Below are 72,089 nucleotides of genomic sequence, written 5' to 3' on the forward strand. Positions count from 1 at the left end.
ACCATTAAAATCTGATATTGAAGAGTGTAACATAGGCACTGCAAACAATCCCAAGCTAATCAAATTGTCAAAGTCACTCCCTTTAACATAAAAGGTGAAATATATTAAGTCATTGAAGGAATTTCAATATGTCTTTGCTTGGAGCTATAAGGACCTTAAATCCTATGACACCAGCATCATCCAACACACAATTCCTCTAAAAGAGAATCAAAAACCTTTCAAACAAAAGCTTAGGAGAATTAATCCTATTTTATTACCTTCAATAGAAAAATAAATTAGGAGAATGTATGATGCCAAGATAATTGCACCAATAAGGTTTTTTGATGGGTCTCAAACTTAGTCCCAACTAGGAATAAAACTAGTGAGATCAGACTCTGTGTAGATATCACGAACCTGAATAAAGCATCACTTAAAGACAACTACCTTCTTCCCAAAATGGACCACATCTTACAAAGGGTAGTTGGGTCAACCAGAATCTGATTACTAGATGGGTTTTCTGGTTACAATCAAATATTGGTTCACCCTGATGACCAACCCAAGACTACTTTTACCACTCCTTAGGGCACCTTTATGTATGTCAAAATTCCTTTCGGGCTAATGAATGCAGGAGCCACTTTCCAAAGGGCTATGAATATAGCCTTTTCCAAAGAAATCCATGATTTCCTTGTAATATATCTTGATGATATTACTATTTTCTCAAAATCAGACAATCAACATCTAGATCATCTAAGGTGGGTCTTTATAAAATGTAGAAAGTATGGCATCTCCTTGAACCCTAAGAAATCTTTATTTGGATTGGAAGAAGGGAAATTGTTAAGACATATCATTTCTAAATATGGCATAAGAATAGATCCTACAAGAATTGAAGCCATCTTGTTGATACAGCACCCTAGGAATATCAATGAACTACAAGCCTTTTTAGGAAAGATTAACTTCCTTAGAAGATCTATTTCTAGCCTAGCAAAGTTAATTAGAGCACTAAATAACATGTTGAAAAAAGATTCTACCCTAAGTTGGACTGTCGAAGCTAAGAAATCATTTGAAGGCATCAAGCTAGCCTTGACAAAAACCCCGTATTAGTCAGTCCCAAATTTGATAGGGATTTCATTTTGTTTTCCTTTGCTTCTAAGCATACAATAGCTGCAGTTTTAATGCAAAAAAATGATCAAGGATATGAAAAACCCATTGCTTTCTTTAGCAAATCCTTAAGAGATGCTCCCTTAAAATACAACATAATGGAGAAACAAGCATTGGCTTTAGTCAAAGCTATCAAATATTTTAGGCTATATATTTTTTATTCTCATATAGTAGCCTATGTTCCAAATTCTATAGTCAAAGACATCCTGACTCAGGAAGGCCGTGATGGGAAAAGGGGAAATGGATTGCTAGTATCTTAGAGTATGATATAGAGATCAAACCTACAAAGTTAATCAAGGGCCAAGGCTCAGGTAAACTTATGGCTGAGTTGAACTATCAGGCCTTGGACATAAATTTTATTGCTGCACTAGATGAAGGAAAGGAGATGGCGACTCCACCGACCAGTCAAGCCTTTGTTGAATCACCATGGTATGCTGATATCATCTACATTTTACAAATCTTACAAGCTCCTCCTGGATTATCTAGAACCAAAGGTAGGTTCTTAAAAATGAAATATTTGAAATTTTGTATACTTCATAATGCTTTGTTTTAGAAAGATCATGAAGGAATTCTCCTTAACTGTTTGATAAAAGATGAGTCTGACAAAGTTCTACAAGACTTTCATGCAGGTGACTGTGGTGGACACCTCTATTGGAGAACCACTGCAAATAAAATCTTAAGGGTGGGTTTCTACTGGCCAAATTTGTTCTCTGATGTCAATAGATTTGTGACCTCTTGTCACAAGTGTCAAACTTTTGAAGGAAAAATAAAATTTCTGCCACTACCCCTTAAACCAATCACTGCGGAAGTACATTTTCAATAATGGGGTTTAGACTTCATTGGTGAGATTCACCCGCCCTCCTCTACCCAACATAAGTGGATCCTCATAGCCACAGACTATTTCACAAAATGGATAGAGGCCATACCTTCAAGGTAAGCCACAGATACTGTTATTATTGACTTCCTTGAAGCCAACATTCTGTCTAGATTTGGATGCCCAACCGAGCTCATTACTGATAATGCAACAGATTTTAAATCCAAACAAATTATAGAATTCTACAATAAGTATCACATTACCCTTGGTCATTCTACAGCCTACTACCCTTAAGGAAATGGCCTGGCAGAATCTTTAAACAAAATCCTAGTGAACATTATTAAGAAGTTACTAGAAGATAATAAGAAAACATGGAAGAAGAAGTTAGTCAAAGCCTTATGGGCTGACAGATTGACTACTAAGAAGTCAATTGCTACATCTCTCTATCAGCTAGTGTATGGCATGGAAGTTGTTTTTCCATCCTCTTTGGGAGTACCAGTGATGAAGATGCTCCAAGAACTACAATCTGAACCAAATGATATCCAGAGGAGAATAAACCAGACTATTCATCTCCAGCAAACCAGAGAAGAGGTCTACATCAGATCTCAAGTTGTGCAGGAAAAGATCAAAAATATTTTTGATAGAAGGACCAAGGCTGATGATTTCTACTTAGGTGATGAAGTACTCAAGTGGGACTCGAGAAGGGAAGATAAGGGTGAGCATGGGAAACTTGATTTCCTATTGAATGGCCCCTATATAATCTATGCTTATAGAGGGAACAATGCTTTCTTCCTTAAAGGACTAGATGGTACTGAAGAAGGAGGAGGACCAGTGAATGGTCGAATGCTCAAACATTACATAGAACCTAGTTACTGATTGTTATTTCCCATGAGTGTATATTTCATTTTGAAAAAGTATAGTTTGGATTAGATGGTAAACCTTTAAAGTTGAAGCCCGGAGAGAAGGCCCTAAGATTTTAAGGATTTATTATCGTAAGTATGAATAAAGCGAGTGGAAAGGTGACAAATCACAAGGTAACAAAAGTCAAAGTCCAAGGCTACTAGTCTCAAAGTTCTTGACATTTCACAAGGAAATTCCATCCCCAAGTGGAGTCACTTTTAGGTTCCTATACCAATAGGAGTCATAATTTGAAATGGCTAAGTTTAAGCCTTGTAATATGTACATACCTTTTCTTTCTACAAATGTTTTCCATATTCAAAAAATTAAAAAGTGAAAAGTGGGTATGTCCTAAAAGAATAATCAAAGGACAAAAAGAATAAAGAAAAAGGTCCAAAAAAGTGATGAATATGAACCCCAAAAAACAAAATAGACCATGAAATTGTGCAAGTCTAAATGCCACTCCTATTTATCTTTATGCATAATAAAAGATTGTGTGTAGATTGTGATTCATGCCATAATCTAGGGTAGTCAAACTATTTAATCTTGACTATACCATACCTTAAATTTCATGTTGATAGTTAGAGAATAAACTCTAACCAAATAGTGTAACCTTGGTAGATAATTAGATAGGTAGAGTAAATAAAAGGAGCTCAACTATTTAATATAAGCCCTTGGATGTAATAAGGTTAAATTTGGTTAGCTTACTATTGTAAAGAAAAAGAAAAATATTTGATAAGGGTTTGCTAGCTCAAATGCACCCTAATAAAGTGAAGTAAAAATGGTAGGAAAAGTAGATTGGTAAGTAGGAGAATGGTTGCATAATTATGATGATTGATTAGAAGAAAGCATATTTATCATTCTCATCATAAAATTTCCAGATATGGATGAACAATCAAGCATGCAAAGGGATTTCAAAGTCAATTACTTAACTTCCTTCATTCATTTCACCTTTTGCTTCACTAATTTCCCATAAATAAAGTTTAAAGTACTTAAACCTTTAAGTCAAAGAGGCTCAGAGCATTTCTCTGACTTTTGGAGGGATCGGACCCTCGGCTCAATGATTTATGGATATCAAGTACTAAATTCCCCTCATAAAAATTCATCCCCCCTCCCTTTAGTTCATTCATTTTCCTAAATAATGTTCCTTTCCTAAGGATAAAACACTTTTGCCTAGGAAAAGCAATTTTCCCCCCCACATAAACCATTTTCATACCAAAAGCCCACCGAAACACATTACCCTAAGTATTAATGTCAATATGTGAAAAGCATTCAAATCATGAAAAAACATTTGATTAGTGTGTTGTGTCCCTTTTCTACCCATTCTTTATTAACTACTAGTTTATTATATTAAAATCACGATAATAAAACCCACTTCCCTGTATATATGTAACTCCTACATATTAATTAACCCTACACCTTAGTTTAAATATAAACTATAATATATAGTCAACTCGACAAAAAACCCACTAACTAATCGATCTACGATTATGTTAGGCAAAACCCCATTTAAATCCTCCATTAATCACCCCGATGGCCTAATCACTCTTTAAGCCATCATTAACCTTGATACCACCACACTTAAGTGCCTACCGGGCCCCCCCACTAGCCTTCGTGCAACTTCCCTGCTCGATCACCATGCGATTGTCTCCCTCCTCATCCGACGACCCTCATCCATATCGGGCCAACCTGATGTCCATCCCTTACCCGCCCGAAAAAGTGGTTTTTCCACCAGCCCCCGATGCTACATGTCAGCTGATGAATGGAATCGGGTGGCCCCTCCCAAATACCACCGAGCACCCAAAAGCGGTGCGATAGAAACTGTTTACTGCCCACCTGCTACACGACAAATGACCATTGTTCACCCTGTACCCGCCAAAACTGACTTTTCGCGCATAAAGCCAAAAAGCCCCAAATCATTTGTTTTCACTGGAATTTTAACTGTAAACCTATGTATGCATGTACGCCACCTGCAAATGTCGAAGCCATCAACCCACATCCGATTGCACTCCAATGATGCTATAGACCACCCAGGCAACCTTGTAGTCTATACAAAACCCCTTCAAACATTTTCAGTCACCAACCACCATGCTTAGAACCATTTCAACCCAGTTCCACATATTTAAACCACAATTCATCAAACACCCTATCAATTTCAAAGAAACTAGTGATTTAGAATTCTTAGTTAAGTCTAAAATTAATTCAAGAAACTCGAGAATGCAAGCCTACTCTATGCTGAACCACCGTTTCCCTAAAATACTATAAATCACCTCCCCCATACTCAAATCCACAAGAACTGAGAATGGCTTCCCCAATTCCCATGGATGTGACACCCATCTCTATAGCCCACTTACACCTGGACCACCTTCCCTTTGCTGATAAAGATTTCCAAATAAAAGATACCTCTGTCATAGAGCTCCTGCTCAAAATTCACTGCCAAAGTAGGGACAAGTTCCTAAACCATGCTGATGAAATTGGCCTTTGGGAGTCAAATTTGCCCCAATACCAGTTCCCCCAATTCCATATTTTCCCTGAAATTATACATATGTGCCATGCCAATTATGTCCCCAGTCAAAGAGCAGTCATGTCCCCTAACCAGGCGATACTTTTCACTATCACTACTAAATATATAAATGAGATGCTACAACTCCAGCCTAGACAAAACTTGACATCCCTCTAAATTGGAGGCCTATTGGACTTATATCCCAAAGTCAAGCCTGCAAGATTGGCCCAATTAATCAAAACCTTCATCATAGAAGAGAAGTATACCCCCAAAGACCCTCCTCCATATGTAGCAACTATATTTTCTCCTTGGGGTAGAAATATTGTATCCATGATATCTTGTGTTTTGGGTTACTCCACAAGTGAATACATTGATGAAATCATCCTAGCCTTCATGTCCATCTATACCCCAGGACAACCTCCTGCAACCATTTATGACTTTGCCACATTCATAGCTAACAGGATGCATGAATAGTTCCTCATAATGAGTAATGAGAGAGTCTTCAAATACTCCTCCGTCTTGCATCACCTTTTCCTATACTTCCAAGTAGATAAATTCCCACTTACCTTGCAAAAGTTGGACACCAAGGGCCAACCAAGATTAGTCATCTTCTAGACCCCATTGATTCATCAATATTCCTCCCCCTATTCATACAATGAATTCATAGATTCCTTGGTCCACCCTGTGATGACCATGCTCAATGGAACCCCTCCACCAAGAATCAATCCTAAGATTAGGAGATTCCTTCATCCAAACATCAATCATTAGGTGGGATATTGGTACTTGTACCAAAACCACACTGAAACCAGGATTTATGGGTGCCAGCTGGCCCCATACAATACCTTCCAATGAGGTTATTTTCCCTGGAGTACTACAGGCAGATAATAAATTCAGATGTGGTAAACTTTGTTAAAGCCAAAAAGAAAGCCCAGCTCAAGATCAAAGACCAATTGGGTCCTTTTATTTGTAATAGCAGAGAAGTTGGAAAGGAGGCATACCTGATCCTTCCAAGATTAAAATTAAAATAGAGCTTCATATGGAGATATGATCCCTTGGATTTCATCTACAAAAGAAGGAAGAAAAACAAGATGGCTCCCTATATCCATCACCGCATCCCTGAGATAGAAAAGTACACCAACCAATTGCAATGGGTGGAAAAAACGTTAGAAGACAAGGATAATACTGAAGTTGCTCTGGAAAACACATTAATAGATCTGGAAAAACAACTTGATGAGGGTTATTTCCTACAGGTGCCAGAACAGTCAGATAGGGTAGAATAGTCAAATAGGCTAGAACATTCAACTAGGATATTACAGTCAACTAGGACAGAACCATCAGAAGAACCAGCAACTACTTCAAGTGCCCATTTAGTCATGCAAGCTCCTCAGAATGAGGAGAAGGTCCCAAAAAGGAACAGAAAAGGGGCTTCCACTTTAGGAATGCCTACTTTTGATGTACAACAAGAATCAAACAAAAGGAAAAAGCCCAATCCATCCTTTGAGTAAGAACTCACTGACGACTCAGCTGGGGTCACCAACACAGAGGTTGAAAGAAGTAGGCCCACCACTCCATCTAGGAGTGTGCAGGAGCCTTCCACATCACAGACTCAGATTTTGATGAGGCAAAAAAGTGTTGAGGTATCTTCCTTCAGAATGCCTATAGATAAGGACCAAGATATTAAGGAAAGATATAAAGAGATCAAAGCCAGAAATGAGAGGCTTAAGGCCAAAACATATGCCCAATATTTGAAGATGACCCCCACTAATCAAACAAGGCTAACGTCAGCCTTTGATATCAAAGAGGGGAAAATGCAGATGAATTTTATCAAGCCAACCGCTCAGCAGCCAAGGGTAGCATTAGATTTCAAAAAGGTGGATTTTGAGGTAATCACAAGGGATATTCATCCCATTGACTAGATTGAACTACACAAGAAAATAGGGGAGATGACATACTCCACATTAATAGGGAAGGCCATTGCTTCCTACCAATTACAGAACTCCCTAAACAATATATCAGCACAATTTTAGTTGGAGAAGGCATCCTGATAGGGTAAGGATACTAGAATCAAGTTCTTAAAGGACTTAGTGATTGAATTGGGACATGATCCAAAAGATGTAAATGCTACAGAGCAACTGATTATAAAGAAAAATGATGACATTGCTACACTCAAGAAGCAGCTAAAGATACCCCATTTGCATCACCCACAGATAAAGGAAGCCCTAGAAGCACAACAAGGACATGAAGAGCTCATGGACTTGGTCCTAAAGCTAGATGATTAACTAAAGGAGACAGAGAGGGATTTGGACACTTTAATTCAGTCAAAGCAAAGTGACATGGACACAACTTCTAGAACTGTCATCCCCACAATATCTATAGCAATTCCTTCCATACTGGCAGCATCGTTGGCACCGACATCTCCACCTACCAGAACATTGCCAGTAACGGTAGAATCTACAACAACAATAGGTACATAGAGGTAGATTAAATCTATAGAAGGATGATGAATGTAAAACTACCTCATGCGGAATGGTGGGGAAAAATGACAGATTTACTGTAATAAATTTACATCAGAAGGTTACTGCACGGGAAATGAAGGCAACCAGTTAAAGTAGGTAAAAGTAGAGCAGCAGGGTCAAAGAGAATCAGTTGAAAGATGAAAGTAAAGAAAATTCTACCATAGAAATATTACAAATATCTTCCAGCTTAAAGGGCTCCAACTTAACTAAAACAGCGAGCAAAACCACAATAAAAGGGACAACAGTAAAACAGTTCAATAATTTTCGCTATCTTCCTACGTGAATATATTTTTAATTTCCTAGATTAATTCCCAAGTTAGTTTGGGATATTTTGCACAAACATTTTGTATAAATACTTCACAAATTGAAGTATGAGGGTGGATTCTTATACTTTGAATAAAATTTTGTTCAAAGATTATAAAAGCTTTTGTATCACTGACTGGGCCAACATGCTGGATTGATGAATAAAGATCAGATATTTCAAGGGATTCATGTGTAAAGTGGATTACAAATGAGTAATTTTCTTATGTTGTTTTATCTCCCTTAAAGTTGTTTCATAATATTAAATGTTTTAGAAGTCTGAATGTTTAAATTTAATATTATTTCAGAATTTTCTTCACTGCACTCTGTCTTACTGTTATACATTCTTAATATTTTCTCTTAAACTATCTTAGCTAGGGAATTCTTAATTTCTCCTTAGCTTCTGTAGTTTCTCCTCTGGTATATAGTAAAGGATTCTTAAGTGTCCTTTACTCATGATTCACTGATTTTCTCCCATCTTAGCCTCGGTCTGAGGATTCTTGATTGCCATCTCACCCCCGTTAAGACTTGTCACATGGAATAAGTCGATCTTGCGGACAAGATAGACCTTCCTAGAATCTAAAGAAGACCTAATGACAAGCAAACCAACCAGACACTATCTTTCTATAAATATGCTTTGATAAACAATAGCAAACAAGTGTTTTTAGGGCCTACCTTAGGTCCAACGCAAGCTTGTGGATGCTTTCGCTCCTTCGATCCAAATGATCTCCTTTTCGCGAATCTGCAAACACAAACAAGGCAAACAAATTAAATAGCACTTGAAAAGCCAATTGCATAAAACATATTTAACATGAAAGTCAAGGAGTCCATGGAAGAAATAACATAAGATACTTGTTGAGAAAAATGAGTTTGATTGTATTAATTCAAAAGAAGAAGAACTTTACAACTTTTGCCTTGACAGTGTGCAAGCTTCTCCCAAGGTCCAGCAAGAAGTCTCCTCTACTTTGACAAGTTTCACTCACTCCCTAATGAAGCCAAAAATATGTGTGATCTCTCCTCTTAAGCTCAACTAGGAAGTCTTGATTTCACCAGCATTTACCCTAAAAAATGTTCAGCTTCTAACCTCCTCAGCAACCAGCCCAATGCTTGTATTTATAGTGCAATGGAGGGAGGTTACGAGGTCCTCCTTCAAAGGGATAAAGCCCTCCTTCAAAGGGATAGCTCCTCTCATCAAGGGATTAGCTCCTTCTCTTTTGGGATGCATGAACCACCTCAAAGCGAACAATCTACGTCAAAATTCCTTCTAGAAACCTCTAGAATTAACCCAAAGTGAGTTTTTTAAGATAAAACTTGTGCCTTTTGACTTTCACAGGGGTCCGCACCTACACCGTTAGGGACAGAGTGGGGAGGTCCGCAGTTTTTGTACACAGAAGGTGTGAGACCGCAGGTGACCATGAGAGAAAGTGTGGAACCAGAGTTACATTGATTTTTAATGTCTTTCTCTCATTTCCAAAGCTTGATTTGAAGAGTTGAGGTCTGAGACTTGCTTAGGAGGACAGTACAAGTGATGATAGACCCATACTGACTGCAAATAATCATGGTGACGATATTTTTGTGTAACAAGACTCATTTCACCATTTAGTCCAAGGATTTGTACTTCACTCTGCTATCTTTCCCCTTGAACATTCACTTTAGTGATTTAACTCCATCTTTGCTACCCCTTCTTTGACTCCATTGCCCAGTGGCCTAAAGGCATCAACCTATCAGCCTGTTTTAAGGATTCCACCACCAAATATTCATACAAATGAAAACCCTCCTGTCATAGACATTTTTGGGCCCTACAACCCCAAGCATGAAATGTCCATAATCCAAGGGCTCCTAAGTCCCTAAAAGTGTTGTTCTAACCCCTAAAGGAACAAGGTCAACAGATTACAGCTTCTCCCAGAAGTTATCCATGAAAAACTGCTCAAAATTGGTCAAAACAAGATCATTTCAGCTACTCCACTGGCTAAGTGCATTGCATCTCACCTAAATACACTGTGTGGGTGTTCTGCATTTCAAAAATCCCTTTTGTGGGGTGCGATGGGCGAGAAATGACAAATGGCAGTGTCATTCCGCGAGGTGGAGAGGCAATAGAAGCTTCCAGAATCTTCTCCTGTGACACTTGCCTCATTGAATTCGACCAAGGATGAGTAAGAGACCATCAATCTCCAAGTGGAAGCAAGAACTATCAGAGGGAGGACACTAATCAAATCACAAGCTAACTCATCCCCCTTACAGATATCTATATATGGATCCCTCACCCCAAAGATCCAGGGGCTGGAATTTTGCATATTGTAAGGAATTGTTGTTGGTTTCTTGAGACAAACATCAGATTGTTGGGTGATCTAAGCTTTGTTTGAGGTGAAGAGGGGCTTCTTTGCTGGGAGGTTGATGTTGGGTCATAACAATTGGTTGTAACTCCTCTTGGCTCTTTTCTTGTTTATCAATAAAAGCTATTCAAGTTTTCCTCCATGCTTTTGTGTCACCACATTTGTATGGTCAATTTACATCTGATCCTAGATTGTTTATGATTATAGATCCATGTCTTTGTATAGTGCTATGCTTTTGTGATCTTACAGGTACTTTGTGAAGTTGGGCGTGCAAGGGAGCAGGTAGCTGAAGACTATCAAAGAAGAGAGGGATCAAATCAGGAGATTAGCGCAAGATAGAGGTTGGTCTTTCTGTTCCTCTCTATCTATAATTCATAAAGGGAAAACGAAAGTATTTTTTCTGTGTTTGTTTCTAAGGCAGCTGTCACACCTTAGTGGGATAGAGTAGTTCTATATAGACACTTTTCCCTGTAACAAAATGGCGATTCCACTAGGGAGATAATTAGTTTGTTTGTTTATCATTCTTTGTTGTCTATTTCATAAACTTACAGGTAGCATTCGAACTAAATTTTCCATAGCAAATGTAAAGTAGATAACTGCTACTTCAATCCATCTACTGGATCTATTTATGATTTAAAAAACTGATTCACAAACTATCTGATTGCCCTTGTGATAGCTCTTAGATCCTGCTTAGATCTACCCCTGATTGTTGCATTACTGATTGCTTTTTGCTCGGCCAAAACCCAAGAACTGAACTGCAAACTGTGACCCGGAACCTGAACAGAGTCTCGTTTTTGGCCCAGCGCAGGTACTGTTCAGAGATTCTGAATTTCAACGCACTTCCCGAGTGGACAAGCTGCGCTGCATTTCAGATTCTCTGTGTTACAGGTGCGCTGATCAGACTAGCTCTGTGCAGTTGTGGCTTCTGTGATTCATTCTTTCCAGTTCTATTCCTGAATTTTGCTGCCTGTTATCAATATATGTCTGTTTGAAACCCCTTTTCCTTGCTGTTATTCTGCCTCCTTTGTACAAAATAACTACAGATGTTTTTGTGTGTTTTTTGAGTCATTTACAGTTCCCCTTTGCAAAAGTAGCATAATCGTACTGTCGCCCTTTGATTTGAAACTGTCACAAGTGTCGATTTCAATCGTAGGAAAGAGTTTCATTGCTGTTGATGGTCGATTATCCTGTTACTATTGCTTTTGGTCTGAATTTGTAATTTTCTAGTGTCAAGAACAAGTGTTCGTTTCAAAATCGTAAGGTGTTGTGATCGTCTCCATTTTTTATTTCGAAAAGAAACTTGTTGGTATTTGTCGCCTGAAAAGAAATTCAGATTTGTACATCAACTTTCTTTTTAGCATTCATATACTAAGAAAGTCAAAAACAAATACATGCATGTGCATTTGCATATAGACAGTCTGATTGGCTTGATTTAGGAAAGTGCATTTAGAGTGTGCTCTTTGCTCTTTGTGAAAAGATTATGTCTTTCTTTTCCCTAGTAGCTAGGATTTTCATTGCACAAAGAAGATAAAAAGTTTGTTTATCATCTTAGATTGCATTTTAGGAATTACATCTACATCTCGTGGTGAACCTGAAAGGTAAACTTCATAAACAAGATCAACTTAAAATAAATTCAATGAATCTAACAATGCTTTGGAACTTAACGCACAACATTTAGAAGTCTAGGCTAGAGATGTATTCTGACGTCGTAAAGCCTGGTAACTGTTGTCCTCACTGATGGTTGGGTGATTCCTCCACTTTGAGATGATAAGTGCCAGTACAGACTTGTGCTCCCACGTACCGTCGAGTATATTTTGGGAGACCCCAATAGGCTTAATCCTTTATCCATAGGAAGATGTGTTTGCTGCCCTATCGATCGCAATGCACTGAACACAACATTCGGGAAGATTGACTGCCGTACCGTAAAAAGTATTTTGCAGTTTTGCGATTGGTTTGGTAATCCCTCTACCTAGATTTCCAGAGCAGTCCCTTTCATTCCTTTTCAGACTCCTTAACGGAAAAGGTCCATCTGAGCACTTATCACTTCAGGCTCATTAAAAATCGAAGGAGACTAGAGTCATCTTTTGTTTTTTCTCGACTCTTAAAAATTGAAAATACAAGTTGTGTCAAAGCGTCTAAAATTCATTTAATTCGGAAACATACATCCCCTTTATTTTAGTTGATCGAGTAATATACAATCGTGGAAGAAAGTCAATTGAAACCCCATCGTTCGCGGAGGCTTACGAGTCAGCCGTCTTTGTCTCCGGAATCGAAGCTAGTACGGACAAAGCGAACTCATTTAACCGGTTCCAAATCTCCGGTTAAAGTTAGAACAAGTGTTCCAACAACATCAGAGACTTCGGTTACTCCAAACATTTCTGGAACCCCTGCCTCTACAGAAGAAGTTCAGCAGCCACAGAAGGACAGTGATACTGATCCTAGTCTGAGAGTAAACACTTGTGTTACCGAACCAGTTCCATTTTCAACCGGTTCAGAGAGTCTTGCTCTTCAAACATCTTTCGCTGCCGATTCCATACCTTCTTCGGCACCGGAAATATTCTACGGACCTGATGGTCTTCCCCTTCCACCTGGTCTGATTGTGATAGAAGAGATTGTGGAAGATCCTCCAACGAGTACTCCATCACAATTTGGAGTCGGGATCACTCTATATCCTTCTTCATCAGAAGTTAGTCTACCACCAGCGGAAGCTCCTGTAGAATCGCTAGGTAATCTTTTGGATAGACTAGAAATGTCTGAACAACCATCAACATCTAGGACTGTGTCGTCTGACACAGCGATGGCAGAACTCCCTGCTATCACTCCAACAATGTTCGCCGGTCTACCATCTTTCCCGACTAGCTCTCAACCGCTAGAAGGAGCCCACTCAGGGGCCATTTCGACAGTATGGCCTGTTCCTGTTTGTTCATCCAGAATAATATCCGGAAACTCTTATGTTGAGTCTCAACAAATTGATCCATTTGGAGGTCAATTTGGGCAGTCCGGCCCCTAAGGGCAAACCATTCCCTTGAGTTCTGGATTACCACCGTATGGGGGGCAGTATACCCTTTCATTATCCCCTCCAGGAGGATATCCATACGAGAGTTCACAACAACATTCGGGTTATACTAGAATTACCTCAAGCGGTTGGGTACCAATACTACCTCAACAGCCAAGAGTTGTATATTCAATGCAACAATGCTTACCTATGTCAAATATACCAACTACGCCAGCTATTGTGACAGTGTCGCAAGTTCAAGCGCTACCTGTTGTATGCCAACCTCAGGTTTCTCAGTTTGTAATGCAACAGCCCCTTGACCCTGTGACTCAACCACAATCGCTGACTGGTGGAATGACACGGGTTCAGATGGGTACAATTACCCCTCATCTTGGTCAAACTATTAGTATCGAGCAACAACACATGGCTTCACAACCATGGCTAGTGCAATACCAACAACCGCAATTCCAACAAGTATACCAATGTTCTGAGCAACAAATATTTGCAAATAGTGGACAGCCGTATATTCAAAACGGTCAAAATCAACCATTTTACAATGGTCATGCCCACCAACCTTACCAAAGTTACCAGCATCAAATGCATTATGCTGGTATGCAAAGACCAACTGCTCAGGAAATCCCATCTTATCCTGGGTATGCTTCGCCTAACCTGAATCAGTAGTTACCCTTTGTGGCAACTTTAGAGTTACCTGATTTAAATCGGTTAACAAACGATCCAATCTCTTATGCCCCTTGGTGGCCAGCGATTCCGCATAAACTTCCATCAGATATTCCTAAATTTAATGGAAATCCGGGTGAAGATCCATCGAATCATGTGATGACCTTTCATCTATGGTGTTCATCAAACACCCTAAACGATGATTCGATAAGACTTCGCCTCTTTCAGAGGACATTAACGGGTCCAGTGGCAAAATGGTACATCGAATTGCCTAGAGCTTCGTTCGACAACTTCAGTACCTTAGCCACAACCTTTTTAACCCATTTTCAGTTACCAATAAGGTACGAAATGAGAACATAACTTCTTACCAACTTCAAACAGACAACGGCCACTCACATATCTGATCATATACATGAGTGGCGACGTTGTCGTAGAATGGTAAAAACGTATGTTCCCGATCAGCTCTTAGCTGAATGGTTTATCAAGTCATTACTACCTTCCATCATGGAAGATGTGGCAAAGGGGGGGGGGGGGGGGTCGTAATAGAAGAGCAAGTTATCGCTTGTGCGTAATATTTGGACTTGATTTACACTCAGTCTGGCACGCTCTACGATAAGATACCTGACGCCCCTAGACTGGAATTCTCAATTCCTCCTCCTCCTAAATCAAACAATGACTCTCATGCCGGCGATGGCATGATTGGCACAACAAACACGAAATTGACAAAGGCTACATCCAAAAAGGCCCGTAAGATTTCAGATCAAAATGCAAAAGATGAACTTCTTGCCTCGGAAGTAAATGTCGTATCGACAGATAACGGCAAAGAAACCAAGCAACCAGGAAGCAAGAAGAAAGGCAAAGGGAAGAAGAAGAAACAAGAGGAATCATCACCTAAAAAATCTTCTTCAAACCCTCCTGGAGATAGGAAACCAAAAAATCCATGCTTTATATGCGATGAAGATCATTGGACCGCAAATTATCCACACAGAGCTAAGCTTAAGAAATTCTTCAAGAATTCAAAAACCTCCGTAGTGTTAACTGATCCGTTTCCAAATCTAGGAACAAATCTGGTTGAAAGTGGAAATGCTTCCCCGTCTCAAGTGCTAATGTTGTCGGTTTCAAAACAGCAAAATGATGCTTTGATATCGACAAGGAACAAAGATTATGGGAATCCACAGCTGTTGAACAACAAGGATAAAGATCAACCTAGTAGTTCGACAACAACTTTGACAGAAGTTGCATCGCCCATCATTCCTGAATTGACAATAAAACCACCAAAGGGAGTAGTACACAAGTCGACGTTTAATCCCGGCACTAGAATGGCACAACATTATAATATAGTGGAAGATTTGGCCCAATCGCCATCCGCTATGTCGACTCTTGAAGTACTACAGAATTGCCCATCCCAAAGGCAGGCTTTATTATTAGCCATTGGTGGGATAGACCCAAAGGATTCCAATCTTGTATCCTTCGACCATAAAAGATACGATCCTCAATTACCAGCTCAACTAGCTTTCCTTGTTCAAGTGAAAGCCCTCAACAAAACTGTTCATCGAAAAATTATTGATGAGGGAGCATCTACATGCATTATGTCGATGAGTTGCTGGAAAACTTTAGGATCTCCAACCTTGTCGCGATCTTCGACGACATTAAAAGCATTCGACGGAAGGACATATACCCCATATGGTATTCTAAGTAACTTGAAAGTTCAACTAGGAGGGAAAACGATAGAAATAGATGTTGAAGTAATCGATGGAAATCTTGATTACAACATCCTACTAGGAAGACCATGGATATATGCTATGGCGGCTGTTGTGTCGACCTATTTTAGGAAGATTGCATTTCCCTTTCGAGGAGGGATTACAATCATCGATCAACAAAACTTCCTCCCCAATGGTTCTCAAGTTATAGGAAGCATTCCCATGATCCATGGAAGCCCCCATTCACTTCAAAATATCGGAGTAGGCCTACTAAAAGATCCTATACTAATGGGAACTTTCGCCCTTCCACCTCCAATCAACCTGGCGGAAGTAGCGTCGGTAGGAACCTGCAATATGATATCTTCTAAAAATATCTTAGAAAACGATATCGACATGGATCATGCAATGGTTTTTCCCCCAAGCCCAACGGAAATATTGTAGCAACCAATGTTCCTAGCCTGGATGGCAAACCCAGATCAACGCTCATCAAGTGTTTGGATAGATAGGTCTAAAGAATATGGTACCCCTTCAGATCCTTGGTCGCGAGTGCATGTCACCGACGAAGGAATTGTCCAATCAATGGTAATTGAAGGGGCACCATGGAATGATTCCCACCATCATTCCCTTCTTCCGGATTGTGGAGAAGATACTCAAGATGACCTTTATCATCCTTCAGTTTTTGATTTTCTATCAAATATTGTAAACACGGTGGATTCCGAGCGAAACTTGTCCAACATTGAAGAGACTATCGCCATAAATATCTCGACCAAAATAGATGTTGTAGAGAATATTTATGTTGGCAAATGTTGTTCTCCTTCAGAACTGGAAATATATAACGCTCTTTTTCGCGAATTCAGAGATGTCTTTGCTTGGTCATACAGTGAAATGCCAGGCATTGACTCGAGTATCGTTGAACACGAAATTAAGATGTATCCAGATGTCAAACCAGTACGACAACGGCTACGGTAGGTGCACCCCAAGAAAGCCGCTGCCATTAAGGAAAAAGTTGAAAAACTTCTCCATGCTGGTTTCATTTACCCGGTTCCTCTAACCAATTGGGTATCAAATATTTTCCCTGTTATGAAAAAACAAGGAACAATTAGAGTGTGCGTCGATTATAGGGATGTAAATCAAGCTTGTCCAAAAGACAACTAACCTACACCCTTCATCGACGAGATAATTGATGAATGCACCGGATGCGAAATCTTTTCATTCATGGATGGATTCTCTGGGTATAATCAAATAAATATCCGCCCACAGGACCAGTGAAAGACTGCATTTATTTGTCCGTGGGGCGAATTCACATATCGAAAATTACCCTTTGGTTTAAAGAACACAGGGGCGATGTTTCAGAGGGCAATGAATTATGCCTTCCATGACATCAAAAACATCGTTCAACCATACCTGACGACCTTCCGACTCATTTGCGAAAGCGGACTGATCACCCGCAACATTTAAGAGCGATATTTCTACGTTGCCAACACTACAAGGTACGACTCAATCCACACAAATGTGTATTTTGTGTCAGTTCTAGTCGTTTACTTGGCTTTGTAGTCTCAAAGGACGGGATTCGTCTCGACCCATGTAAGGTACAGGCAATCATAAATTTTCCTCCACCTTCGAATTTGCTTCAGATTCAGAAACTCCAAGGGAAAGCGAACTTTCTGAGGAGGTTCATTCCAAATTACGCCGAACTTGCTAAAGGTTATACACGTCTTATGAAAAAGGAAGTACCCTTTGTCTGGGATCAGGTTGCGCAAGCTTCCTTTGATGCTTTAAAAGAATCCCTGATGAAAGCATCATTAATATACACTCCTGATTATCAAAAAGATTTTAACCTGTATCTGGCTGCAGCAGATACGACCATCACAATGGTTTTAGTTCAAGAAGTCAATGGAATCGAACATCCTATATATTATTTAAGTAAGAACTTAAATGATACAGAAAGAAAATATTCTTACGTTGAAAAGCTAGCACTCGCAGTTGTTCAAGCGATACAGAGATTTCGACACTATGTCCTCTTTCGGAAAACTACCATCCTGTCAGATTGCAACCCCATGACTTATATATTGTCGCGACAGTTGTTGGGGGGAAAATATTCAAAATGGATAGCAATCCTGCAAGAGTTTGATCTGGAATTTGTAAAATCCAAATCAAAGAAAGCTCTAGTTTTCGCAGAATTATTTTGCGATCTCCCATCGTCGTCCAACGATGAAACATCCGAAGAAACAATCATGGACGAAAGTTTGTTTCTGATATCTTCAAGAAATGAGTGGTATGGGGATATAATCATTTATCTCAAACACCTCCCACTCCAAACAAAAACGTATTCGATACCAAGCAAAAGACTACATGATCGTCAGTGATACACTTTACCGTCGTGGTATCGATACAGTTCTGAGAAGGTGCCTCACCCATGAGGAGGCCGAAAAAGTCTTGAATGATTGTCATTCAGGCGCGTGTGGGAGGCATCAATCCAGATATGCTACAGAGCAAAAAATCTTACGAGCAGGATACTTCTGGCCAACAATGTTCAAAGATTGCATAACCGCAGTCAGAAGTTGCCATGCTTGTCAAATTTTTGATAGCAAAACCAGAAGACCACCTGCACCTCTGCAGCCAATAGTTGCAGTTGGGCCATTCGCCAAATGGGGCATTGATTTCATGACATGTAACCCCACCTCGACCGGGGGGCATGGGTATATCATAGTCGCAGTTGACTATTTTACCAAATGGGCCGAGGTGATGCCTACATTAGATAATAATGGTGAAACAACTGCCATCTTCTTTTTCAATCATGTAGTTGCCAGATTTAGCGTACCACAGGCTATAGTCATAGATCATGGATCGCATTTTCGCAATCACATGATGGTCGAATTAGCTGCTAAACTAGGGTTGTCTCACGACAGCTCTACTCGATATTATCCGCAAGCCAACGGACAAGTTGAAGCAATCAACAAGGTCCTAAAACGCATGCTACAAAGGATGATTGGAGTTCATAAGAGAAGATGACACCTAATCTTGTACTCAGCTTTGTGGGCTTACCGAACATCAGTAAGGAATGCAACCGGGTTTACACCTTTCCAACTGGTATATGGCCTGGAAGCAGTCTTACCAATCCAGTGCGAAATCTCATCTCTCAAACTCGCAATTAATCTCCTCCCCGGAACTTCAGAAGAAGAAGCTCGTTTCTTGGAATTAATCCAATTGGATGAAACCCATCGTAATGCCTCTTTGGCTAATGAAGCCCATAAGAAATGAGTCAAGGCACAGTTCGACAAAAATGTCATACCCCGTGTCTTCTCAGAAGGTGACTTAGTCTTGCTTTACGACCAAGAATCCGATAAATTGGGAGCAGGTAAATTTAAGTCTTTATGGATGGGACCCTATATTGTTAAACGGGTGTTAGCAAAAGGAGCCTACGAGTTAATGGATTATGATGGAATTCCACTGGCGCAACCTTGTAACGGGTTGTACCTCAAGCGTTACTATGCGTAATAGTAACCTGTATGCTTTTGTTATGTTTTTGTTTTCGCTAAAGTGTTTATTTTGGTCAAGTAATCCACTTTTTATAATTTGTTGCAGATGTCAAACCTATTGGAGTTATGTGTTGGATATGCCGACGGAGCGAGTCGTAGTTCACGGAACCTATCTTTCGCAGCCTGGGCTATTTTTTATCCAAGCGGCGAGTTAGTAAGTTTCAGAGGTCGATCAAAAAATAACATCGCTGAATATAGCGCATTGATAGAACTTCTCTCTGATGCCACCACACATGGTATACGCCGACTAATTGTCAAGCTAGACTCACAATTCGTAATACTACAACTCACTGGTATCTATTCCGTCCGAAACCCAGCTATTTATCGCATGTTCCTAAGGGTTAAGATTTTGGAAAGACAATTTGATTTTATTCAATATCAACACATTTCTAGAAACTTAAACACATTAACTGACTCATTAGCAAATTATGTGTTAGATAGACATTTACAACATTTATAAAAAGAAACATACCATCAATGTTTGCATTTGGATCATGTAACTTAACCAAAATAAAACTCCGAAAATAAAAAATATATATAATTGTTTATGGTTTACACATAATGTTCTATAACCAAGACAAAATCGGTCAAGTGACCAAAAACTCAAAATTCTAGGGGGCACCCTAGTCTAATGATGCTCATGATAGCAAGTCACAGCCTGTGCGATCATGCGTAAGAGACGAGTCCATCGTCTTGGCACACCAGTAGTATGTCGTTGTAACCTCAAAGGTAGCTCGTCAGTCCTCACATCTAGAGTACCAAGAGTGAGGCCCTCAACCTGCTCCTGTAATGCTGTGAGAGTCTCGGCCACATCGAGGTCGCGAAGGATAGCCCTTCTAACAGCCTCTCCTGCTAGGGCGGTAGCTCGTACTCTCAGGCGAGCTACTAGATGAACATGACCAACATCTGCATGTACACATGAGTTTGATTAAAGTCTTGATAGAATAAAGCACAAGGACATTATAAATGAAAAACAATAAACAGGAATATGGTCAAAGATTTTACCAATGGCGACCCACTGTTCGCCATCTGGCAGTACTAGATCTGGATCACCCCGGAAGTCCGTGCCAGCATATGGATACTCGGAATAAACCATATCTTGACGATAAAACCACCTGAAGAAGGTATTAGAAAATGAAATCTGAGACTGACCAACATGCCTAGACATATGGTCAACCCATCTCTGCATACGTGGTTCAGTAGGTGAAGGTAAACCGAGTGCAATATACTGCGGCTGCATCAGTGGTATCTTCTCCAACGCAAAGGCGGTTAAAATAGAACCATACCCAAAGTTCTTCAACCTCGTGCTCTTTATCTTGGTCAACTGTTCTTTCATCACAAGAAGTACTACGTCGCACCAGTTGAACACCTTCGGTTGGAGGCATTCCAAGGCATACTGCATATAAGACCGGTTGGCTACATGAAGAGCCACAACACCGGCCATCCTACCAAAAGTAAACAAAATAGTCATGAGGGACCTGTCAGTGACATCACAGATGATGATATTGCCGTCTTTACTTGGCTGAGATCCTTCTCTGTAGTACCGGCGAACATAATCTCTCACAGAGTCGCCTCCTCGGGCCGAACCTGATAAAGAGATGGGGGCACCCTGCCTCGACAAGCCAATCAAGAAATAGATGTCTACTACATTCAAGGGGATAGATTTTCCCCTACTCTGGAAAACCTGGTTGGTAGGATCCCAAGCATCGAGCAGATACTACAGTAAGTTGATCTGTTGTCTCATGCTAGAAATGCAGAAAAACTTCAGCAAGCCACAGTTCCGCAGTGCGTTTACTGTAACCGGATCATGTAGGGTAAGCATGTCCTCTTCTTCATGCTCACATTATCGCCATGTAATGGTCATATTACTCCAAAGATCTCTGAAAAATAAACAAGAGAAGAGTTAGACCCTGATTTTGGTAAGAAACAGGCAAAATTTCCATCAAAAATTGTGCACAGAATTCCTTCTCTGCGCCCATCGCACATACAGTAGTGCTCTGGGTGCGTTGCATGTTAGATAGCCTTTAGACAGGCCAACATTCAATGCACCTTTCGATACACAGAGGGTGCGCTGAAAGAAGAACGAGTTTTTCAAACCTCAAAGGCTCAGAAAAACTAGGAATCAAGCTCAGAATGAAAAATGGAAACCATGAAATGAAGGAGCTCAGGTTTAGCTCCTACCTGATCCAGATAGCGCCGAGAATTGTCCACAGAATCTCTTGAAATCAGCTGATGAAAATCAAAGGGGGAAAGCAGCTCCAAAGCTCCAACAAACCAAAGTTCAAATGAAATGGTAAAATGAGAGGTAAAAACACTTTTTCATTACTTTTTACGTAGTTCAAAGTAAAATATTAGTGTTCTAACTCGTTTTCAAACATATATTGTTCATTTCTGACTAGTTTGATGAAGCATTTGAAAATACAGTACAATCTTTGAAAGAACAAGGCTATTTATGGTAAAATAAAAAAGGGACCATTCAATCGAAAAGTTTTAGCACATAGTTCAAGCTCGTTAAAATATAAACATAAGCCATGAGCAAATGTTTCCCCCTGCGTTTAAGCTCGTTAAAAAATGAACTATTCCCCCGGTAAATAACCATCGTGAATGTAGTACTTCAGCCATTAAAACCTTGGTCATGTTTGCACCGTCACCTCCACTTTTTCATTGGCCGATCATTCACCCCCATTTGATTGTTTACCCATTTTGAGGAACAGCTGCGAAGAGTGATCTCACTAGCCATCCTTGTGACGCTGCCGTGATTGGAAAATTCCAAACCTTACCTGGAATCAGCTGCTACCCATTTTATCACTCGTTCCTCAAAAGACGAGTCTCCTTTAAGCTCCTTTCAACTGGCTCGTAAAATATGAAAAGATTGCCGAGCCATTGGCCTCTCCAGCTCGTTAAAGGGACAGGAAGTGCTATCCCTCCTCTAGATTTTAATCTTTTTGGACCTGAGGGATTATTACACAAAAATATCGAGTGCTTGTTTTGTTCGGCTCGTTAAAAGTATCGAAAATCCATCCCTTCTGTATTGTTTTATACTTTTTCGGACTTAAGGGATTAGATGACGAAAAAGGAAATTTGGAATTACCTTTACATTCCTTTTCAGACTCTCTAAAATTGAAAAGGACCAAGTTATCTTTGTCGTTAAACTCGTTAAAAGTGTAATAGCGAAAAACTTGTCTATGGACGAGAACGAGTTTCACTATCGCTAGGCTCGTTAAAACATAGCGATGGGTTTGCCCAAAGGGAAAATTATAGAACAAGCATATGTTATCCTCCTCAAGCTTGACAAAAATAAAGAGGTATTGGTCAGTAATGACTGGGGAAAATTGGGAAGGAAACTTGAAGAAACTTTGTTGGTAGCAAGTCGCTCTTGAACATGACACTTCCACTCCGTGTCCGAGTCGGGTTGGGTTGTTTCATTCACCGGTCACATCACCATGGTCCCATCATACCATCCACATTTGGAGTTAATGCTACCAATCCATCACATCAGTGTCGCCGATATGTTCAAGAGAAGTCATTCAGAGAATTCACCTGTGTCTCACCCACTACCATACATTTATACTCCATTCTTTCATGACCGCCACCCTGAACCTTATATCACCAGATCGTTTTCACCTCCATTAAAATCATTTTCTCCGTTCCGAGTCATTGATGTGGGATTCATTAAGGCCCTCCTGTGATGGATCACTTCTTGTCGAAATCAGCTCATTATCCAAGAAGTTGATCTAGGAACACCCCATTCAGTACTTTGAAGCTTGCATGCCTCAATGGCAAGTATCTCACTTCTGGAGACAGGTTTACATCAATGGCCTTGGACCGAAAGATTTTGCGTGGTGTTCAACGCTAAGTCCTTTATTCACACCACATGAATTGTACTGCAGTACCTTTAGGGTCATTATCATTATCGGTGATTCCTCTCGTGCTTGTTAACAGTTTACATCATTGACTGGTAACCAAGCGATGTCTTTCCATGTTCGACTTTAGAACATTTCTCACATGGATCGACTTGTACTCCGAGTGAAGATCGAATGAGATTGAAGACACCAGATCTAGTTTCATCCATCCGGGCTGCGATATATATTCATGGAAAATAAAGACATCAAATGTACATCATTGCTGCACAGATAATCATCCAATCAAAAGGATGATGGCTCTATCAGAATCATCAGTCTACACTCAGACGATTGTCTGTCCTATGTACATGAGAATGAATTTATAAAGCTGAGCATGGGAATGCCCGCCTCAGCTAGATAATGAAAATATTATGAAGATAATGTATTGTATTTTATCTTATTACAGGTCTCCTCCCAGCATTGAAAGAAATTCGGATCCTCATAATAAAGCATTTCACCCGACATCAAAAGATTAACGACCTCATGCTTTAGGGGGCAACTGTTATAGACATTTTTGGGCCCTACAACCCCAAGCATGAAATGTCCATAAACCAAGGGCTCCTAAGTCCCTAAAAGTGTTGTTCTAACCCCTAAAGGAACAAGGTCAACAGATTACAGCTTCTCCCAGAAGTTCTCCATGAAAAACTGCTTAGAATTGGTCAAAACAGGATCATTTCAGCTGCTCCATTGGCTAAGTACATTGCATCTCACCTAAATACACTGTGTGGGTGCGTTGCATTTCAAAAATCCCTTCTGTGGGGTGTGATGTGCGAGAAATGACAAATGGCAGTGTCATTCCGCGAGGTTGAGAGGCAATAGAAGCTTCCAAAATCTTCTTCTGTGACACTTGCCTCACTGAATTCGACCAAGGATGAATAAGAGACCATCAATCTCCAAGCGGAAGCAAGAACTATCAGAGGGAGGACACTAATCAAATCACAAGCTGACTCATCCCCCTTACAGATATCTATATATGGATCCCTCATCCCAGAGATCCAGGGGCTGGAATTTTGCATATTGTAAGGAATTGCTGTTGGTTTCTTGACACAAACATTAGATTGTTGGGTGATCTAAGATTTGTTTGAGGTGAATAGGGGCTTCTTTGCTGGGAGGTTGATGCTGGGTCAGAACAACTGGTTGTAACTCCTCTTCGCTCTTTTCTTGTTTATCAATAAAAGCTATTCAAGTTTTCCTCCATGATTTTGTGTCACCACATTTGTATGGTCAATTTACATCTAATCCTAGATTGTTTATGATTATAGATCCATGTCTTTGTATAGTGCTATGCTTTTGTGGTCTTACAGGTACTTTGTGAAGTTGGGCGTGCAAGGGAGCAGGTAGCTGAAGACTGTCAAAGAAGAGAGGGATCAAATCAGGAGATTAGTGCAAGACAGAGGTTGGTCTTTTTGTTCCTCTCTATCTATAATTCATAAAGGAAAAACAAAAGCATTTTTTCTCTATTTGTTTCTAAGGCAGCTGTCACACCTTAGTGGGATAGAGCAGTTCTATATAGACACTTTTCCCTGTAACACCTCCTGAACTCTAGAATTAGCCTAATATCTAAGTAAACATAGCTAAATTATATAGAGAGAGCCCTCTCTGAGCCATAGGTTGGATAGAGCCTATGCTTACAAATTGGTTTGTGGTTACCTCGAAGCCTTCCCTTCTTCCAAAACTTCTAAGGATATGTTTTGAGTAATAACACATTCCAAGCTTGACCCAATGTGTGGATGAGGGAGAGGAAGGCTAACCCTATGTGGAACCAGTGGACACATGTGCACCTAGATAATAAAAGAGATGAATGGGGTCTAAATGAGTGCAAGGGAATAATGTATATGCTTTTGGGAAGTGGGACCAGACAATCAAAATTGGGATTTCCTGTGTAGTGCAAACCCTAAATCTAATGGCCATTAAAGGAGATCCCACGAGACTAGGATACAAGTCTAACCAAGAAATCAGGCAGTGGACACAAGAGTACAAACCTAGCCCACTCTTTCTGTTCAATCTGCCCACCAATCCATGCCTAAAAGTTCCCATGACAAGTAATGAAAATTACTCAACTAGACCAATGAAAAGCCATACCTTCAGGGTCAGGAGTACCACCTTCAAACATACAATCATAACAAGTGAATGAGGGACCACATGGATGGTGCAAGTAGCAAATATAATGGAACATCAAACTATCTGGTTGTTGCAAGGGGCTACTGGTAGCCGACTGAGGACCATCTAGGATAAAATTTTTCTCATATATATAATACACAGGTGGTGGGTAACATGGACTTCATAGTGGACTTTCTTTCTAGATTTGGGGCTTTGAGCATTGAATAATTTTAACTTCGTAGGTGGGAGTGGTTAATAAACAACATTATTAGGTTTTCTCAGCCCCTAAAGGGAAAGACATGTCCAAGGTACATTCTTCAAGTGGTAGGTGTCATGTGAATGATAATGAGGTGGATCGGGACACAGGGCTCTCAAGGCCGAATGACATGGGCTTAAGGGTAGTAATGATTAGGGATTTACACATATTTGGGTGTATGAATGTAGGAAAGAGAAATCGTGGTACATGATTTACCCCCACCTTTGATTTTCCACCCTTCTTCATTTTTGTTTTATTTTTTATTATTTTTTCTTCATTTTACTGCTCGGGGCGCTAGGGGATGAAAGCATGATGTGTATGATATAACAGTGACTACCCCCTTAAGGTGGGGCATTTAATCACCCACCAGAGGTTGGGACATACATGGGTTTTTATTAATGTATAGGGCATGCATAAGGGCACTAGGAACTAGGGTGATGGCCATAATGCTAGGGGGTAGAGTTCATGTTTCCTTTTTCCCATGTGCTAAATTTTATTTTCCTTGCCATCTTTCTTGTTGTGGTATGTTTCCTATTGTATGTGGCCATATTATGCTTTTATCTTTCTTTTTTTAGCTGCAACAACCTCCAGGGCATATCTATAGGCCTGACCCAAACATGTGAACAAGGGGAGGGGCATACTAGATCATTACAGACCCTATGGTCATGTGGACCCAGAGAGGGAAGATGATGAAATTGGGCATCTAATGTGTGAATGGGAGTGAAAAATGTGGAACACAAAAATAGGACTCTGTTACCAAAATTGGGGTTTCTCAATTACTTCCCATCCTAAAGTTGTAAGCCAATAGGGGAGATGCCATGGGACTAGGGTTGAAGATTAACCCTGTAGTTAAGGTAAGGGAACAAAACTACAGTAAAAAACCTTTCTCCTTTCAAGTCACCCAATAATCCATACACAAGTGTGCCTAAGAGAAACACGAATAAGAACCTGATTACATAACTAAAAATCATACCATTAAGATTGGATAACCCACCTTCAAACATACGATCATGGTAGATGAGCGAGGGTACACAAAAATTGGCTCAGGTGGAAGAGGAAAGTAGCACATCAAAACTATTACATGGTCATCAAGGGGTTGTTGGCTATCAGCTAAAGACAAATCTAGGAGAAAATTTATCCTATGGGGTCATCCACAGGTGGTGGGTAACAAGTCCAACATAAGATCCACAATTAGCCACTTATGTCATATGATGTACATATCAATCTTCAGGATTTAATATTTTTTATTAAGGTTAAGAATTATGTATCAACCTTCAAAATTTAGCCTTCAAAGTTCAAACACTTGTTATTAACTTGATATTATCACAATGTCATGGCATGAATTTATGGACGAACTAGAACTTAATAGATCTTACATATTTAAAACATCATTAATATTTTTTCTACACAAAAAATTATTGTATTTTGAGTTTTTGTCTACTTGTCAAGTTTTATTGAGTCATCAAGTACGCTCGAGTAAAATGCTAGCATAGTTTTTGAGATCAATTGAAATATATATATATATAGATAGATAGATAGATAGATATATCTCCAACATTTCCTCCACCAAGGCAATGGAGCACCTATCTTCTCCTGAGACAACAAGTGGAGGCTTTATCACTCCATATTGTATCTCATCTCCCTCTTTGTTAATCAATGCAATAAGAGTTCTATAATTATTCCATCATTTACAAAAAACATTTTTCTTCCCTTCATTTATATTTAAGTAGTTTTCACTATTGGAAATATTGAGAGGGGGGGTGAATCAGCGTTTATTTTCAATTATTACTTTTATTATTTAGATCACTTATATTTAGAATACAGAATGAACAATAAGAATAAATTATTTTATTAATTTATTCTTTACATTAAATCAAGTATAATATATGTAGGGCTCCAACCCTAGATGAAGAAATCGATCTTCAATTCCCCATGCTCCAACTTGTAATGTGATAAGCACCGAATTCAACTTTTCAAGGCACCAACCTTGTATTTTCGAGGCTCCAACCTCTTGGGCTCTAACCCTTTATTTACTTCATCAAGATGTTTTTAGTTGTACTTCATGTCTCCCATTGTATTCTTCACCAAGCCCTATCAATCTTCAACAATGCCTTCACTTAGTCTCCACATCACGTCATCAATGGCAACCTTGTTCTTCAGATGAAGGTGTCACCATTGCTCTTCATGTTACCGAAACAAAACTTCTACAAGTCTTCCAAATGTCTTCAAGAATCCCTCAAGGTGTCTTCAATGCGATGCTAGATGACTCTCTAGGGTATGCTCAAGAATCTCCCCAAGGAATCTAAAAATCCACTTCAAGATATACTACATCAAAATATCTTCAAAAAAATGTCTGATGGATTGATCTCAAACAATATTCAAATCAGGTATACCAAGATTAGTCTTCAAAGCAAATATTCACAAGTTCCAAAGGTAATTCTTCAATTTTTCATCATGAAAATGTTCCAAAGTAACTACCAACCCAAGTCTGCTTCTAGTTGCTTCTAGTATTGTTTCAAGATGTCTACACAATGTTACTCTAAGGTTCTGTCCAAACGATGCCTTCAAGAATGCTTTATGAGCCTGCTGCAATAAGTGTTCAAAATATGCTTCAAGACAGCTCAACAATTCAATGTTTCTACGCAAATAGGTCTTTAAACACAGTTGATATTTTTCATCCAAGTCTTCAAGTGAGCCAAAAACAGTGTCTTTAAATCTTTTAGAGTGCTCTCGAGAATGTTCTTAAGCAAGTTGTGTCAAGACTTAAACAAGGCTTCAATGGTTTTACAAAAACAAAGAAAATATTGTGCTTCCAAGAAAAATTCAATATTGTACGTCTAACTAATGTCTTCAAGAGATTTTTCACTGTAAAAAACAATCTGAATTATGTCCCTCCAAAGAAGGTCTACTAAAAGACTTTACGGTAAGACAATCTAGCACTGTGTCTGAAGATCTATAGTCCAAGTTCAATACAGTTTTCCTTCAAGGTTCAAAACAATGTTTTTAAGGTCCACAATATGCTGTTAAGGTCTTCAAGGTTCTTTAATTTCCAGTCGAAAGGGAAACCTTCACAAATCCACAAAAGGAATAGATATAAAAAATGTGTCTCTACAGAACTTCCAAGGGATCCAAAAATAGATCCCCTCCACAGATCTGAATTATTAATTCTTCTTCATTGGATATTTTTATCCTCAGTGCTATATAGATCCTCATACGAATGCCCAAGCTTTAAATATATGTGTTGAGAAATGTAAACATCACACTTGTGGAGGAGCTGACTTATAAGAGCTAAAGCTGAAATATCCTTAGGATATTATAGCAATTTTTTTTATTTCTTTGCCATGTGATGTATGCATTACATCTATTTTCCATGTGATGGATAATATAGGACCTTGTCTGTCATGTGAAACATAGATATATAAGACCTTTTCTGCCATGTGAAAGATGAATCATATAAGACCTATGGAAAAAAAAGGCCTGTTCTGCCATGTGAGTGATGTCTAACACCATGTTGTTGCATTATACATTATGTCTACCATGTATGGTCATAGGGAACCATGTTGCCTACATTATGCATTATGTTTGCCATGTATGGTCATATGTATGCCAGGTTTTCCTTCCATTAAATAAAGTCATTTGTTAATAAGGAATTTTTTATATTTTTCATAGTGCGTATTATGTTTTACAGGGAGAGGCTATATGATATGAAAGAATAATATGACATGATAAGGATTATGTTTGTTTTAATAATGTTTGGTAGTGTGTATTATATTTTACATGGAGAGGCTACATGATATGAATGAATACTATTACATGATAAGAGGTAGGTGGGGTGTTTTAAGTAATTTTGAGGCAATTTAAATTTTGTATTAGGATTTTAAGGAATTTATGAACTGTGATATGATTATGATAGGGCGTAGGGTAGGACTATGGGATTAATTTATTTAGAAATTCATTTATTTATGCTAGCTTGTGAGTGTGTGTGTGTGTGTGTGTGTGTGTGTGTGTGTGTGTTTGTGTGTGTGTGTGTATCTGTGTATGTATGTATGTATGTATGTATATGTATATATATGTATGTATGTATGTATGTATATATATATATATACATGTATGTATATATATAGATACATGTATATATATATATATATATCGTTTTATTGGTATGTTTAGCAAGGTTGAGGTATCATGAAACTAGGGCTTGTCATCTAGGATTTCTTCATTTTTATTTATTTTCCTAGGGTTGACTTGAACAATAGATTGGATATGATTAGTATTTGTGTTTGCTTCAACTAGGGTTATAACATTATGTAGAGCTAGGATTTCCCTAGGTTTAGGGCAACATCATGCATCACAAGAATATTTTCCATCCCAATAATGTCATATTGACATTAATGACAACCTTGATTAATAATATCCCCCTTTTTCATTGATGGAAATATTCTTGGTTGTGATCAAGTGGAATAAATATTCAACAATATTCCATTGGATAAGGAATCATGTTCTTCAATGGAGTTGCTCCCAAGAGATGATCTATCAAAAGATGATTGTCCATGTGTGACTAATCAAGAATTTCATAGGGCCCGTTCACAGATAGCTTTTGCAAGAATAATTAAGAATCATAAGATCCCCCTAACAGTATAAATGGTCTTCCTCCTGGAAAAGTCTCTCCATCAAATACTTAAAATATCAAGGATAACTTCATCAGGTCAACAACATGTGTTGTTGGTTGGAGTGTTTAAGAGACTTATGGATTCAATTTGCTTCCTCCTCCATATTTGTTTAACTTTCTTCTCTAGCATGATTCTATCTTGTGTAGGGGCCTAGGTCATGCTACAATGATGTGCCATATTTCCAATGTTATGACACTTGAAGCACTCTATGTTTTTCATGAATAAGAATTCATGACTTCTTGCAAAATTGCTTCTCAAATATTGACGGGGACCATTAAATATGTCTTTGTGATATGCCCTACAATCTTTTTCCATGTGCCCAAAGTTTGTACAAGAATAGTAATAACCAAGAAATATACTTTGGTACCTTAGAGAAGAAGGTTTCCTTGATGTAATTCTGAAGTGTTGGAAATAATACTGAGAGGGGGGTGAATCAGTGTTATCAAATCAATTATTTTATTTCCCAAACAGATTTATATATGCTACTTTAGTGAAGTGAACTAGTGTGTACACACGACTGTGCTTAAAGAAAGTAGCGTATATGAAGAGAACTTGTGATTTAGAAAGTTTATCATGTGTTGAGCTTAAATCAGCATATCAAAGATTTATTAGACAGTGCAGTAAAAGTAGAATAAAGCATCACACATAAGCAACACACATGAACACCAAGATTTAAGGTGGAAACCTAATGGGGGTGAAAACCACCTGCTGCTCTTGTCTCTATCTTCTTTTAATAATAAGAAAATATGTTTACAACATTTTACTAGTGTAGACTCATACTAGTACACAGGATTCTACCTACAGAAGGTTACAACCTTCTCTCGTTCTCCAGCTTCTACTGGAAGGGCGCTACAACCCCCTAGCTCTTGTACTATCCAATATGTTTACTAGTACATAAGCACTGACCTACAGAAGGCCACGACCTTCTTTCTTCCTCCAGGGACCATGTTTCATAAATTTTAAGACTGGATGCTCCTGGTATACAACAGTACACATAAAGGCCTTGTTTCATCCAATTTTCATACTGGGCCCATCAACAACATTGAAGCTTAGAATAAATCATCATTGCAATACAACCATCAACTAGATCTACATCAACCAATCACTGAAAATTAATCATCACTCTCCAAACTCAATCAATCACTGACACAACCGAATCAACCACTCTTTCATACTTAATCAACTTCAACAAATCCACTGGAACAGATAGATCACTGTAACCAGTACACAGATCTAAACCCATAATACTGCATCATCATTCAAAACCAGCTGTAACCTCAAAAACATGCATTAAAGAGTATACACAACTTAGAACAGCTGAACCAGCATGTATACACAACTTCATCAAAGCGAACCAATGTATAGATATGAAAATACTTACTTATAACTTTGTTGCACTTCCCAACTTCAGACATACCCAGATCATCAAATATAAATGATAAAACATGTGCTAGCAATCAGATCTAGCCCACTAGATCACATAATGATTATTCATTATGATCCTAATCCATCATTAGATCTCATCCATCATCACTGAAGCAAATTGCAATCAATCAATCTAAACACTGTCACTAGAATGCAGTCACCAGAACATAAAGAAAAATCCATAACTCTGCATCAACAACCAGAACCAATTGTAACTTCAAACATCATATTTCATAAGGTATACACTACTTCGATGTGTCGAACTAGCGTGTATACGCACTTTTACCAAAGCGAAACATCGTACATATCTACAAATGCTAACTTAAAACTTCACAGACATTCTAGACTTCGGGCATACCCACATCATATCATTTACAAAATAAAACATTCATCAGTATTCAGATCTAGACTATTCATGATCAAACCACATAATGATAATACATTCAAGGCTTTATGATCCCAATCCATCAACCATCATCAACCACAAGGGTGCATCCTTAGATCAGATCAAGCAACGCATCAGAAGCTCATAACCTGCATATATGATCTAACACTTCAGAAGATATTCAATACTTGCACACCTTGGCCTAATGATCTTCTCCTCCTTATATACTCTTAGGCCTTTCTCAATACCTTGGACCCAATACCTAGGGTTAATAACTTGGACCAAATGCCTCGGACCAATTACCTTGGACCAAAATACCTTGGAGCAAATACCTTGGACTAAAAACTGGTTTTCCAACATGTACGCACTTTTCGTCCTGTGAAACTGCGTGTATATGTTATACACTACTTTTGTTCTATTAAACCTCATGTATACATGCCTTGGACAAAGTGAACCAGTGTATACCTCTCTTTCTTCATTCTTTAGAGTCTGATCCATAATCCTTTGCTGTTGACCTATTGCATTGTGAACTTTCATCTGAGTGAGTTGCCATCAAGGAAAATACCTATATCATAATGCCAACAATATCCCCCTTTGTACTTGATGGCAACAACAACACCAAGACACTCTCCCCATTTTACATCAAGGGCAAAGGGTAGACCAAGATATTCTTCCCCTCTGTTGTTCATGCTCCCCCTAAGTACATGCTGAATTATCTTATTAAGCTCCCCTTTGTACATGCTGAGATGCACTGAAAACATCCATGCTCCCCCTGATCACAAGCAGAGTGTACAAAAGTATTCTCAAAAGGAGTAACATGACTCTATAACTCAGCTATGTGAGTATGACCTTCCTATCACCAATGACTCATACATACATTCATCTCCCAACCAAGTGGGGATATACCAATTGTTTATACATGATAGAAATATAATTACACCATCCATCTTATGCAAAGTGGGGATACAAATTACATCATTTTTCCAGTAGGACTCATTCAAATGTATGAGAAGACATATCGCATCCTAGACTTTTACACGAATTAAGTAACAAAAGGTATAAATATCTGAATCCATAGCTAGATGTAGCAAACATAATGCCAGCAATGCAGAAATCAAGTGAAGGCTAATGCCCCCCCTGAACTTGTGCTACTTGTGCATTGTTAACAAGTCAATGATCAAGGAATTATTGTTAGTTAGATAAAAATTAATGAATAGAGCATATCAATAGACTGTGATCATCAACATCAGACAAAGCACCCATATCAGAGTTTGCCCCACTGTTTTTATTTTCTGAAAAACATATACTCTCCTTGTACCATAGAAACCCATGTGTGTACGTGACTCAACTTCATGAAACAAGCATATAATAAGCTTTCTTTGAAAAATTAGATTTAACATTAGGATGATGAATCAACTACTTTCATCTTTTTTCTGAGCTATTCAAATGTTTCTCTGGGTAGTGGTTTAGTGAATATATCAGCAACTTGTTCCTTGGAGGCAACATACTCCAATTTTACTTTTTGTTCAAGCACTTGTTCACGTAGAAAATGGCATTTGATGTGTATGTGCTTGGTCTTGGAGTGCATGATTGGATTCTTTGAAATACTGATGGCACTTGTATTATCACATAGAATGGATATGGGTGGAGCATATGTGATCTGAATGTCTTGCTAGGTTTGCATCATCCAAAGTAGTTGTGTGCAGCAAGATGCAATAGCCATGTTACACAAAAATATCGTCACCATGATTATTTGCAGTCAGTATGGGTCTATCATCACTTGTACTGTCCTCCTAAGCAAGTTTAGAACCTCAGCTCTTCAAATCAAGCTTTGGAAGTGGGAGAAAGACATTAAAAATCAATGTAACTCTGGTTCTGCACTTTCTCCCATGGTCACCTGCGGTCCCGCACCTTCTGTGTACAAAAACTGCGTACCTACCCGCTCTGTTCCTAACGGTGCAGGTGCGGACCCCTGTGAAAGTCAAAAGGCGCAATTTTTATCTTAAAAAACTCACTTTGGGTTAATTCTAGAGTTTTCTAGAAGGAATTTTGACGTGGATTGTTCGCCCTGAGGTGGTTCATGCATCCCAAAAGAGAAGGAACTAATCCCTTGAGTAAAGGAGCTATCCCTTGGAAGGAGGGCTTTATCCCTTTGAAGGAGGACCTAGTAACTTCCCTCCATTGCACTATAAATACAGACATTGGGGTGAGGACTAGAGAGGTTAGAAGCTGAACATTTTGAGGGTAAATGCTGGTGAAATTGAGACTCTTTGGTTGAGCTTGAGAGGAGAGATCACATACCTCTTGGTTCTATTGGAGAGTGAGTGAAGCTTGTCAAAGTAGAGGAGACATCTTGTTGGACCCTGGGAGGAGCTTGTACAACGTCAAGGAAAAGGTTGTGTTGTTCTTCTTTTGAATTAATACAATCAAACTCATTTTTCTCAACAAGTATCTTATGTTATTTGTTTCATGGACTCCTTGACTTTCATGTTAAATATGTTTCATGCAATTAGTTTTTCAATTGGTTTTTCAGGTGCTATTTAATTTGTTTGCCTTGTTTGTGTTTGCAGATTCGCGAAGAGGAGCTCATTTGGATCAAAGGAGCGAAGGCATCCACAAGCTTGCGTTGGACCAAAGGTAGGCCCTAAAAACCTTTGTTTGCTATTGTTAATTGAAGCATATTTAGAGAAAGATAGTGTTTGGTTGGTTTGCTTGTCGTTAGGTCTTCTTTAGATTCTAGGAAGGTCTATCTTGTCCTCAAGATCGACTCATTCCGCGCGACAGAATGGCGACCATACTGGGGACTTGATTGTTTTCTTTGTCTATACTTTGACTTGAGAAACTGTATTTTCTGTTTCTATTTTTGACTTGATGATTGTGGGATTGGGTGTATTTAGTTAATTTTGAGTTAGTCTTCATTTTTCATAGTTTTGGGAGAGGTACACACCCTCTGAGTTAAGCATAGTGCGTACTTGTACGCACTTTTGCTTTGTGCACAGAGCGTAGATGCACCTGTGTAAACAGGTTGCCTGCGTGCCCAGTCAAAAATTTGAAGAATTTCAAATTTTCCTCTTTTTTATCAATTTAGAATTTGTTTATAAGTTTTAGCCATTACCCAGACCTGCTTGTTCCCTGTCAAAAACTTTCCTTGGTTTAATTTCATTAGCATTAGGGTTTTAGGTGGAATTCCTAGGAATTTTGGTTGTTGGGTTTGTTTTTCGTTTTGGTTGTGTAGTGGCTCTGAGCTTAGAAGCCCTAGAGACCTCAGATTACCTTGGTGTCTACTGGTCTTCTTGTGAGTCTAACCATTTATGAAATCTCCCTTTGTTGAGGAATTCGCTTTGAGTTTTCTCATTTCAAAATTTTGAAAAGCTTATAGTTGAAAGTTTGGAATTTTCATTTTTACAAAAAGAAAATGAAAGACTGGTTGTTTTTTGACTAATTGTGATTCTGTATACATTAGTCCTTAGCTCATATTTAGCTAAGTAAAACATCCTCAAAAAGACTTTTAGTAGGCTTTAACTTCAAGTAGCTTTTTATAGTTTGTAGCTCTCAAAGTTAGTCATTTTCATTAGTTTTGAGTGTCTTTTTTACAAAATATAAAAAAAATCTCTTTTGGAAAAGTTTGTCTTTTGTAGTGATTGTTTGTTTTTGAAAAGAAAAGGGAAATTTGTGTGAAATAGCTAGTTGTCTCGTTTTGAGTGCTTTGGAAAGGAAAAGCTCTTCTTTTAATTTGTTTAATTGAGAAAGATTTGTGTTTACAAAGTAGTTGCATTTCTCAAACTCTTTCTTAAGTTTAGAAGTTCATTCGAAGAGAAAAGATTGTTTAAATCATCCTAGGTGCATCTTTTTAGTGATTTCGAGTCGAGTCTTTACACCACGAGTTTCATCTCCACCACCTCTTGACTTAAACAACAACCACTAAAATTAACGCTTAAAGTAAAATTCACCTAGTAATATTTTATGTCTAGGGCTCTGATACACCAACTTAGCTTAGGCTAGTGTCTTGGAGTAGGAGAGTAATTAACTCTCCAAGACAGTAAAAAAAAACAAGTAGCTGTATCTTGTGGTAGGAAGAAATCCAATTGTTGCATTTATGCTCTGGGAAAGCTCCTCTTAAAGGAGAAGCAAGAGATCGTGTCCGAACCAGTGTGGGAATCAATCCTTCCTCATTGGGAACGACGCCAGATATTCACGTATTAAAAATGGTAAACCTCAGATTAACCATTGTCGAGGAGCCTGGGGTCACTTGTTGGTAAACCTTGGATTATGTCGAGGAGCCTACAAGGGGATTGAGCTTGCTACTCTGCCCTTGCGTGCGTATCGGATCGTAGACTATTCCCCCAGGTGTATTTGTCTCAGTTGGTAACCTTAGTGGCCATATTCTTTAGGATTCTTCCTAAGGTGACAGTGGTGGGAAGATCCCACTGTACCTAGAGCAGACGTCGGTTAGACTCACTTGGATTTTCTAGGGGGTTCACTTCACTCGAGACGGTTAAGTGGAGGAACTTGGTCCAGTCTATTCATTAAGCAGGTTGTCGGGGTAACTGTTCCAACCGCCATTTCTGTACTGAATTCTGCGACGTTGGATTTCATCACCAACTAGTGTTTTCGGTCCGGAAAGTTACTGTTTGTGTGTGTTTGATATCTAGATTCTTTAGGCGTGTGATTCAAATTTGTTTGGTTCTTTTAGAGGCTTTAGGCGTTTTTCATTGAGATTTTACTTTGTTTGCGTGTGAAGTAGTTAAAATTTTTTAACTGTGGCTGAATTACCGAGACAGTCCCGTAGACTTCAGGGCCAGTCTCCTGAGTTTGTAGCCATGGCTGATTTACTGAGGAAGTCCCATAGACTTTGGGGCCAACCTCCTGAAGAAGTCCCGAGCCATCTTGAAGGCTTGAAAGTCCTCGTAACTCCTAGTGGCAGTAAAGTTGGTTCACCTGAAGAAGGAGAGTCTTCATTGGTTGTACATCCTGATTACCAAACTCTAGAAATAGGTTATAATCCTGAAGCTATTTTGGCTTCCGAACTTGCTGGTAGCTTTTCATCTACTAGTGATATAGGCGAAGAACCTGAGATATCTGAACCTGTTACTCCAACATCGGGGTTTGTCTCTCCAACTTCTAGTGGTCCTAATTCACCTAGGGTAGAAAGAGTAATCACCGAAAATCTTCCTTCTGGTTTGATAGCTATTGAAGAACTTGCTCCGGAAGAAGAAGTAGGCATCCCTATCCCTGAAAATAAACCTGTTATTGATCTAAGGGAGTGTGAATCAATTTTTTACAATCCACCTGGGAGTACTACTTGGTATCTTTCTTTGACTAATTATTTGGAAAACTCAGTGTTAAGTTTTTCACCACCTCGTGCTCCTTATCATCCTATAGGTTTTTATACTCCCGTAAATATGTCAGGTCAGTCGTCCATGTTTACTCAATCGCGTGAATCTTTTTTTTACGACGGTCCTTCTATTCCCGTTGGGTATCAGTCACTTTCTGGTACTTTTTCGGGAGCATCTCCTCAACCCATTGAACAAGGGTTATTCACTGGAAGCAATGGTGCAAAGCTGTTGAGCGTAGAAGACATTCTTATGATGTCAGGTTCTATTCCCAATTCTCAACCTCAAGGTGGCCAGTTACCGCCTGGGGGACAACCTCAAGGTACACAATTTGCATCTGGGGGGCAACCTCAAGGACAGTATGTGCCTACGGTACAATACATCCCTCAAGGTCAACCTCAGACTCAATATGTACCTCAAGGTCAACCCCAGTATCAATTTATACCTCAAGGTCAACCTCAGTATTAGTACGTGCCACAGGGGTATCTACCCCAAGGTCAGTACTCGAACCAAGGTTTCCAACCACTCCAAGGTCAATCTTATGTTCAAGAGACAGGAAATGTACCTTTCAATTATCAAACCTACCCTCAACCCGGTTATGGTCCTCAATATTCTCAGCCTGTTATGGGTCAGTACCCCGGAATGAACATAGTGTGGGATCCATCGCAAACTAAACAGGTGTTGCAGCCAAATGTACAGTTTTCATCTCAAACTGGACAACCCTTAGTTTCTGGTTCCCCCCAGCAACCAGTCCAGTCTAATATTCAAACTTCTGTACCTTCAGTAGTTTTTGAGTCTGGGCCTACTGCGCCTGTACTCCATCTCAAACGACTGCTGCAACTACCGCAACATCTGTTCAATCTACCCCACCTACTTCTGGAGTATCGACAGCTCCGGTTTCTATTGTTCCTGTATCTACTCCTCAGACATCTTTACCACCATCTGGATCCACGATTCAAACTACGGTTCAGATGCCTGTAGGACAACCTGGTTTAAGTATGGTTGTCACAAGTCAACCACAATTCACTTATCAACCGTACCAGGGACAGTACCAATTTGGCCCTCCTGTCCAGCAGCCAGTTTATCAGTATCAACCGTATCCTGGGTACACTTATCAACAACCTCAACAACCCCAGTACGGTACGGTTAATCCTGGTTTTCCAGGAGGATACAATATCCCGAATGCGATTCCTATTCCTAGTTATCCTGGATATCCTCCTCCTAGGGTTGGTCTCATGACCCAGAGTTTTAGGGATCCTAATCATCAGTTACCATTTATCGCAACTTTGGACTTACCAGACTTGTCGCGCCTAACGAATGATCCGATTAATTATCTTCCGTTTTGGCCGCCAATGCCAAATAAGTTGCCCAGTGACATTCCCAAGTTCGAAGGTAAATCTGGAGAGGACTCGTCGAACCATGTGATGACTTATCACCTCTGGTGTGCGTCTAACTCCATCATAGATGATTCGATCCGTCTTAGACTTTTCCAGCGCACTCTGATTGGTCTCGCGGCCAAGTGGTACATTGAGTTACTGCGAGGCACTTTTTATAATTTTAGTCATTTAGCTACCTCGTTTTTAACTCATTTCCAGTTGCCAGTTCGATATGACAATGGCACGAAATTGTTAACTTCGCTAAAACAATCGACATCCATGTATATTTCAAATCATATTCATGAGTGGAGATGTCGACGACTTTTAGTGAAGGTATTCATAACGGATCAAATCTTGGCTGAGTGGTTTGTAAAATCTTTGTTGCCAAGGATCACTGAAGATGTTGCTAAAGCCGGAGTTGTTACTGAGGAGCAAGTCATTGCTCAAGCACAGTACCTTGACTTGGTCTATACTCAGTCAGGTACGTTACATGAAAAGATCCCCGATCTTCCCAAGTCAAATCAAATCACTGCAGCTCCTTCGGAATCTCATGCCGCTGACGGTATGATCGGTACGGTTAACACTAAAAGTAAGAAGAAGTCTTCCAAGAATTCTTATCCTATCATAACCTTGCCTGATTCCCTAACAGGAGATTCTTCTGCAGAGGTTTCCGCCGATGTTCACGTTGTAGAATCATCTACAGCTAAATCAAAATCCGGCGGGAAGAAGAAAGGAAAAAAGAAGAATAAAACGGACAAAAGATCAAAGGAGAAACCTTAAAAGATGGAATCCAATGATGAAAAGCGCAAACCTCGTTATTCGTGTCTCATTTGTGACGAAGAACATTTCACAAGAGACTGCCCTCATCGAGTAGAGGTTGTGAAAATCGTCAAAGGTTCCAAAATTCCTGCTGTTTTGAAGGATCCATTTCCAAATCAAGATAGCAAGATGATAGGTTCTTCCTCGAGTGCCAATGACGAACCCATATCGATGATGTCCCATGTAAGGATTGCGACTCGATCGTAAGATTATGGTAGTAAAAGTCCTGCTGATGGCAAAGAAGCAGAATCTTCTCATTCTAATCCATCAACCTCAGCTCCCGGTTCCGATCCACTACAGATCGAGAAACCTAATCCAGACTTAGTGATCAAACCGCCCGCCAAGGGTGTACTTCAAAGGTCAGCTTTCAATCCACATGCGAGAGCGGCTCAAAATTATAACATTGTTGAGGATTTAGCTGTTTCACCCTCAGCGATGTCGGCTTTAGAAGTGCTGCAATCATGCCCAGCACAACGCAAATTACTTTTGTCGGCTATAGGAGCTGTTGATGTTCAAGACCCGAACCTAATAATATTTGATCTAGAAAATAGTACACCGCATTTGCCTCACCAAATGGCTTTCCAGATTACAGTGATAGTAAAAAACAGGCCTATTCATCGGACTGTAATTGATGAGGGAGCCTCAACGTGTATTATGTCGATACAGTGTTGGAGATCGCTTGGTTCTCCTTCACTAAATCAATCCCCAACGATTCTTAAGGCCTTTGATGGCCGTGGGTTTCATCCTTTTGGCATTCTACAGGATTTGCCTATAGGGGTTTAAGGAAAAACCGTTAGTCTAGATGTGGAGGTGGTTGATGCCCCTCTAGACTACAACCTTCTCTTGGGTCGAAGTTGGTCTTATGTTATGACAGCGGTCGTTTCATCGGTCTTTAGAGTCATAAAGTTTCCACATAATGGAAAGATCGTAACAATAGACCAGCTGGCTTACTTTTCATCCGACCTAGCCTCTTCGGAGAGTATCCAACATGTTGGTAAAACGACTATCCCATATAAGGATGTTGGAGTAGGATTAGTTAAAGATGCCGGTTTACTGGGAACTTTTCCTTTTCCTCCAATCAACGCATCATCTTCATTTGCAACTATTCATATGATTACATCAGACACTATTTTTTATGACGATCCTTGGATCGTTCCTTCTGAATCTGAAATAGACTCATTTGGTAATTCCATGCCTTTGAGTCCATATGAAATGGCCTATGAAGCTGTGCAGTCTTTTGCCGACCCGTGTTCAACCGAAAAAGACTTAATGAATGTGGTCCGTGAGGAATCGCTTTTCACATCAACCTCGAATTTAACTACATTTTCTGAACTTGTTCACTCTGATGAGCAAATTCGTGAAATCATATGTGTTGGAGAGGTAAATCCCCTCTACGGATAGAGGCGATCCCTACTAGCCCAGAATGGGTCTAGCAACAATCAATCAATGCTACTGTGCAAGTTCCTAATTGCAAATAAAAGAGAGGCAATGAACACCTACTTGGATTCCAATGCTATTGTTTGATGAAGAGATGCCGCTCTCGCTCCTTCGCTCTGGCCGGTCACGATCCTCCACGATCTCCGTGAATAGATACCTGCACACACGAAGAGAAAGACAAACACAAGTGTGAAATCTAATAAAGCAATTATACATCAGTCAGAAAGGATGTAATTCACATTAACCATTACAAAGACAAATGAGAATGGAACCATAACAGTAGTCATCTATTATTAATCAATAACAGAGAAAGGTACAACCAAAGTTCTGACGCTGAGTCCTTCTCTAGAGGGTCCAGCCAGCAAGTCTCTTAAGCATTCACCCTTGGAGGTAGATTCTCCCAAAAAAAAGCTTTCTCTCACACAAGCAATACTCACAACCTTCCTTAATCTTCCTCTAGCAAATCCACACTTGTCACACCAATTACCTACTAGCAATAGCAGTCTAAGCACTATGAATTCCACACTATCCAAACTAGCTGCTCATGGCAATGGTGGAGGTTTAAATAGGAGAAGGGGTCTCCATGAATGATGGGAGGATAAGCTTATCTTCAAGGAAGGTGGTTTCAAATGATGAACAGACATGCCATAGAAGGGAGGGCGATACTCACAAGGCCAACAACCAAGTCTAGAATCATCTGGAAGGCTGGATGTTGGAACAAATTCGCCCAAACTGGATCAGCGCGGGTGCATAACTAGACTGGAGCGCTGACATCGCATCATAATAACGGAGCAAGCTGTGTCAGTGTGGCTCAATACTTTCACAGGATGCGCTGGCTCATGAAATTCGACCAGCGCAGAAAACCCGTGTGCTTTCGCGCTGGCAGCGCATCAGTTACATTATCAACCGCCAGTGAGCGTGATTATTTTAATAACAGTCGCGCTGATGAAATAAAATTTGGCAAAGTGGGTCATTTGGCCAGTTTAGAGAGCATGAGCATGGTGCATTTGATTTCATGACACAGTAGGGAGACTGACAGGGAGACAGTGACAAATTATTGCGTAACAGATGCCCCCTAAAGCATGAAGCCCGAGAGAGTGGGAGGGGTGAAATGGTTTACAAAACTGCTGAACTGGAACACCACCAGGAAGGACCTGCACGTATGTACAACTGATATCTCGATTACATGTAGTCTAGGCATGGGTGTAGCCATCCAAAAGTCATATAAAGAAGGTTTGTGGTATGGACGTAGCCACCCATCTAAAGAGACCATGATGATAAGAAGGTATGGTCGCAGCCATCCCAAAGACTCAGGTATGGGCGCAGCCATCCATCAATGAGTCATGCAATAATAATCCACAAAATCGCAGCCTGGTTTGTAACAGACAAAAACCAGGGTCTTGCGCTCCATCCCAACCCAAACAAAGTACAAGTCCAAGCATGTGAATACATGGGCTGAAGTCGAACATGCATGAACATCGTCTGATTACCAGCCAATAATGAAAACTGTTAACAGACGCGAGAGGTACCACCAATAATGACAATGGTCCTCAAGGTACTTATAGGTACAATCCGCGGTGTGTGAATCAATGAGCTGGTGTCGAACACCCGCAGAATCATCCGATCGGAGGCAAATGATGAAAACCTCACGTCGAACACGAAGAACCTGCCATTAGGGCATGCAGGCTCCAAGGCACCTGAAGGGAGTCTCTAGGTCACTTTCCTGGATAATGAGCTGAAGTCAACAGGAAGTAACCTTAATCGAAGGTGGGCCATGATGTTTCCCACATCATCGACACGAGACAGAGAAGGATAAAATGTTTTGTGTGAGACATCAGAGGGAGGTGGTAAGCTTGCAGAGGCCAACTTCTCTTGAACATATCGGCGGCACAACAGTGGATCTGGCAGTATCTGACATCAAATGAGTAGAGGTCATAGTGACAAGGCAATGAGCAGATGAGAGGTCAAATAGGATAACCCAAACCCACGGAAGCTAGTGTAAAACAAGATGAGAAATCCCCACCCAGACACGAATGCAGAAGAGTGCCATGTTCAAGAGCGACATACTGCCAACACGACCATTATTACAGTTTCATTTTCCCCACCATTTCTGGCAGGTACCCCGATTATTTTTGGAGGACAAGCTTGACGGGGATAGCATATGCTTGGAAAGTGTCATTTCGACGGGATCCGATGTCATTGAGTTTTAACGAGTCTGACAAAGGAAGAACTCGGCGTCTTTTCTCGTTTAGAGAGTCTGAAAAGACAGCGGAAAAGAAAACTCCAGGTGGGTCCTTTTTCATAAAGTTGTGTCTCTCGAGCCCGAAAAAGTATAAAACAATGCTCGAAAGAACCGCCCGACTAGTATGATCGAGGAGTACTTTTCGTAAGTAGTGACTTCGACCTGAAAAAGTAGAAAAGCGGTCAGAAGCACGTCGTTTTGGAGCCAATAACGAGTTCGAAACGACAAGAACCCGACAATCTTTTTAGTTTAAACGGTCGAAAAAAGAGCTTAAAGGCGACCGCCTCTCGCTTTTTTTAACGAGATGAGAGGGAGACTCGGCTATCTTTTCATCTTTAAATGGTTAGAAAAGAGTTGAAAGCAGACCTCCATATTTATTCTCTTTAACAAGTTAAAAAGGGAAAAATACTCGGCAATCTTTTCACATTTTACGAGTCAGAAAAGAGCTTAAAGGTGACTCGTCCTAGAGGAACGAGTGGTATAAAGGGTAGCAACTGGTTCCGATAATGGTGGAACTGCTCAAAACATGTAATGGTCAAGGAGCTGGCTAATAAAACCACTCATTGCTGCAGTTCCTCAGGGAAGGAAAAACAACCAAGTGAAAGCATATGATCGGCCAAAGAGATGGTGGCAATGGAATGAAATAACCAAGGCTCATCTAGCAGAATTTAGCAGATAAAAATGGCAATCACGAGATGTAAATCGGGTATGGGTTCATTTTTACACAAGCTTGAACCATGGAGAACTTTGCTTGGATTCGGTTTCATGTTTACACAAGCTTGAAATGAAAAACTATGCTTGATATGAGTTCGCATGCCCCCAGCATAATGATGCAAAACAAGGTACATGCCCCCCCAAGCTTCATTGCATTCAACAAAGTGGATGGAATGAAGGTTCACTCTCGAGATCTATGAAAGACTCGACTTGTAGTTTACGAGATCTTAATCAAAAGACTCTATTTAGAAAGGGATTAGTTTCACCTTTTAATGAGGTTGACACAGTAAAAGAACGATCCTCATAACCCTTGTTTCATTTTTTAATGAGCTTGACACAAGATCAGGAACTATGCTCGGACTAAGCCTAGTTTCATTTTTTAAGGAGCTTGACATAGGAAAGGAACTATGCTCCGACCAAACCTAGTTTCATTTTTTAAGGAGCTTGACACCGGAAAAGAACTATGCTCCACCAGACCCAGTTTCATTTTTTAAGGAGCTTGACATAGGAAAGGGAACTATGCTCCACCCGAACTTCATCATAATGAACAGGAAGTCGGTGCTTCCAAGAGTGTTACTCCCGGTGAAAGGACCACATCTTGGAAGTCAGGACCTAATGCCCCCAGGACACTATGCACGACGGTGTCATAACTGGATACAGGCACGGGGTAGGTGGCCACGTAGTTGATCTGCGGTGGGGCAGATACAACTGGTGGATAAAAAATAGGAGGGGACGACAACTGCGCAGGAGGCATTGGGGGACTAACGAATGACAATTGATCGATAGTCACAATTCTTCCATCGTGCGGAAAGCAAACCACACAGAAAAGCGAAGAAACGAGGGCCCCCATGGCGTAAACATAGTCGCGACCAAGGAGAAGACTAAAGTCTAAAACACCTTGGGTAACCAAGACGTCTATATAGACGGTTTTGCCTCCCAATGTAATAGGGAACTTCAGGAGAACTCCTAGAGATGGACAGGCTATTCCGTCGAAAGCCAACTGATTTTGAGTGACTAGCCCAAGCTGCGGGGAACCTAAGGCTTGCCAAGTAGTGTACGGCATAAGACTGACAGACACCCCTTCATCCAAAACAGTGCCAGGTACTGCCATAGCACAGGCATGTATTGTGATCTGGAAAGGCATATGGGATGGAAGGCGACCGGCGATCAGGCGATTCCAATCAAAGGAAGCGACCAGACTACTTGGTGGGGGAATCGTATGATTGCCCCCATGTGCCAAAGGAACCGAAGGAGAGCCTTCGGGAGCAGCTGGGTTAGGAGAGTCATTTCGGGACTCAGGAGAATCAGAAGAGACGAGAAGAACATGGACGTGATTCTCTTCCGAAATAGAGTGAGCGAGCGGCAGACTCGAGTCGACACTCTTTCCAACCAATGGTTGGTCTGGAACAGGCTGAACACAGCCGGGTATGGGAAGAGGGGCCTGGACAAGAGAAGAATGTGAACCAATCTCATTGTCGGGAGGCAGATGATCTGCAGCTGCAGAAAGACGTTGATATCCAACGGGGAGTTGGGGTGAAGGAGCTGTAAGACTTTCCAAGACAACAAAGGCTTTATCCATTAGTGGATAGAGGTGAAGGGGATGATTACCTTCACAAAGTCTACAGGGGATTCGAATCTTCCCTTTTCCCTTACCATTCCCAACTGATAAGGTAGCATCGCCGTGAGCTTCAGAGGACGATGAGGGGCGGGCCGGATCGCGAGACCATACTTCTAGTACCCTGGGAATGCCAGGACAATCGCGAAGAAGATGGTCCTCCTTGCATAATCGACAAGGAAACTTAACCTTCCACGGAGGAGCAGAAGGTGGCCCGACTTCAGGTATACTCGGAGTAAGAGCTGTACTTCTAGCCTCTCCCTTGGGAGCCTTCTTCTTCTTGGTCCTCTTCTTCTTCTTCTTAGCCACCTGGTTATTCGAATCGAGACTTTCACCAGGCGAAGTACAAGAGGAAGACGTAGAAGTAGGCGTCGAAGGGGAGAGATCCACCTTAGGATCAACATGATGTTGTTCAGGTGGAGGGACCGATGGACTAGCAGCCGATACGGCAGGGACCAAAGAGGTTGAAAACAACCAAACAGGCAACCCGAAAGTTAAGCCCGGAAGGGATAACGTTGCCATATAAGGAGCACCGACATTCCCGAGAGGAGGGAAATGACCAGGATTCCCGTCAGGAGGGGAACTTGGGTTGGTGAACCCCGGAAAAGTTGCCATGGCAAACAAAAAGAAACCTACTCAAGCTAACGCACACAAGATCTAACCAGGTAACGTTAATCGTGGCCAAATAAATTTTAAAACGCAAAGACACAACTTGACCTTTTCATGTTTTAAGAGTCGAGAAAAGGACGAAAAGATGACTCTAGTCTCCTTCGAATGTTTAATGAGCACGAAGTGACACGACGCTCACTGGCACCTTTTCTTTTAAGGAGTCCGAAAAGGATCAAAAGTGACTACTCTGGAGACTCTAGGCAAAGGGTTTACCAAGCAATCCGTAAAACTGCTTATACACCTTGGCAATCGTATGAGAACCAAGGACTTTCTGTACTGCAGTCAATCTTCCCGAATGCTGTGTTCGGTGCGTTACGGTTCACAGGGTGGCAGACTCGGCTTCCTATGGATCAAGGATAAAAGCCTAGTGGGGTCTCCCTATATACGCGACGGTACGTTGGAGCACAGTCTGTGTTAGACCACTATCGAGTCACAGAAGGAGGAATCACCCAACCGTAATGTGAAACAATAGTGACTATGTTTAAAGACGCCGGAACACATCTCTAACCTAGACCTCTAGATGTTTGCGTTAAGTTCCAATGCGTTTTTAGGTTTATTCAGTTTATTTTATGGTTGATCTTGAATTAAGTTTCGGTTTCAGGCCTTATCGTGTGATCTCTCACAATTACCTAGATGCAAACTACATGCCAAAGAATACCATTTCGTTCGATGAATTCTAACTATGAGAGGGTTAAGAGTTTTCAATCAAACAAAACGAACTCAAACAATCAAACAATCTAATGCAGCTAATGACAAAGAAATGAAATTTTTCTTTTGAGAACACAAATCAATGAAATGCTCTTCTTTTCATTAACTATTGAATGCAAAAGACATTAGTTTGATTTCTTTTCCAATGGCACTGTGCACTTTAAAATGAATTTTGAGAGACAGCAACACCGAGTAAAAAGAAGTAAAATCACTCAATGACGAACACAACAAGCGTGAAAAGAGCTGATTGAACCCCAACAACTGTGATCTGTGTCTGGGTAGTGAAACAATCCGAGGATCGGTTCAATGGCAATCACCTCAAACAAACAAGCAAAGAAAGCAAAAAGAGGAAGGTTTCCGCAATAACAAAGACGAGCAGCAACGAATCTTTGTGAACAAGTGATGAAACAAGGTCAATCCAATGACAACGAGATGATGGAACTAGGTCACGGGACACAAAAACAAGATTTGTCCGACAAGACTTCGCAAGCAAGTGTTTCATAATTCAAACAATAAAGATCAAATCATAAACCAAGTAGAAAGAGTAGGAGATAGTCAAACCAACAGGCTCAGGAGGCAAAATTGAAACAAATTCAATTTTACAGGATCAGTGCGGGTAGCGCTCAGCAACAATGCGCTGACAAGAGGTCACGCGTAGCAACAAAGTGCTGTCAGCGTGGAAGAACACGACTTAAGCGCGCTGGTTCGATTTCAGAACCGTTGCGACTGTTTTACGTACAAGCGCGATGACAACGGGGTCAAAGAGACAGCTATGCGCTGTCAGCGCGACTGTTTTGATATAAACCGCGCTGAGGCTAAAAAAGAGGCAGAATCAAGCCAAAAACTCCCAAACCAAGGCCAGAACTCTTAAGACAATTGATACACCTCCCAGACTGAACCAGGAAGTCTAAAAGCAGAGAACTAATCCCCAATTTTGAAAAGAGAGTAACAATCAAACTCAAACACAAGAATGAACAAAAAGAGACAAAGGCCAGCTCCCCAGCGGAGTCGCCAAATTGTTGGAGAGGTAAATCCCCTCTATGGATAGAGGTGATCCCTACTAGCCCAGAATGGGTCTAGCAACAATCAATCAATGCTACTGTGCAAGTTCCTAATTGCAAATAAAAGAGAGGCAATGAACACCTACTTGGATTCCAACGCTATTGTTTGATGAAGAGATGTCGCTCTCGCTCCTTCGCTCTAGCCGGTCACGATCCTCCACGATCTCCGTGAATAGATACCTGCACACACAAAGAGAAAGACAAACACAAGTGTGAAATCTAATAAAGCAATTGTACATCAGTCAGAAAGGATGTAATTCACATTAACCATTACAAAGACAAATGAGAATGGAACCATAACAGTAGTCATCTATTATTAATCAATAACAGAGAAAGGTACAACCAAAGTTCTGATGTTGAGTCCTTCTCTAGAGGGTCCAGCCAGCAAGTCTCTTAAGAATTCACCCTTGGAGGTAGATTCTCCCAAAACAAAGCTCTCTCTCACACAAGAAATACTCACAACCTTCCTTAAACTTCCTCTAGCAAATCCACACTTGTCACACCAATTACCTACTAGCAGCAGCAGTCTAAGCACTATGAATTCCACACTATCCAAACTAGCTGCTCATGGCAATGGTGGAGGTTTAAATAGGAGAAGGGGTCTCCATGAATGATGGGAGGATAAGCTTATCTTCAAGGAAGGTGGTTTCAAATGACGAACAGACATGCCATAGAAGGGAGGGCGATACTCACAAGGCCAACAACCAAGTCTGGAATCATCTGGAAGGCTGGCTGTTGGAACAAATTCGCCCAAACTGGATTAGCGCGGGTGCATAACTAGACTAGAGCGCTGACAGCGCATCATAATAACGGAGCAGGCTGTGTCAGCGTGGCTCAATACTTTCATAAGATGAGCTGGCTCATGAAATTCGACCAGTGCGGAAAACCCGTGTGCTTCCGTGCTGGCAGCGCATCAGTTACATTATCAACCGCCAGTCAGCGCGATTATTTTAATAACAGTCGCGCTGATGAAATAAACTTTGGCAAAGTGGGTCATTTGACCAGTTTAGAGAGCATGAGCATGGTGCATTTGATTTCATGACACAGTAGGGAGACTGACAGGGAGACAGTGACAAATTACTGCGTAACACTATGTGTAGATGATTTACCATGGGAAGATCTCCATCACAGATATTCATTTTTAACTGAGGATGATCATTTTGAAAATGATTTCTCATCAATCTTTACGACCAAATATGTCAAGGAACCTCAGAATCCAATGAAACATCCCGATTCAGAGTTAAATTTGGGAAACATCTCTCGAACTATTCCCATTGACATTTCGGTTAAGCTCGGAATTGTTGAGAACATTCATATAGGTGCCTCGTGTAGAGATGACGAAATTCAATTATATAAGGCCCTATTTCAAGAATTACGCGACGTGTTTGCCTGGTCCTATGAGGAAATGCCAGGAATTGATCCTGCAATTGTTGTTCATGAGATCAAGACTTACCCGGATGCTAAACCCATCCGGCAACGTTTGCGTCAGATTCACCCACGAAAAGTTGCTGCAATTAAAGCAGAAGTTGAAAAACTATTGAAAGCAGGTTTCATTTATCCGATCCCGTTAACAGATTGGGTATCGAATATTGTTCCGGTTAACAAAAAACAGGGAACAATAAGAATATGCATCAACTATAGGGACATTAATCGAGCTTGTCCAAAGGACAACTACCCAACTCCTTATATCGATCAAATCATTGATGATTTTTCCGGCAGGGAGATATTTTCCTTTATGGATGGTTTTTCCGGATACAATCAAATCAACATTCTACCTGCCGATAAACCAAAAACTACTTTTATTTGTCCATGGGGGACATTTGCTTATTGTAAATTACCTTTTGGGCTTAAGAATGCCGGAGCAACTTTTCAGAGGGCGATGTCTTATGCGTTTCATGACATTAAGCACATTGTGCAACCCTATCTCGATGACTTGCCTGCTCATTCACTACATCGATCTGATCACCTCGTCCACTTACGAGCAACCTTTATGAGGTGTAGGCATTATTGCATTCGGTTGAACCCACACAAATGTGTCTTCTGTATAGAAACGGGTCGATTGCTGGGATTTGTAGTTTCGAAAACTGGCATTCGCGTTGATCCCTCGAAGGTCGAAGCTAATATCAATTTGCCTCCTCCTTCGAGTCTTCGCCAACTCCAAAGTTTGCAGTGGAAAGAAAAATTTTTACGACGATTCATTCCTAACTACGCCGAGGTTACAAAGGGTTTTACACAGTTGTTGAAACAAAATACTCAATTTTCTTGGGATGAGATAGCTCAGAAATCTTTTGATGCACTCAAACACGCGTTGACCCATGCACTGTTGTTGCATCCTCCCAACTACAACCAGGATTACTTTTTGTATCTCGCCGCATCCCATTCCACCATTGGAATGGTCTTAGTTCAGGAAGATGAATTCGGAACAGAACATGTGATATATTACCTTAGTTGAACGTCAAATCCAACTGAGCTAAAATACTCACATGTGGAGAAATTGGCATTGGCAGCCGTTCAAGATGTCCAACGTTTTCGTCACTACATTTTACTACGTAAAACTACAGTCATTTCGGATTGCAACCCTATGATCTACATCTTGACCAAACAATTTCTAGGGGGAAAGTACTCTAAATGGATCGTTATCCTGCAAGAGTTCGATTTGGAATTTGAGAAATCCAAGTCTAAGAAATCTTTAGTTTTCGCGGAGTTAATGTGTGACTTCCCGCATGCTGACACGGAAACTGTGGCGGAGGAGCCCATTGCGGACGAATCCTTATTTCTAATCAGTACTTTGGATCCATGGTATGGGGATATCATCGTCTATCTCCAGACCCAATCCTTTCGGACAAAAATTTCAAGGTCGGAACGTCGGAAAATTCGATTCCAGTCCCAACAATTCAAAATTATTGGAGATACTCTTTATCGTCATGGGGCGGACTCTATTTTTCGACGTTGCTTAACTCACGAAGAAGCTGAAAGGGTTCTAAATGGCTGTCACTCTGGGGCATGTGGCGGTCATATGTCTGGGTATGCCACAGCCCAAAATATTTTGCGCGCTGGCTACTTCTGGCCGTCCTTGTTTAAAGATTGTATTACGGCGGTCCTAAAATGCCACAACTGCCAGATTTTTTATCGTAAGATGCACGCTCCATCTGCTCCTCTCCACCCTATAATTGCCGTTGGTCCTTTTACTAAATGGGGTATTGATTTTATTACATGTAACCCTCACTCGGCCGGGGGGCATGCGTATACCATCCTTGCGGTAGATTATTTTACTAAGTGGGCTGAGGCAATGCCTACATTCGAAGCAGACGGCAAGACAACTGCAATTTTCATGTCCAATCATATAATTGCTAGGTTTGGTGTCCCGCAAGCGATAATCACTGATCATGGGCGCCATTTTCGAAACGTTATGATGATAGAACTTACAGGCCAGCTTCGCTTGCGTCACGATAGCTCAACTCCTTATTATCCACAAGCTAACGGTCTGGTTGAGTCCATCAACAAAGTTTTAGTTATCATGATCTGATGAATCATTGGCATTCATCAGTTGAATTGGCACAACATGCTATTTTCAGCGCTTTGGGCGTACCGAACCTCAGTGAAAACATCAACAGGGTTCACTCCTTTCCAACTAGTTTATGGTTTGGAAGTTGTGCTACCCATTGAATGCGAAATCCTGTCACTGCAAATGGCCATCGAGTTACTTCCAGCTACTTCTGAAGAGGAAAAGCGTTTATTATACTTAGCTCAATTAGATGATAATTGACGTGATGCTGCATTGGCAATCGAGACTCACGCAAAATGTATGAAAGCTCAGTATGATCGAAATGTGACCCCTCAAAATTTTTCGGAAGGAGACCTAATGTTATTCTATGATCAAGCTAATTATAAATTAGGTGCTGGAAAATTCGTTCCTATGTGGCATGGGCCCTATATTGTTAAGCGAAAGCTAGCAAAAGGGGCCTATGAGTTGGTAGACTTTGATGGGGACTCTTTGGGTAAACCCAGAAATGGATTTTACTTGAAGAGGTACTATGCTTAAAAGAATGGGTATGGAGATTTTTAGTTCGGTTAGTTTTTCTTTCTAGCAAGTGTGTTTTAGTTTAAAAAGTGTGCTTAGCTTAGAGATTGTTTTTCGTCATTATTCTGGCTTATCTTGGTTTTACTCTTGATATTGCAGATGTCGATGCCTCTTCAAACATACATTGGATTTGTTGATGGTGCTTGTCATAGTACACGGAACATTTCTTCCGCAGCTTGGGTTATCTATTCGCCCTCTGAACTTGTTGTATTACAGCTTAATAGAGTGTATGCCATTAGAAATCCAGTGTTACTGAGATTATTTTTGAGAGTGCGTCTCTTGGAACGTGAATTTGATTATATTGAATATCAGCATATTCCAAGGTCTTTGAATACATTAGCAGATGCAATTTCTTCTCGAATGTTAAGTAGACATTTGCAATAATCATACATGTAAATTTAAAAACATTTCATCACACATGTTTAACAAGATAAGCCGGCAATAGTGATATATATATATAGGAGTGTGTCAAAAAATACATCGTCTTCGATCATAGGTTGAAAAACACCTTATGATCGGCAAAAATGATAAGGACAAAAAACAAAAATGTCACATGTGCCCACGAAAGGCGATCATCCTATCACTGGTGATGATCTCTATAAGAAACCACTGCCCGAGCCACCTTGCAAAGGAACCTCCTAAAAGGTCACGGGACTCCAATCACATAGCGCTGAAGTTGACGAGGAATGTCGTCGATAGTAGTCTCAGGAATATCTCCTGTCAAACGCTCAAGATGACTCTCCAACTCAGCCAAAACCTCTGCTGATTCGTCCTATGGGGCTGGCGCGGGTGCAACTGGTTGCCTCCTCTCGAAAGGCCGGAGAGCGGCTGGTTGTTGTGGACCCACATCTACATTCGAAATTTTTACTATCAGTTTTGAGACGATGAAAAATATAAAAAAAAAATTAAATAAGGAAAGTTGAAAAGGATTTTACCTGACTCGTCCCACTGCTCTCCTGGTGGAAGAACCATGTCTGGGTCACCACGGAAATCTATCCCACCGTAAGGGAAGTCCTGAATGCGAAAAACCTGGTTTTCCAACCATTGGAAATACTCAGGTTTGAACCGAGCAACCTCTGTCCTCTCGTCCAGGTGACGGGCCATGACTGCAACCCATTGCATCAGTTTGGGCTCTCGAGGAAGCCCAGCTCCAACAACAAGATGCTGTGGGATCAGCATAGGAACCCTCTCCAGGCCAAAACTCATGACCAAAGCCCCATAACCAAAGGTCTTTAGTCGTCCGTTCTTGGCCCTGGTCAGTTGGCCTTTCACATTGGCCAACACAGCATTGCACAAGTTGAAGATGGTGCCCTAAAAGCAATCAACTGCAATACACATCTGGGATCCGGTGGCAACATGTAATGCGGCAGCTCTGCAAAGTCTGGTGACAGTAAACGCAATCACCATGAGCTCAAGACGGGACATGGTCTTTATGTCTATCCCTTTGTCTTTAGCCTGGCTGTGGCAGTACTCTAGCCGGAGGCTATCAACAGACTGGCCACCTGGCCTAGTCCCGAATAGAGTCAAGTCCTCGCCTCTCTTAGGCAAACCAGTCAAGAAATAAATATCCTCGAGCTCGATTTCGAGCTGGTGTCCACCAATGAAAAAACACTGGTCCTGTACGCTCCGCCACTGTAAGAAATCTACCTGAGCCCTCATGCCAGGAATGGTCTAGAACTTGTACAGTCTGCATGCCCTCAAAGCATCAAGTGAAGGCTGATGATTCCATGCGGCGGTATCCACGTCCTCATGCTCCCGTTCTCGCCAATCTAGCATGATATATTCTCTGCATCAAGTATAAAGATTAATTAGATTGCTAGAAAACTTTTTGATTGGTCCATTTTTGAGGAATTTTAAGTTCAAAACCCTTGCTGCGGGGTATGCACCCTCCACGTTAGACACAGTGCGTGGGTCCGCACTTTGTCTACACGGAAGGTGCGGACCCCAAGCTTTTTCCCAATGGAGAAAAAGTCGGGGTCCGCGGGTCCGCAATGGTAAACCTACGGACCTCCGCGCGCGGGTTTTGCACCTAAAAACTCTCCCAAAAAACAAAATGAGGGGCTAAATCAAAAAACTAAATGGTTGAAAATGAAGAGTAAGGTGATGTGGATTACCTGGAGAAGACGGCACTCGATTCCGACGGTTGGATTTTCCACAATCTTCACGGGAAGTTTTCTAAGCAAAAGCACTATTTTCTCAACCAAACTCAAACGGTAAAAATGAATTGACAAAGGCCCTTTTTATAAGTTTTTTGAGTAAATAAATCGCAAATTTGTTTATGTTTCACTTTGAAAAGGTATTTTGCAATGCTTTTATCCATTTCAAACAGGTATGAGTAATGTTTGTGTCTTTGTGCAGAATACAGGATTATTCTGGCGAAATCTATCATTTTCAACAAAAAAAACAAGTAGAGTCATCTTTAAGCCCTTTTCTGACTCCTAAAACATGAAAAGATTGCCGGGCATTTCTTTTAAACTCGTTAAAATGGAATTAAAAGATGGTCCACTTACAGCTATTTTCCGACCGTAAAAAACATGAAAAGATTGCCGGATTTTTGTCGTTTCAAATTCGATATTAGTTATGAAACGACATGTCATTGATCACTTTTTTGCTTTTTCGGGTCAGTGACACTAATAACGAAAAGTACTCCTTGGTTGTAAAAGATCAAGCGGTTCTCTCAAGTATTATTTTATACTTTTTCGGGCTTGGGAGACACAAATTTACGAAAAAGGTCAACCCTGGAGTTTTCTTAAGTTTTTTCAGACTCTCTAAAATTGAAAAACACTGAGTTTCTCCTATACTGGACTTGTTAAAATTTCACATTAAAGGACCTGTTCAATTACAAACAGGAACGAACCACTCCTTAGGGTTCGAATTTAAACTAAGTTGGACTCATCCGAAGGATGAGCTTATAACCAGGCAAATGTTATCCTCCTCAAGCTTGTCAAAAATAAAGAGGTACTTGCCAGAAATGGTGGGGGAAAAGAGAGGAAAATGAGTCTGTTTGTCATACTTTGTAACCCCTCTTGAACACGACACTTTTATTCACCTGGGTTGGGAAACCCTTTGCCTAATAGTTGATCAAACCACATTGAAAGTCTTCAGCCGGTTTCTGGGTATTAACTTTGGGTCAGTTGTCACCAAGCCATCTGTCGTGTCGTTATGTGTTCAAGAGGTCACTGCCAATAAGCCATTCATCTACAAAATATCTGTCATCCATCTTGACCATCCTTGAGTCAGTCCTTGCAACAAAATTTCTTCAACTTGATCTATGATTTCGTGTTGTGGGCTTCCCTGCAACGGATCGCTTTCTATCGACTTCAGTTCATTATCTAGAAAGATGATCTAGAGATCGTCAATACCTTGGGGTCTGCATGCCTCAATGGCAGGTTTCTCGCCTTTGACGACAGTTTACATCATTGACTTTCGATCAAAGGATTCCATGATATGTTCGACATTAACACATTTACTCACGTCTCGTGGATTGTACTGAGTGCTTTGAGAGCCATTGACATCACTGGTGGTTTCTCTCACACTTGTTAACAGTTTACATCATTGACTGGTAATCAAGTGGTTTCTACCATGTTCGACATCAACACATTTATTCGCATGGATAGAATCGTACTGTTTCGGGAAGTAGAAATGAAGACCCTGGATCTAGTTTCCACCATCCAGGCTGCGAGGAATTTTGTACTCATTATGTTGTGGACTATTCATAAAATATGGTTGCGTCCATACTATGTTCACACGAGTCTATACTTATGATGTTTCACAAGATCATTCCTATATCAGAGCAGTAGATAGGTTTCTATTTAGTTTTGATCTGAGTATGGGAATGCCTACCTCAGCGATGATATGATCTCATATATATATCTTGCATTGAATGTTTTTACAGGTTTCGATTGGGCTCTCCACAAGATAATCCTCGAAATGATCAAGTACTTCACTCTTCCGATATGATGAATGAAATCCTCATCTACTACATACTTTGCACTTTAGGGGGCCATCTGTTACACAAAAATATCATCACCATGATTATTTGCAGTCAGTATGGGTCTATCATCACTTGTACTGTCCTCCTAAGCAAGTCTAGAACCTCATCTCTTCAAATCAAGCTTTGGAAGTGGGAGAAAGACATTAAAAATCAATGTAACTCTAGTTCCACACTTTCTCCCATGGTCACCTGCGGTCCCGCACCTTCTGTGTACAAAAAATGCGTACCTACCCGCTCTGTTCCTAACGGTGCAGGTGCGGACCCCTGTGAAAGTCAAAAGGCGCAATTTTTATCTTAAAAAACTCACTTTGGGTTAATTCTAGAGTTTTCTAGAAGGAATTTTGACGTGGATTGTTCGCCCTGAGGTGGTTCATGCATCCCAAAAGAGAAGGAACTAATCCCTTGAGTAAAGGAGCTATCCCTTTGAAGGAGGGCTTTATCCCTTTGAAGGAGGACCTAGTAACTTCCCTCCATTGCACTATAAATACAGGCATTGGGGTGAGGACTAGAGAGGTTAGAAGCTGAACATTTTGAGGGTAAATTCTAGTGAAATTGAGACTCTTTGGTTGAGCTCGAGAGGAGAGATCACATACCTCTTGGTTCTATTGGAGAGTGAGTGAAGCTTGTCAAAGTAGAGGAGACATCTTGTTGGACCCTGGGAGGAGCTTGTACAACGTCAAGGCAAAGGTTGTAAAGTTCTTCTTCTTTGAATTAATACAATCAAACTCATTTTTCTCAACAAGTATCTTATGTTATTTGTTTCATGGACTCCTTGACTTTCATGTTAAATATGTTTCATGCAATTAGTTTTTCAATTGGTTTTTCAGGTGCTATTTAATTTGTTTGCCTTGTTTGTGTTTGCAGATTCGCGAAGAGGAGCTCATTTGGATCAAAGGAGCGAGGGCATCCACAAGCTTGTGTTGGACCAAAGGTAGGCCCTAAAAACCTTTGTTTGCTATTGTTAATTGAAGCATATTTAGAGAAAGATAGTGTTTGGTTGGTTTGCTTGTCGTTAGGTCTTCTTTAGATTCTAGGAAGGTCTATCTTGTCCGCAATATCGACTCATTCCGCGCGACAAGCCACATATTCTGCTTCAGTTGTAGATAAAGCAATTGAACTTTGTTTCTTGCTGAACCAAGACACTAACCTGGAACCCATATAGAATGCACCACCACTAGTGATTTTTCTATCATCAACACTTCCTTCCCAATCTGCATCTATATATGCATGAAGAGTAAGATTTGCATCTCTAGGATACCATAAACCAAAGTCCTGAGTTCCTTGAAGATATTTGAAAATTATTTTAACTACCTGAAGGTGTGATTCCTTTGGGTTTGCCTGGAATCTTCCAACTATTCCTACTGCATGCATAATGTCAGGTTGGGTACCTGTTAGATAAACCAGATTAAGAATCATGGATCTGTAATTTGGTTGATGTACTACTGTTGATTCATCATTTGAGCTGAGACAGCATCCTATTACCAATGGGGTACATACAAGTTTAGAATCTTCCATTCCGTACCTTTTCAAGCTCTGTTTGAGATATTTGGTTTGTGAAAGAAAAATACTATCTTTATTTTGTTGAACTTGTAGACCAAGAAAATAGGTAAGTTCACCAAGCAAGGACATTTCAAATTCTTGTTGCATTACTGAAGCAAAATTATAACTCATGGATTCTTCATTGCTACCAAAAATGATATCATCAACATAAACAATAATAATTAGCAATTTATCAATTTCAATATTTGTATATACATTGCTATTTGCTGAACCTTTTGTAAAACCTTGTTAGTGTAGATATTTGTCAAGGCGGTAATACTAGGCCCTTGGAGCCTGTTTCAGACCATAGAGGGCCTTTTTGAGTCTGCATACAAGTTTTACATCATTTCCAAGAATGAATCCTTCTGGTTGTTCAATATAAACTTCTTCTTCTAAATCTCCATTCAAAACGGATGATTTTACATCCATTTGGTGTACTTTGAATTTCTGAAAGCTAGAAAGAGCAAGAAACATCCTTATGGCTTCAAGTCTGGAAATAGGTGCAAAAGTTTCTTCAAAATCTATACCTTCTTATTGAGAATACCCTTTACAAACAAGTCTAGCCTTGTTTCTAATGACTTCTCCATTTTCATTTAGCTTGTTTTTTAATATCCATTTCGTTCATATAATATTTTTATCATGAGGTCTAGGAACTAATTCCCAAGTATCATTTTTTTCAACTTTCTCAAGTTCTTCATCCATGGCCTTGACCCAACATTCATCTTTGCATGCTTATTTTACATTTTGAGGTTCGGTGGAGGATAGTAATGCTAGATAGCTTGAGGTCCCTGTAATAGTTCTTTTTGTCTATACACCTGCCTCCTTTTCCCCTAAAATTTGAGTTTCTGGATGATTTTTTTGAACATACCTAGATAGAGTCTTTTCTTCTACCATTATCTCTTCTTCTAGTGCTTCATTGGTTTATTCTTAAATATGATTTTGATTTGATGTGGGAAAATAATCCCCATCTTCTTCATTGTCATAATCTTCTGTTGATTTTATCTGTTTTTTATTTTTGCATGCTTCATCAACTACAACATCAATGCTTTCAACATTTTTTCCAAGTCTTTTATTATAACATTTATATCCTTTACTTCTAGAAGAATAACCAAGAAGAATACCTTCATCTTCTTTGGGTTCAAACTTACCAAGTTTTTCATCAGTCCTTTTGATATAACATTTTCTTCCAAAAACTTTAAAGTATTTTATAGTAGGAGTCTTACCATGCCAAAGTTCATGTCGAGTTTGAGTGCTGTTTACCCGAACATTTGCTTGGTTGAGAATGGTTATGACAACGAATGCAACTTCACCCCAGAAGGTTGCAGGAGTTCCAGATTCATCTAGCATAGATCGAGCCATTAGTTGAATTGTTCTGTTCATTCTTTCAACCACACCATTTTGCTGAGGAGTCCTTGCGGTGGAGAATTGCCTTTTTATTTCATGTTATTCACAAAAGTCAAATAATTCATCCAAGGTAAATTCCCCTCCTAGATCAAATCTGAGGCGTTTGATTTCTCGATCTAATTCATTTTCAACCAAAGCTTTGAAGGCTTGTAACTTTTCAAAAGCTTCATCTTTATGCTTGAGAAGACCTATCCAACACATTCTTTTTTCCTTTTTTTTAAATGAAACGAGTATTTTATTTATTAAAGGCCAAAGCCAAGCAAGTATTACAAATCCCTTTCATTGCTTTTCTCTGTTTTTCTAGTGCTCCTAAGGAATGATTGCCATTTTCGGAGTCTCTGCATTTATGCTGATCATACTTTTTTCAAGATTGCATCCTACATTTGCTAACCTGTCTGCTTCAGTGTTTAAATCTCTGAGGATATGGAAGAGCTGTGCTGATGAGAATTCCTTCAATAATCTGTTTACTCTTGCTAGCTGCTTGTTTAAAACTGGGTCTTTGAGACTTTTCTTGTGTATTAGAGACCTTATCAGCAGTTCTGAATCTCCCAAAACTATAATTTCATTTGCATTTCCTTTTCTGGTCAGTTGACAAGCTTTTAATAGACTCAGTGCTTCCGCTTGATTGTTGGTTTGTATCCCAAGTCCCCAACTGAATTCCTCTTTTCTGCCATTCTGAAAGTAAATGACGCCTCCTGCTCCTGATCTGCCTGGGTTTCCTTTCGAAGCCTCATCAAAGAAGATTGTACATTTACCTTGTGACTTCCACCAATTTTGAAAATTGTTCGAGTTGTCTCTGTGCTGCCAGTTTTCCTTGTGGTTTGGGCGGATGATGGCATGAGTAGTTGGCATGGGAGTATAACCTTCCAGCCACGCCTTTTCTTCATTTCTGAGGTTGTTGTCTTTAACGCTAGTTTGTCTCAGAGTTTCCAGGAGGAGATCCTTGGCCTGCCTTGCTACTGCTTCTGCATTTATGTCTTTGTGATTGAAGACAGCTTCATTCCTGGAGAGCCACAACTTCCAACAAACGTATTTCGGTGCAGCAATCCATAACTTGTACCAAAGAGATTTTTCGTTGATGCTGTGGGGGTACCGAGTTTTCCATGTCAAAAACAAATCTGTGATCTGACAGCGTGTTGGGGGACTCACATTCAGCCCTATTAAGAAGCTGTTCCACACTTTCTGTGCGTACTCACAGTCAATAAACAAATGGACTGCTGTTTCTGAAGCGTTCTTGCAGAGGACACAACGATGCGGGCCTGCAAAGTTCCTTTTGCACAAATTGTCTCCGGTCAAGATTTTGTTGTGGAATAAGGTCCAGCTGAAGAAGTTAATCTTGGGAATGCTGAAGCTTTCCCATATCTGTTTCCAAACTGAATCCGGATACTGTGACTCCTGTTTTCCTTGCATTTGAAAGTAGCCTTGTTTGACCGTATACAGAAGAGTCATCAATGAACAAAATAAAGTATTCTTCTCCATGAGGTGACTTTTTCCTTGATGGTCCACATAAGTATGGGCAAGTTCAAGAGGCTTACTAGTTGACCCTTCCTTCTCCATGAAGTGAACTCCATGTTGCCCTCCCTTAAGTATGTATAAGTTGTTTGGAGTTCTTGTACCTGTTATCTCAAAATCAGGCCCTGGAAGGCTGCAGACTGGGAAGACTTCAAGTAACTATTTCAAACCAATCTTTTAGCTAAGGCTTAGCCTCCTTAGTCTGAGAGGGCTCTCTCAAAGGATTAAATATTTTTGATTATGATCAAGATGGCTAACTCTTTGTGAAACAAATAAAAATGAAAATGGTGGAAACAAAATTAACAAGTATCCATTGGGATTATGGAGTCATATGTGATTTAGTATTAACAGTAGCATGGCTTTGCATAAAAGTCAAGGCATTCAGGTTTCAATATAAGTAGGGCACACCAAACACAAAGAAGACAGTTTACAAGTATGTGAAGGAAATTAGAACACTACAAGTGATTTCTAAGTAATCAAATACTCATAACATGGTGGAAAACATGAAAAGACAACAAATGAAACTCATACATTGAACTCTCTATGATTCTTGAGAAGCAATAAGCCAGTACCGTATTACCAAAAAAACAGAGTCTTTACATAAGCCAAATATCAGAGCTTTTTTACATAAATTTCCAACCCTTATTACATTTCCCTTTCTCCTATATATAGAGTTCTTCTACCTGACTGAAATTCCTCCTCAAACATGAGGGGAACTCGAAATTTACTTCTAATGACACCTGTTCAACTTTTAATTGCTTATTAAATGTAACAAACTACAACTAGACTTTCTAGAGATCTAAATCAAGTAGGAGTCTAACTCCATATTATGCTAATAATAGCCTTAATTACAATCATTCTCTTTCTTTGACATTTGGTCCCTTTTTATTTTGGCTGTGGTGGATGTTCAAAGATCCATGTTGATCTTCAATGTCATATCTTCTCCATTGCCCCTGAAACATAGGAAACTACCCCTTTTTATCGGCCTATGGTTTGCCTAAAAAATGTTTGAATCCAAAGAACCATGCCCTTTATCTTTGATTATCCAAAATATAACTGATTGCCACGTCTTTGATGTGTTGTAAACCTCTTTCATGTGTGAAGGCAAAAGCTCTTCCAAGCTGTCTGACATATCTTGGACTGTAGTAAATGTTCTCACTTTATGACAGAAAGTTTAGAGTTGGTTTTGAATACATGTTTCCTCCAACTGTCTTGACCTTGTTGAAAGTTGATAGCTTTAGATGATCCCTTGAAGATATTCCCTTTTCAAAATTTCTCCTTGTATTTCAAAATTGGTTGACTGAGATTAGATTGTGTAGCTTGAGCAGTTTCGTAGCGCGCTATGAAACTACTGAGCGTTAGTCATCATCTTCAACAGTTTTGTAGTGCGCTACGAAACTGCTGTGTTATTCCAAAAAACACAGTTTCAACCAAATTTTTTCCATTTTGTGCCTTTTGCTATTTAAACATTCTTTCAACTACTCCAAGGCCTTTCAAAACTGAATGGAAATGTATGATTCTTCAAGAAAGATTATACCAAGCAAAACCATCAAAATTTGAAACATAGCCTTACTTGAAGTGAGACTTCTTTAAGGAGATTCTTTTAGCTGGCTTAACTATATCTTTAAGTCTTCAATTTGTTTCTTCATGACCTTGATCCCAAATCTGAGGTTTGTATTGACCTTTCTAATAAATTGAGCTTCCTTTATTGCAGGAACAGTCCAGCTATGGAATTGAACACTAAAATCAACCACCTCGGGAATTTGAAATGTTTGGTCCTCCCACCGAGCTTGCATTTGGTTAAAATAAACCTCCTTAACTGCAAATTTCCTGGCAGCTTTCTTTAGTCTAGCAATTTCAAAGTTGGCCAATCCCAATCTCCTTTTCAAGTCCTCCACACTATCTTCTTCTTGAATGGCAATTGTTTTGCCTTTATCCTTTCTTTCATGAGGCCGTGTCACCTCCCCTGTTTCATCTGCTCTTGGCAGTACCTCCTGTATTTGTTTAAACTTCCTCATTATGGGTCTCCTGGGCTTAAAGACAAATTGATCAACTTGATCATCAAACTTGAGTTTCTTCGAGGCTTTAACTCTCTTAGCCTTGTCTTTTCCTGACTCTATCAAATCTGCTTGAACTAGTGGTGATTCTTCAATGTCAATGGCTTGCAATAAGTCATTTAAGTCTCCCTTTGAAACAGGGCTTTCTTCAATAATCATTGATTTGCCTTTCTCTTTAGCTACCTGGCTCCTAGTCCTTCTTCTTTGAACTTCGTCACTTGTGCTTGATTCATGTGCACTTTCTTTAACCTGACTTTTCTCTTTAAAGGACTGATGGGGTGTATCCTAGATAGTCAGTGACCTGGTGGATTCTCTTACTTGTTTCCTTGCCTTTAACTTTGAAAACCTCTTGGATCTTGTTTCTGCCTGATGACTAGTTGTTGTTGGAAGATCTTTTGCAGCTTGAGGGTTGAGACCGGTCTCGTTCTTGAAACCAGACATGAAAATGAATGTGTGCCAGTCCCTACCTACCCTCTGAAGTTCATGTAGAACAATCAACTTAACCAAGCCATGGTGGAACAATGATATCTCACATGTTTCTTTTCTTAGCTGCACCTTATCACACATTTTGCTTAAGTTACGGAATAAGTAAAAAGGTAGATCAATAGATATCTTTCCTGTGAAATGGAACAGAAGTTTAAAATGATATGAATACACCTTGTTATATCTCCCTTCACAAGTAAGGTACTTCTGTATACAGGTAAGCAAATGGGCATATGATTCTTTGACATAACTTCTAGGAACAGACTTGTCTAAATCTGAGTTAATGAACTCCTGCTTTAGAAATTCTTTGCATGGGGTCATATCAAATTTGAAATTCTTGAACCAACTTTCTTGCCCTCTTGGAATCTCCGTAATTGTGGATATTATGTCTGGTGAGACTTGCAATTCCAACATACCAACCTTTGAGTTTAGTCCCATGAAATTCAAGGCAAATTCCTTGGTGACTTGTGCATGACCTCCATGGAGTTTCTTGCAAAAATTCCAACATCCAGCTTGTTTAAATGCATGCTCGACTTCTCTGTTCTTCAAGGTTATGTCTAAACCTTCAGGTTCGTTTCTTAAACATCTACCTGATCTGTGGTCTTTTCTTTCTGCCAATCCCTCCATGAAGGTTTGAAACATTGTCGCTGCTCAAACTTCAATCTCTACCTTGCCTGAATGGTTGCCTCACTTGATAACTGCCTCGCTTGATAACTACCTCGCTTGATAATAATGTATTCAAATTGAAAACTTGCAGGCTTGTTCCTCATGCAACGAATACAATCATCATTAAGACTGTGAATACCTGGCCTTTCTTGGAACTTGTAATCCATGTGTACCAATGTACCTAGCGGCTGTAATGATGGAGATAAGCGGTTGGACATGATATGTGGAGTGCATAAACTAACAATGAATGACGCAACTATAACTTGACAGATTTGACAGTTAGGAAATATTCGCTGCGGAATGCATGAATCTCCGATTTCGTAGCACAGTCAGTGAAAATTTTGAATTATGCGCTATGAAATCACCTAAAACATATCGCACTGCGAAATCACCTAAAACCTGTTGCACTACAAAACTGCTAAAAAGGATTTATGTGTTGCGAAAACACTTCAAAATGGTTACATGTGCTACGAAATCACCTAAAGGGATTTGTGGCACATAGTAACTTTTAAACAAAACTGACACATGGCTATGAGACTGGTGATGAATGAGAATGACCAGTGATGAATGAGAATGCATACTTGACTCAAGTCCCCTAAGACTCAGACTCTAAGGAAAACAAAAATCAAACTTAGACTAGCACCGATCTTTATCATCAAACTAGTATGAGAAATTTTGGCATTAGAATTCTTAAGTGATAACAGTACCTTTGATCACGGTCTCTCCTGTATTAAGCTCACGAACAACACATCCGTTTGATCGAAACACCACTTCATTTCCTTGATCACACATTTGACTGACACTGAACAAGTTATGCTTTAAACCATCTACATACATAGTATTTCCAGCTTTAACCTTTCCTTTCAAGAAAATAGAGCCTTTACCTTTTATGACAGTAGGAATTTCATTTCCAAATGAGACGTTCTTTTCCTTTTCAAAGGCATTATATGAGTTAAGTTTTTCTTTGTCACCTGTCATGTGTTTTGAGCATCCACTATCGATGTACCACTGATTTTCTTGTCCTTCTGCATACAAGGCTATACCACATATTTCTTTTTGAGATTCTTTCCTTCTCCATATCTTCGGATTTAATGGAGTTTTTCTTTTTGAGATGTTTGCTAAAATTTTCTCTTTCATTCAGATTATTCATGACCAAAGTTGTTATAGATTGAGCATTATATTTCATTTTCAAGAAGAGAAAAGTTATTATAGGAACTTTTCTTGATCCCTGTTACATTCCTTTGATTTCATGTTTCTCTAGTCATGATGGTTTTGTAAGAAACACATTGAGTAACTTTGTGTCCAAAATTATGACATGAAAAGCATTGCCCATTAAAGAAGTTCATGCGACTCTCGAATATATTGACCTGGTGATTATAGTTTCTATTGATATTCGTCTTTGGAGAAAATTTAGTATGATTTACCTGAGGTTGGTTGTGGCCTCTATTCATCCTTGGAGTAAAGTGAGTCTGATTTACCTAGTGATCTGCTTTATGCCTTTGCTGATGATTTTCATACTGTTCACTCGTCTTTGCTACATCAAGATAGCTTTTGGTGGAAGTTGGTGGCTTCTGTGATTGAGATACTTCTTTAGTATATCCAAGACCTATTTTTATCAGAGGAGAACACTGAACGTTGATAATTTCATTTAAATTTTCTGATGTTTTAACAAATCTAAGATTGAGAGATTTCAATTTCTTAAGATCCTTTCTTATTCTTTTTCACAAAACACAATTTCACATTTTAGTTTTTCATTCTGTTTTTCTTTTTCAGCAAGTTGGTATGTTAAGGTATCTATAATCATATTCTTTTCTTCTAAACAGATTTTGAGTTTAGATATTTCTTCATGAAGGTCTTCCTCTTCTAAATAATCCCAAAAATTATCATTTTCATAAGCCATGAGAAGTCTGTAATCTTGTCCAGTTTCATCTTCATCACTATTAGATAAACCATCACTATCTTCATGAGTATAGTAACTCCTTCTATTCACAACTTGTTTTCTATTCCCTTTTGCATATTCCTTTCATTTTTAAAATTTACCTTTATGAGGACATCTGGCAGCATAATGACCAACTCTACCATAAGAAAAGCATTTGAAGGGTAACTTACCTCTAAACCTTCCAGAACCCCGTTGAAGCTTTTTGACAAAGTTTACCTCATCTTCTTCTTCTGAAATATGTCCTGATTCATTGTGTTCTTCCTTTCCTTTTGCTAAAGCTTTGAATGTGGCTTCTCTCATATCTGATGGTCCTCCTTTTCTCATCTCAAAGGCAATTAAGATTCCGTGAAGCTGCGTCATAGTGATATTCTGCAGATCTTGTTTTTCTTCTATGGCAGACACTTTGGATTCAAATTTAGCAGACAAGGATCTCAAAACTTTGTCAACTAAGGTCACTTCCTTAATTTCTTCACCCAAATTCTTTATACAATTGAAAACTTCATCTATACATAGGAATTAACTAGCTATGCTTTCATCACTATGCATATTAAGGGTTTCATACTGAATTATGAGAGTTTGAAGCTTAGCACGTTTTACCTGAGAGTCTCCTTCACAGCTTAGAAGGATTTTGTCCCATATTTCTTTGGTTGATTTGAGCTGCATGACTTTGAAAAACTCTAATTGTGACAGAATTCCTAATAAAGTATTGACAACTTTGGCATTGGTTTCATATTTCTTTTTACCTACCATATCTGTAGGTATTGTTGTTGGAAATGTATATCCTCCTTCCACAATTTCCCAGACATCCATTCCAAGCGATTGTAGATAGGTTGTGGTTCTTATTTTCCAATAAAAAAAGTTGCTCCCATCGAAGATTGGTGGTCTGATGGATCCCATCCTTTCTTGATTATTCTTGTTGATGGATCTCCCTTCAAGCGATCAAGCTTCTTTTGAAGGACCTACTTTGATAACAATTGTTGGAAATAATACTGATAGGGAGGTGAATCATTATTATCAGATCAATTATTTTATTTCCCAAATAGATTTATATATGCTACTTCAGTGAAGCGAACTAGTGTGTACATGTGATTGTGCTTAAAGAAACCAACGTATATGCAAAGAACTTGTGATTTAGACAATTTATCATGTGTTGAGCTTAAACCAGTATATCAAAGATTTATTATACAGAGCAGTAAAAGCAGAATAAAGCATCACGCATAAGCAACACACATGAACACCAAGATTTAAGGTGGAAACCCAATGTGGGTGAAAACCACCTGCTGCTGTCATCTCTGTCTTCTTTTAATAATAAGAAAATCTCTTTACAACATTGCACTGGTGTAGACTCATATCAGTACGCAGGCTTCTACTTGTGGAAGGTTACAACCTTCTCTCGTTCTCCAGTTTCTACTGGAAGGGCGCTATAACCCCCTAGCTCTTGTACTAGCCAATATGTTTACTAGTACGTAGGCACCGACCTATAGAAGGCTACGACCTTCTTTCTTCCTCCAGGGACCACGTTTCATAAATTTTCAGACTGGATGCTCCTGGTATACAACAGTACACATGAAGGCCTTGTTTCATCAAATTTTCATACTGGGCCCATGAACAACATTGAAGCTTAGATCATCATTGCAATACAACCATCAACAACATCTGCATCAACCAATCACTAAAACTCAATCATCACTCTCCAAAATCAATCAATCACTGACACAACTGAATCAACCATTCATTCATACTTAATCAACTTCAACAAATCCACTAGAATGGATAGACCATTGTAACCAGTACATAGATCTAAACCCAGAATACTACATCATCATTCAGAACCAAATGTAACCTCAAAAGCATGCATCACATTATATACGCAAGTTGGAACAACCGAACCAGCGTGTATATGCAACTTCATCAAAGCAAACTAGCGTATAGATATGCAAATACTTATAACTTTGATGCACTTCTTGACATCAGACATACCCAGATCATGTGCTAGCAATCAGATCTAGCCCACTAGATCAGATAATGATTATTCATTATGATCTTGATCCATCATTAGATCTCATCCATCATCACTTAAGCAAATCACAATCAATCAATCTGAACGCTGTCACCAGAATGCAGTCACTAGAACATAAAGCAAAACCTAGAACTCTGCATCAACAACCAGAGCCAACTGTAACTTCAAACATCATAGTTCATAAGTTATATGCTACTTTGATATGTTGAACCAGTGTGTATACGTGCTTTTACCAAAGCGAAATAGCATACATATCTACAAATGATAACTTAAAACTTCACAAACATTCCAGATTTCAGTCATACCCAAATCATATCATTTACAGAATAAAACATGCATCAGTATTCAGATCTAGACTATTCATGATCAAACCACATAATGGTAATACATTTAAGGATTTATGATCCTGATCCATCATCCATAATCAACCACAAGGGTGCATCCTTAGATCAGATCAAGCAACACATCAGAAGATCATAACTTGCATATATGATCTAACACTTTAGAAGATATTCAATACTTGCACACCTTGGCCTAATGATCTTCTCCTCCTTATATACTCTTAGGCCTTTCTCAATACCTTGGACCAAAAAATTGGTTTTCCAACATGTACGCGCTTTTCCTCCTGTGAAAGTGCATGTATACTTTATACGCTACTTTTGTTTTGTTAAAACACGTGTATATGCACCTTGGAAAAAGTGAACCAGCGTATACCTCTCTTTCTTCATTGTTTGGAGTCTGATCTGTAATCCTTTGCTATTGACCTGCTGCACTGTAAACTTTCATTTGAGTGAGTTTCCATGAAGGACAACACCTGTATCATAATGCCAACAATCCTTTTCCATATGTCCATTTTTATGACACTTGAAGCACTCTATGTTTTTCATGAATAAGAATTCATGACTTCTTGCAAAATTACTTCTCAAAGATTGACAGGGACCATTAAATATGTCTTTGTGATATGCCCTACAATATTTTTCCATGTGCCCAAAGTTTGAACAAGAATAGTAATAAGCAAGAAATATACTTTGGTACCTTAGAGAAGAAGGTTTACTTGATGTAATTCTGAAGTCTTTTTGCCTTGGGATCCTTTGATGATAGCCATTGCTTCTTGCATCCTTGACACCATCTCCATTTCTTCTTCGAGTAGGATTTCTTCCAATGTCAGCTTGACTCTTGCCTTTTTTGGGAGCATCAACATTTATTCCAAGCTTCCTCACATCCTTTTTGTGTGAGAATTATCATTCTTGCTTGAGGGTTTACCTGCATAACCAAGCCCTGATTTATTTAAGGGGATAGTTTTGATGACTTAGGGTGTCATCTAGGGTTTGAGAGCTTTTCAAGTTCTTATTCGGCAAGTCAACTTCCTTTTTAAGAAAGGAAATTTCTCCTTTCAACTTTTCACAATCTTCATCTTTCATAACTAGTTGCTTCTTCATTTCTTCCATCATCCTTGTTAGTTCATGTGTTTTGATTTTTAGAAAGATGACATTTGATTTTAGTAGGAAAATCTCTTCATATTTTTCTTTTAGTTGACATGTCATAACATTTCTTACTTTTATGCTTCATCAACATGTCCATCTATGAATTCCAAAGCTTCCATTTCCTTCTCAGCTCCTTGTGCTAGCTTGCTTGCTTCTTCTAGTTGAGATTTAAGAGAGGAGACCTCTTCCTTGTACTAACCAATCTCTTCTTCAAGTTTATTCAAGATCTTATGGCTTTGTTCAAGGTGGCCTAACAAAGTATCTTCCTATTTCTTTGCCTTATCCAATTGGTTTGTCATAGATATGACTTCTTCATGATGCTTGCTCTTGTTTTTATCAAATTCATCCTTGATCTTGGCGAGCTCCTCATCTCTTTCTTGTACGTGAAGCTTGACAAGGTCAACTTCCTTTCTTGTTTTGTCCTGGTCACCAACTTGTGCTTTCTTCTTAAGTTATTCATTTTCATTTTTCAAATTGTTAATCTCTTCTATGGCAGCCATAAGTTTAGTGAGGAGATATTCTTCAAAATCTTCCTCATTCTCTTCATCTTCTAGGTATTCTCTAGCCTTGATGTTATCACTCTTATCTTCAGCTTTCTTGATGGGCTCTGGATTTCTTTTTTATTTTACATCATTTTCTTGACTAGAGATCATTGCCAATGCTCCTTTTGTGTGAAGATCATGAATTTTATTCCATATTCCTTTCATTGACATTTCAAAATTGGCCTTCATAGAATCAGGTAGCCCATTCAACATTTCTTTCATTGCTCTTGTATTATGTTCCTTGGGTTCTCCATATCCATCATGCTATCAGAAATCACTGATTTCCAGACTTCAATGCCTTGAGTCTTTAAGAAATTCCTCATTCTTTCCTCCCATATTTCAATGTTTCCATTGAACAAGGGAGCCTTCACAAATTGATTGACTTCAATTTTGGTGGTTGAGGGAGACACATCTTTAGGAGGATTGGAGACTTTCTTCCTTCGCTTCACCATTTGTGTTTTAATGAACAACCTTCAAGATGTTAGGCTTTGAGTTAAGGTACTGGCTCTGAAACCAATTGTTGGACTTTTCAAGGCACCAACCTTGTCAATTTTAAGGCACCAAACTCAAGGGATCCACCCCTATATCTGGTTCAGGCTCCGACCTAGTTTCTTGAGGACTCCAATCCTCTAGGGCTCTAACCCTACCTTCGAAGGAACCAACCTTTTATTTTCGAGGCTCCAACCTCTTGGGCTCCAACCCTTGCTTTACTTCATCAAGATGTGTTTAGTTGTACTTCACGGGTCCCAATGTCTTCTTCACCAAGCCCTATCAATCTTCAACAATGCCTTCACTTAGTCTCTACATCATGTCATCAATGAAAACCTTGTTCTTCACATGAAGGTGTCACCATTTCTATTCATGTTACCCAAACCAAACTTCTACAAGTCTTCCAAATGTCTTCAAGAATCCCTCAAGGTGTCTTCAATGGGCCGCTAGATGACTCTCCAAGGTATGCTCAAGAATATCCCCAAGGAAGCTACAAATCCACTTCAAGATATATTACTTCAAAATATATTCAAAAAAATGTCTGATGGACTTCTTGGTAAGCACCAGTATTGCAACAATAATGCTGCAAGTCGTGGGCTGCCTTCTTTACTCTTATCAACCTGGTAGTTCATAACAAACTTGGAAGTGACCGTGATGTATGCACAAGTACTAATTCTTACTGCAGGTTGTCACTTGGTCAGCCGGCGCAAGATGACTAGGAGCTCAAGCCAACTTCTATGGATTCCATAAGAAGCTCTAAATGTGATGAAAGGAAAGAAAGATAGATGCCATTCTAATTGCAGAAAGGAGAAAGACTGAAATGTAAAGCAAACCAAGTAAATGCTACTTAACCAACTAATCCTGATTTTGTAGAAAGCACTATGAAAACCATGAAAAGAATGCCATTTATCTATTCAAGGAAGTAAACAACATCTAACTAAGCTATTTCTAGAAGTAAATGAGCAAAAAAACATCTTTTTGGATTTTTATGTATTTTTATGTGAATTTGACATGCATGTGATTTATTGTTTATGAATGTGGTAGTGAATAGGTGGTGTTGAAAGGTGGTTTTGAGGCTTGAGAGGATGTAGGATGGTGTGGTTGGGTCCTAAGAGGTCTTAGGTGGCTTTCTAGAGGCTTTTACCAAACTCAGCCTTCAAAAGAAAGCCTACAGGAAAATGTACAGGAGGACACAGGAAATCTACATGAGGAAAAACAATGTTCTATAGGAGGCCTACAAGAGGAGGCTGAGAGAAGTTTTGGTTGTTTTGAAGGTGTGAGAGTGGGTGGAAATGGTGGACAAAGGTTGGAATGAAGTGCTAGGGCACCTAGGGTCTACCAAGAATTATTAGGAGAGAGAAAGATGATTGGATTTACTCAAGGAGAGAGGAAGGAATTCTATGGAAAATGCAGGAAACTAAGGCAGAATTGAGGGGAGACTTGGGCCACCTATAGGGCATGGATCAGATGGAGGATGGAATGGATGGTAGGCTGTCATACTACTAGAATATTTCTGCTGCATAGACAACTGACAATCAATCAATGAGAAGAAGCAAGCGATGAAATAAGTGCATCTAGAAAAACAGAGTTTTGCATCAAACTAATCTAAACTGTGATATATGAAAGGAAATGCTGATAACTGCTGAAAAAAAGGAAAGCATGAAAGAAGGCTATTGAAAATAAGGAAATAAGCATGATGAAGAAGTTTTGAAGCAAAGCTAAACTAGACTATGAACCAACTAGAAAGCTGCAAAC

General features: G+C 39.7%; 1 protein-coding gene across 1 annotated transcript; it reads right to left on the bottom strand.

Moving 5' to 3' along the window:
- Positions 1-7,665: 7,665 nt before the first annotated feature.
- LOC149160089 (uncharacterized) lies at positions 7,666-60,591 on the bottom strand. The gene is made up of 2 exons (XM_089434508.1): positions 59,502-60,591; positions 7,666-7,802 (listed from the first exon to the last, which is right to left on the bottom strand). The coding sequence occupies exons 1-2, from the start codon at positions 60,589-60,591 to the stop codon at positions 7,666-7,668; spliced, it is 1,227 nt and encodes a 408-aa protein (XP_089290634.1).
- Between the last annotated feature and the right edge of the window lie 11,498 nt (positions 60,592-72,089).

This window comes from Pinus tabuliformis, chromosome 5_2, assembly GCF_031772625.1.
Source record: "Pinus tabuliformis cultivar Carrire ecotype Pingquan chromosome 5_2, CPIR1, whole genome shotgun sequence".
Taxonomy (NCBI): Eukaryota; Viridiplantae; Streptophyta; class Pinopsida; order Pinales; family Pinaceae; genus Pinus; species Pinus tabuliformis.

Excerpts from the sequence above, each read along its gene's own strand:
- LOC149160089 (XM_089434508.1), bottom strand. The coding sequence starts at position 60,591 with ATGACTCTTCTGTATACGGTCAAACAAGGCTACTTTCAAATGCAAGGA. Across the intron at positions 7,803-59,501 it reads AGGATGCAATCTTGAAAAAA|ATTCTACCGTTACTGGCAAT; the intron begins GTATGATCAGCA and ends TTGTTGTTGTAG.